The sequence below is a fragment of the Lolium rigidum genome, chromosome 7, assembly GCF_022539505.1.
Source record: "Lolium rigidum isolate FL_2022 chromosome 7, APGP_CSIRO_Lrig_0.1, whole genome shotgun sequence".
NCBI classification, from domain to species: Eukaryota; Viridiplantae; Streptophyta; class Magnoliopsida; order Poales; family Poaceae; genus Lolium; species Lolium rigidum.
In genome coordinates, this window is record NC_061514.1 from 156,106,777 (window position 1) to 156,178,865 (window position 72,089).

At 43.7% G+C, this 72,089-nt stretch overlaps 2 protein-coding genes across 2 annotated transcripts; one reads left to right on the top strand and one right to left on the bottom strand.

Annotated features, from left to right (window-relative positions):
- The first annotated feature begins 25,505 nt into the window (after positions 1 to 25,505).
- On the top strand, positions 25,506 to 26,266 carry LOC124672176 (protein indeterminate-domain 16). The gene has a single exon (XM_047208451.1). It carries the CDS (start codon positions 25,506 to 25,508, stop codon positions 26,058 to 26,060), a length of 555 nt encoding a protein of 184 aa, XP_047064407.1. The 3' UTR covers positions 26,061 to 26,266.
- Positions 26,267 to 44,448: 18,182 nt separating this feature from the next.
- LOC124678546 lies at positions 44,449 to 45,170 on the bottom strand. The gene has a single exon (XM_047214421.1). The coding sequence runs from the start codon at positions 44,899 to 44,901 to the stop codon at positions 44,575 to 44,577; it is 327 nt and encodes a 108-aa protein (XP_047070377.1). The 5' UTR covers positions 44,902 to 45,170; the 3' UTR covers positions 44,449 to 44,574.
- Positions 45,171 to 72,089: the final 26,919 nt, after the last annotated feature.

Below are 72,089 nucleotides of genomic sequence, written 5' to 3' on the forward strand. Positions count from 1 at the left end.
CCGTGATGCTACCATTGTTCTTGAAGCTGTGGCCTCTCAAGACTTATGGATTTGGCATGCTTTTTTTGGACTGCCGGGGACACTCAACGACATCAACATCTTGAATAGATCCCCTTTGTTTGCAAGACTAGTTAAGGGTGAAACACCAACTTGTAACTACAAAGTTATGAATAATGAGTACACCATGGGGTACTATCTCACATATGGTATTTACCCTAACTATGCAACTCTTGTCAAGTCCATAAAAGAGAAAAAGACAAGGCTTTGACAAGAAAGGAAGCTTGCTTCACCAAAAATCAAGAGGCATGACGCAAGGATATTGAGAGAGCTTTTGGTGTCTTGCAAGCAAAGTTTGCAATTGTCAGGGGTCCTGCAAGGTTTTGGGACAAGGAAACTCTTGTTGATATCATGACATGTTGTGTGATTCTTCACAACATGATCATTGAAGATGAAAGAGGTTTGAACTTGCCATGTTTCTATGACAATGTTGGCACCCGAGTGCAGCCCGAGAGGAACCCTGATCGGATTGAAGCTTTTCTTGCAGCTCATCGAGGCATTGAAAATGCCGAGACTCATCACCAGCTCACCCAAGATCTGATTGATCACCACTGGCAGTTGCATGTCCAATGAGTTATTACATTCATTTCCTATTGTTGTATGTGTAAAACATTCATTTCATATTGTTGTATGTGTGAAATATTTGTTATTTGTTTAATTCTTCCACTAGAACATTTATTGACATTTCCGAAAAACATTATTGTAATAATTATGACGATTATTGTGTGATGTAAAACATTTATTTTATGTGAATGTTGTGTTGGTTCTAATATCCAATTTGTCAAAAAACTCTGTTTTGAGGGGTTGAAAACTCGTCCGAGCTAGCAGACCCCGTATCCCCACCCCGTATATTCTATTTTACGGGGTGGAGATACGGGGTCTGCTAGCTCGGACGAGTTTTCGGCCGACTTTCCGTTTGCTTTCTGAACCTATATTTGTTATGTTTTAATCTCTTAATACGTACCCCTTCCATTCCAAAAATATAAGATGATTCGAAATAACCTATCAAGACATCTTATACTTTGGGATGGAGGAAATAGTATAACCAACACGCCGATGCACATCATGTATGGCACTGCAACCGCGGTTTATCCGAAGCTGTCTGGCCAAAGCGGCAAACCAAGATAAGATAAACCATATACATGACAGATGCTATTGCCCAGTTCTATAGCTATGTTGATACATGACAGATAGACTGAAAAGCTCGAGACAGTGCAAGGTCAGCGACTCTCTATCGTTCCATTTGTAACTCAACCTGAACCCCTTGAAACATTGACAACACATCACCCCTGCACATGAACCTATACAGGAATTTTGCTGTGGATGTGTCCAAAGCGGTGCCTTTGAAGCAGTGATTTCCATGAAAGGGGCAAAAGCAAAGGGAGGAGGTGAAAGGAAAAGGAAAGGAGAAGGGCAAACCCCCTTTTTGTCCTAAGAGGTTGATCATGCGTGCATGGGCGTGGCCAAACAAAGCTCCCTTTCTCTTCTCCTAGCTAGGGTTTGCTGCTGGAAGAAGATGGCTGATGAGCATCATACACAGATCATTGCCCAAAAGGAGAGAGTCTTTGCATGTTGTCATGTTGACCCGAGCTCACCACCAAATGTGCTATTCCTGGAGACACCGATGATTAGATAGCGGCATTATCATTTGGATTTTGAGTAGTATTGTGGTAGTTAGTGGAGAGCACAAGGACCCAAAAAAGCTGACCTAGGTAGAGCTTACATGCATGTATACATGGTGGGCAGGCCTCTGCCTCTGCCCTGACATGCTCCATGTCTCCGAGCCTTTTTTTTCTCCCGCATAAAGCAAACCCACACACTCTCCATGTAGCACTTGGATGCACTTGTTGGATCTTGTGCCATCTTTCTCTCTTTTATACACTTACATCTTTTTTACCGTGACGCAGCAAAAGCCTGATTTTGCATGCTACTCTCACTTATCCCCCATAACTTTGTCCAGCCAAGGGTACCCCCTTGGTTAACTAATTGGGTTAGGACCATTGGTGGTCAGTGTAAAACGAATTTCAGTTCAGTCATGTGGCTGTCAGCAAGAGTGTTGTGCGATATGCCAAAAGTGCTAGCTAGCTAGAGGTAAAGGCATGAGCAATGGTGGCATACACAATTAGTTGCTCCATGTAAAAAAGTTGTCAGAAGCAACATGATGAATTTTATCACTCCAATAGAAGCTACAACTTTAGTTAGAAAAAAGAGAGAAAGAGAGAACCCCACAAATATGCCACTATGTATCTCTTTCTCTCTCCAAAAAATGCTTTTAAGGTTTAAGATCCCACTTCCTGAAAAGGAGGATGCCTCCTCATCCGAACCTACTTTGAACCACCCGAACCTAGCTAAAGGTGTGAGGCAGTACCTCTGTGGCAGTGCATTGGGCATGCCCTAAGACTGCCAAGAAAACGAGCAAATACGCGAGATCTGAATCACCTCAAGCAGTGCCAGCGCCGCCATGCCTTGATGCTTGACCGAGGCCCTGCAACCTTCGATCGTTTCCATCAGCCCGTCCTCCCTTTGTGCACTGAATCAAGGCCACTGTGTGCTGGGCTGCTGGCAGGTCGAGGTTGGTGGTGCACGGATTGAGTACGTTGACATGCGGGGATAATCTGGCACTTGCACTTACACGGGCTAACAGCCTAACACCACATAAAGACTGAAGTTTTAGGAGCCCTTTATTTCAAAATATTTCCAAAGAAATTTGAGAGTATTTCCACCTCTAGGGCTCTAGCTCCAAGTGTCTAAGTGTGCGTCTAGTTCTCGGTCGAACTAGAACTAACTTGATTCTTTTTACCAAATTTTATGTGCAATTCATGTGTTCTTGATATTGATATATTGCCCTTTGTCGGAAACATTTTACATACACATGCGTAATTGCACACCCATATACAATTCTTATGTGCACAGTTGGTGGATCAACTTAGTCCTTGGCTATAGTGGTGGAAGGAAGGCCATGACATCGATCTACACATGTTAGTGTGGTGGACTATTTGGAACGAATGGAAAGCAAAGACCTTTAGAGACAAAAGCACCATGCCAACCGTCACGTTCAACTCGATCAAGTTAGACACAAGATCGTTGGTCTTTGCGATATTTGTACTTCTAGCTCCTTATTCAATGAATTAAGACGTGTCTTTTGTCTTTATTTAAAAAAATTATATATGCACATATCATAATTTAAATTTAAATCTAACAGTGTTATAGTCCTCGATTCCTACCACTAAAAAAATAGCACCATCTAAGTCTCGAAATAAATTCAGATAATACAAACAGTCATAACAAGTACGTCTAGAACTTAAATCTGAATGGGCTGGTTTCGTCACATGTTCACAAGGAACCTAACCATGGGCACAACTGAGTTTACAAAGGGTAACCTTTTCAATGTTTGAAAATCCTAGGCATCAAAAGGTCCTTTGTTACCGCATGCAAACGTTGACACGCGACGAAAGGAAGAAGGCTGAAGCATGCATGCATGGAGGTGGCCTGTGAGCCGCCCATCCTCTGGGACGAACACGTGCGGTGCGCGCATGGCTCCTAACATTAGGATCTCCCCAGATATCCCACCACTGACATGGTGATGTCATCTCCTCCCAAAAGCGGGCATGCAGCTTTAGGCCTTTGCCCACATCCTATGCAGACGCGATCATCTCCTCCTCATGCCGTTAGCTGGAGCTGGTGATTCTTTCGGCCGGGTCACTTCACTCTCACCACGTAGGGTAGTAGCTCCCATCTTTTCTCGCCACTATGGTTTGTTTCTCTAGGAGAACGCAGGCCCAGCGCCAGCGGAGCAGAGATCCCCAGGAAACATCAAAATCATGAGTTTTTTGTGCTCTGCCCCTCTGCTTCTCTGCCCTGCGAGGGGTCAATTTTTGCCACTTTGATCGATGCAAAGCTAGCTGACTCTGAGTGTGAGTGAGTGAGCGACTGAGTTAACAGCTTGGGGCAATGTAATTTCTGCCAGTTTGGGCAAACCTTATGGTCCTTAAGAGTATTCATTTGAAGTGCTTAATGAGCACCCAAAGTATAACGGTGTGTATTCCCTCCATTCCTATTAAGTTGACGCAGCACCCATGTGTTCAGCGTCGATTAAATAAGAAAAAAGTACATGACCTGACTTGAACCTTCACATGCTTAAATCTAAAAAGTAGGTAACACACATTTTTGAAGAAAAAAAAAGTACTTAGGTCATTCAGCAAATGCCCAATGCCGTTAATTTGGTCTCAACGAATGTCTATTTAAACATAGATATCCACGGTTGTATGCATCCTGATATGCAGATGCAAATGTGAACTCTCCAAACTTGTATTTTCTTTATACAATATTAGGAGGTTAATAAAAGCGCCATCTGAAAAAAATGTTATGTATTGCACTCTCAAGCATATTATTACCCTCATGAAAGTTGGTTGCTACATAAAATGAAACTAAAGAGACTTGTATTTTCCATATAGATCCGACTGAATACAATTACACGTAGGTTAGGCAATTATTTTCGTACACCCTGGGAAAAATATCTTGTAGATGTAGATAATGTGGATGGTCCAAAACTACACTCTTCCTTTGTTTCCCTCCAAGTCCTTCCCTAGCTATCTCCCACCCCTTCCTCTTAATTAGGATTGGAATGGGCCGGGCTGACACATTGGGTCATTGATGTTGATGGGCCACATGAGTTGGCCTAGATCAAAATTCAGGCCAATGGAGCCTTCTCTAGATGACTCAACGGGTCGGCGGGGGCAACCCATCTCTGCTAGGATGGCGGTTCTTTGTGTGCATCCCCATCTAGCTCAAGTCGAGTTCCCTCTAGCCCTGCTAGTATGGTTAGCACAACTCTGACTAGCCTCGAGCATGTTCTATTTGTTGACTAGTTGGTTAGGTGCTAGCTGCTGACTAGATTGTGTCCATGTTTTTTCTTTGGATTCCTAAGACATGATGAATGCTTGAACAATTCGAAGTGATGTGTTCAATTTTAATAGAGCTCAAAAAATAGAATTCCAGATGAAATGGGTCGGTCCTGGATACCCAACGAGCTAGTGAGGCCACAATGTTTTCTTCAAATGGGCCGACTCGTGGCCTCACAAAATGGCATTGGGGCCATAGGGCCAAGTACAAGACCAGGTCTGGGTCGTCCCGTTTCCATCTGACATTCCTCTCTCCTCCCTCCGGAACTCATTTTTCTAGATCATCAACCATCTCTATGTGTGCACCTTTAGGGAAATGAGAAAATTCTTCCATGGCGTGAGACCCTCTAATGTAAAAGTATGCTTAACCATAAGGATGCCAATGTTCTAGCTCAAATAAAGATAACAACAAGTTGATCTCCTATGACATCGGGTGAGAAGGACACCTGGGCGGGATGACGTGTCCTACATCGTATGGGTTACAAAGCACTTGCTGACAAGGGATTAACTTGTCAATGCCTATGGATTGTAGGCTAGGGTTTAGTTAGAAGTAGAGGGCAAGTAGATCTCGAAGGTTTCAGCCGAAAAGTACTCGACGAATATGAAAACTAGGGTTTGCGGACAATAATTCGATGATCTTCTCGTCCCTCGACCCCCCTTTATATAGGTGGAGCCGAGGAATTCGTGCTATACAAGGATTACAGAGTCCGGGACGGTTTCTAACTCATCCCGCCAGATTACAAATAACACTTCCTATTACAACTCTATCTTTTCCTTAAATACATCTTGGGCTCTCGAGTCTTCTTATTCTTCGGGTAGTGGGCCTTCAATAAACCCCGGGTACTATATTAGGCAGGCCCATTTGGGATGCCTATGTCGGTAGCCCCCGAGATTTTGCTTGAATCGTAGAATCGGTGGAAAATCTCCACTGTTTATTTTTACTCGAAAGCTCTTAACTTTTATACTTTTTTTCATAAAATTCTATATTGTACAGGGATATTGGTAGTTGGGGCTAGTTCATCCGACGGATCGGTACTAGTTAACTGCTCTAGTGGCAATCCGCAAAAACCTACTTCAAAATCACGTCCCCGGACATGATTTCGGGATACCGGTGTAAACTTCGACAGGCGCCGCTTAAGGTCTTACCATTCTGTCGAGTCCCGAGCTAAATTTATCGAGTACCTAACGCGTCCGTTAGGATTTTTCTTCGTATCTCGTTGATACGGATAAAAGTAGCAGAGCGCAGTCTTCGGCGATGCCACGCCCAGCAGAATAGGTCCGGGGTCTTACCTTCGCAATTTTGCGGCATTCAGAAATTGATCGCAACTTCGGCGTTCCGAGAATATATTGTCGAGTGCTTTTCCGACTGTTGGAATGGCACATTTTATCGAGTCAAATATGACTTATATTGCTTTCCCGATGGGAGTATATGGAGAGTTAATGATAACTCGAAATATACTCTCTTGCTTGTTCTATTTTTCCTTTGTCAATTTCATCGGGCACGCGAACAGCGTTCCCGATGGGAGTAGCCCCCGAGGCTACAGCCAAGAACTTGTGCTTGGTTGTAGGCTCAACATTTTAGTCCACCTTGTCACTATATTGCCATTATCTCCTGATATTGTTTCCTCCTTCTTCTTCTCTCTTTCTTTTCTTCTTTTTTTTTTTTTTTTTTTATCAGGTGCGCGAACAGCGCTCCCGATGGGAGTAGCCTCGAGGCTACAGCCAAGAACTTGTGCTTGACCGTAGGCTCAACATTTTCTATATTTGCCATTGTCGAAATTTTTCTTTTTTCGAAGTAGCCCCCGAGCATTTGGGCAAAAACTTGTTTCCGACCAAAGGCTCCCGATGCATTCAAATAACTTATCCTCGTCGCCATTCTCCTTTCTCTTGTCGACATATTTTCCCTTGTCAAATTTTCTTCAACTCTATCACCGGTCGATATTTTTCTCGCTTTGTGGGTCCATCGTTCCCACCATGTTGACACGTCGTGCAAGTGGGGGACACACGTCCTCCGCTTTTTCTGGTGCACGTACGGTAACGCCTATCCTAGTAAAAATACTTTTTTGCCCTTGTAACTAGAAGATCAATTCTCACCACACGATTTCCTCATCCAACGGTACACTGCTTCACCCAATTCTTATATAAACCTGTCTTCAACCTCCGTTCATCCTCTCGCTTGCGCCGCTCACCTGTTCCTCTTCGCAAATCTTCCTCTGCGCCCAATCTTCGCCGATTTCTCGCTCTCGCATACATTGCTCAATCCGCTGCCGTGGATGCCACCGCGTGCGCGTTTGACCCGCCACAAGACTCCGGAGTCCGCGATGGCCGCTGAAGATCTTGAGTGGGAGAGATCCAAAATCTCCAACCAAGACGCCAACCTGATGAAAAGACTTGGCCTGATGAAGAAGGAAGGCGCCATCCGCTTTCCCAGTGAAGAAAGCTATCCCAAGCCTCCAATGGAGTATCGGGTTAGTTTCGTTGATCATCTTATCCGCGGCCTCTCTACCCCAATCCATGATTTCCTCCGCGGTCTTCTCTTTGTCTATGGGATTCAACCGCATCATCTGACCCCCAATTCCATCCTTCACATTTCTATTTTTATCACCCTTTGCGAATGCTTTCTTGGAGTCGCTCCTAATTGGGCTCTTTGGAAACGCATCTTCTGCATCCGCCGCAATGGCTCCCACAACGTCACTTATAACATCGGTGGCGTTGTTATCCGTGTTCGTATCGATGTCGATTATTTCGACGTCAAGTTTCCCGATTCTCGTCCAAGGATGGCGCAAGAGGTGGCTTTACATTCACGAAGAAAGCGCCAACTCCGTTGAGCACAACATAATTCCCTTCGACGGGAATGCCAAAATTCAACGCCGTCGCTCCCGGGATGCCGAAGCTTCGAGGAAGAGAAAAAGCGACGAGAGGCGCTCATGTCTCGCATTCGCCAGCTTCAAAATACTCGAGGCAAGGAGCTATCTGGTGTTCAAATCACTGCCTACTTCCTTAGGATTAGAGTGCAACCTCTTCAGGCTCGCAAAAATCCCCTTTGGACGTACTCTGGTGAAAATGACGCCAACAGAATCTCCGGTGACCTTTCCACCAAGGACTTGGAGAAGTTGGTTCGAAGACTTTCTCGCCTGGGCAAAGATCCAGTTCCTTCTTCTTGTCGCGTGGAACCATACAGCTCCACCAATCCACTCCCCAAGGTATTTTGTCTTTCCGTATTTTTATCTTGTTGCACCTTTTTTTTTCCTGCATCTCATTGTATTGTCATCTCTTTACGTTTCCTTTGGTTTCTATTTTTTCAGGACCATCCTAGTATAACTTCCCTTCCTCCTCTTCCTGAGGGTGGAGAGGTCGAAGAAATGACCATCGTTGCCGACGATACTCGTGGCTCTTTCGTTCCTAAAAGTGAAGTCGCGGGTTCTCACAAATCTGCGGCTTCCCATGGGCAAGAAATTGAATCCGAGGCCGTTGAATCAACCGAGTCCCTTCCTCCCCGTCGTCTCTCCCAAGAACAAAAGGAAAAGGACCGAAGTCGAGGATTCCGGCATTTCTAAGGCTGAAGAAGTTGTTCCTTCCGATCCGAAGGCAGCCTTATGATCCTTATTTTGAGTCCCTCATCAGCTCGTAAGTCAATTTTATCTCTCCTCCTCTTTTTTATGTACTCGAAAGATTTAACTTTGTCTTGCTTTTTGTACTGTCGATTTTTGTTCACTAGTGATGAGGAAGAAGTACCGCTATCGACGTAGCTCCTCGGACCAGCACGTCACGTATCGTGCTTGTTTCGTACACGCTAGTTGAAGGAGATGAAACATCGCCTCCTCAACAAAACATCGTCACCACTACTCCACCGTCAAGCCCCCTTGTCCCTTCGCCAAAAAGGGCAAGGGTTGAAATGGTCGTTGAGCCTCCTCCTCAATTGGGCAGCTCTTCGTCGCAGCTCTTAGATGATGTAAGTTTATCGAGATCTATATTTCCTCTATTTTGCTTTTGCGGACCCTTACTCTTGTAATGCCGAAGTTTTTCCCCTTCTTACTTTTTTCTTTGACAGCCTATGATCAAGGATCTCATCCGCATCGGATCCCAATTTATTGGGTACCGCGAGTATGCCAGCAGAGCCGAAGGTAACGACTGTTGTACTTGCTGTTTTTCCTTGAATTTTTACTCCTTCTGCTTGTCGCTATTTTTAATCTTTCTTCTCTTTCTTTTCCTTTCTCAACGTAAAAACTTGCGGAGGCTAACAAACGTGCCGAGACACTTTCTCGAATCTTGAGAAAAGTGAAACGGCTCGCAAGAAGGCTGAGCTTGCCGCTAGCGAAGCCGTAGCTGAAGCCGATGATGCCAAAACAAAGGCTGCTAGTGTCGAAGAATTGCAGCAAAGGCTCAAAGATGCCGAATCTGCCTTGCACGAGCAAAAATCTGCACAGAGTTGCACGAGAACAAGGGATCATCAAGCGCTTGAATTCGCAAAGTCGACGTACGCCGAGTAATATCGCTTGTCCCTTCTGTTTTGTTTGTACTTCTTGTTTCTTGGTTTTCGACTAACATTCTGTTTTATGTGGCAGCTCAAACCAACCAAGATTTTGATCTGGAGAAACCTGTCGATGACCCTCTCCTTGACGCACTTTCTCTTCTAGAGTCCCATGGACGCGAAATTCGTGAAGGCGTGGCCAATGCCAGTGGGGCTTTGTCGGCGTTGTTCCCCTACTTTTTCCCGAAGAAAGAGGAACCTTCAACTTTCCTTGACCTCGCCAAGATGTTCAATACATCAGAAGATCTTGGGCTGAAGCCGCGCCATGAGAACATGAAGGTAGCCGTTGAAAATACCGTTGCTCGGTTGCCGACGGTCGACAGACTCTCGACTGGACGAAGGTTGGCGACACCGATCAAATAGAGCAATCGAGGTGGAAGTCACTGATGAAGGCGGCCAAGCCCAATACGAAGAAAATCTTGGCGTATCTCGGGATCAAGCCAACGTCGACTCCTAGTTCGTCAAGGCCGGAGGTCTAGTTGCATGCCTCTGTTTTTCTTTTTGCCTCTTTGCTCTTGTCGCCAAAGTAGTCTTTTGGCGACACGTATTTCCTTAGCTCCACTGTAGTGCCCTTGTAATTATTCCCAAGAGATTAATGAAGAACTCTATCTTTGCCTATTTTTTGATGTTGTTCTGTTTAAATTTCAGTTGATATTTGATAACTATACTCCAATTCCTGCTCCTTCCAATGCTTCGCCTTCTTCCCGCGCGAGAGAACTGCTACATCGATACCGCACTCGTCGATGATACCTTGTCGCAAGAATTGAATGATCTTCGACAACAACTTCAGTATGCGAAAAAGCAAACACTTGTGATGATGGAGCAGTCTCGTAAATCATCCGAAGCCGAAAAGTTGCTCTTCGGCAAGCTCCGCGAGGCTGTGGCTCGCTAAGGAGATTGCTGTTTCGAAGCTGAAAGCGGTCACTCGAGAAAATTTCATGCTCGAGTTAATGAATGAAGCCAGTGCGTATATGTCGGGTATGTTTGTCTCGTCTTGTGATATCTTTCATCTTCATGCTATTGTCTTCTAACGGTTGTCCCTTCGTTGTGTTGATAGGTGCCTTTATTGATGCTGCTGCCGAGGAAGAGAGGGTAAACACTAGGACAAACCTCCTTGTCAATCTTTCCTTGGACCATGGTTCTTTGTTTTGGGCCACTCCGGAGAGGACCCGCCAAATTACCAGTATTTCAGGATCGTACCTCTCAAACCCGTGATTTCCTTCACTTCTGTACCAAAACCTTATCCATGGTTTACAACTCCATGTTTCCTCGAATGTCCCACCAAAAACTCTTCCCGAATTGATGGAAAGGTTCAAGGATGCTCGCGAGTATCCACGATTTTGTCAAAGCACAACCGGTAGCCGGTGCCGCATTTGCCCTTATCATGCTCCAGATCCGCCACTCGAAGCTTGACCTTGCCCAAGTTGTCGAGAGGGTTCATCAAAAGGTAAAACGTCGGAGAGTTGGTGTTGATAGGATTAACACGAAGGTTACACCTATAGCCGAAGAAATGATTGAGGACCTTCTTCGGATGGATGCCGACTTTTTTGCCGATGGCCATTATGCCGATTTTCTTGGTGCTGCTCCCGAAGAGAACGGGTTACTCTTGATGACATACTCGAATCAAGACTAATTATTTTCTTCTTGTAGAAATTTCTTCTTTGTAGTCCATAACTATATTGTAAAGCAACCATTATATTTCTATGTTTGTCTAGCTCCCGAGTGTTTCGGTGACTTTTTATATTTGTATATTTGCGAGGTTGTGGACCAAGGCATTTATATTTTGAAGGCAAATATGAGCCCCCGAGCTTTTACCGAGTACTATTTTGTATTTTTATTGACTCACGAGGTATTTGAATACCAAGGCAAGGTTTTTTCCTTCTTTCATCGATGAACTATATTGAAATTCGTCGGAGCGCTGACTTTGGTCACGTTGATAAAGAAAAAGGTGATGTAGCCACTATCTTTATTATATTGCAGCACCGCGAGCCCGCCTCATTAAAAACCTTTTCCGGCCCCACTCGGTGCCCCGAAAAAGGAAAAGAGTGCGTCTGAAAACTCGCGGGTGTTTCAGTACATTGAAGTTTTACAAGGACTATATTTCGGCTCTAGGCGTAGAACCGCCTGAGTTGCGCCACGTTCCAGGGGTTTGGCTCCTCCACCCCTGTCTTCTTGTCCTTTATCCTGTATGCTCCTCCTCCGATTACTTCCGTGACGATGTAAGGACCGAGCCATGGTGACTCGAGTTTTTCATGACTTTTTTGCGTGAGCCGAAGAACTAGGTCGCCCACCTGAAAAGATCTTGGCCGCAAACGTCGACTGTGGTAATTCTTCAAGTCCTGTTGATACTTGGTTACTCGAGACAATACTTCATCTCGAGCTTCATCAAGTGCGTCCATATCATCTTCGAGCGCTTTTCTCGACTTTTCTTCGTCATACTCCGCGACACGTGGAGAGTTGTGCTCCATCTCGATTGGCAGTACTGCTTCTGCTCCATGTACCAGAAAAAATGGAGTTTCCTGTGTCGCTGTATTTGGAGTTGTTCGGATGCTCCACAGCACACTTGGTAGTTCTTCGGGCCGGTATGTCGAGCTTTTTCTAGTGGTCCTAACAAGCGCTTCTTGATGCCATTGCGGATGATGCCATTGGCTTTCTCGACTTGCCCATTGGTTTGAGGATGTGCAACCGATGCAAAGTTCAGCTTGATACCCACCTCTTCGCAATAGTCTTTGAATTCATTGGACGTGAAGTTGCTGCCGTTGTCCGTGACGATGCCGTGGGGCACTCCAAATCCGAAGACGAGGTCTTTTATGAATTTTATCGCAGTATGCTCCGTCCGGTGAATTTATCGGCTTCGCTTCTATCCACTTTGTGAATTTGTCGACGCCTACTAGCATGTATTCCTTTCCTCCCGGCGATGATTTGTGTAACTTGCCTACCATGTCGAGTCCCCATTGTGCAAAGGGCCATGACAAAGGTATTGGTGCTAGCTCGTCGCCGGAGAGTGAGGTTTTGCGGCAAACCTTTGACACGCGTCGCAAGTTCGTACTATGTCCTTAGCGTCCTCTATTGCCGTCAACCGCAAGAATCCTGCCCGAAAAACCTTGGCTGCGATAGCTCGACTACTTGCGTGGTGGCCACATATTCCTTCATGTACGTCCTTTAGAATTGTTCTTCCTTCTTCGGGTGTAACGCACCTTTGCAAGACGCCTGAAATACTTCGCTTATATAATTCTCCCTTAACCACCGTGAAAGCTTTGGAGCGTCGAATTACTCGCCTTGCCTCAACTCGGATCATCCGGTATTTCTTTCCCGAGGATATATGATATGTATGGCTGCATCCATGGTATCCGTATTACTAGGACCAGGTCTTGCTCTTCTTCTTCTTCCTCTTGCTTCTCCTTGATAGCCCCCGAGGGTTTCTTCTCCTTCTTTTTTGATTTTGTCGTCTCGGTGGATCTCTCTCGTTATCTCCTCCCAAAATACACCTCGGTGGGACCGCAAGGCACTGCGACCCGATGTTTGCGAGAACGTCGGCTTCATCGTTGCTCAATCTGCTAATATGATTTACTTCGCATCCATCGAACAATTTCTCGAGCTCATTGTACACCTCCTTGTATGCCATCATGCTATCATTGACTGCATCACATTGGTTCATAACTTGCTGAGCTACCAACTGTGAGTCGCCAAAGATTTTTAGTCGAGTTGCTCCGCAGTGCTTTCGCCATCTTCATCCCGTGTATGAGAGCCTCATATTCCGCTTCATTGTTAGATGCGTTAGGGAACGTCATCCGAAGGATGTACTTCAACTTGTCGCCTTCGAGTGATATGAGTACTACTCCTGCGCCAGCCCCTTCTAGCCTCTTGGACCCATCGAAGTTCATAGTCCAGGTTCTCGATAAATCCGGGGTCCCGTATTTTGCAACTCCATCCACTCGCGATGAAGTCCGGTAGTATTTGCGACTTTATTGCTTTTCTTTTTCGTACGTGATGTCCCGAGGGGAAAGTTCTATTCCCCAAAGGGAGACACGACCCGTGGCTTCTGGGTTGTTCAGTATGTTTGACAAAGGAGCTTCATTGACCACTATGATCGGGTGTGCCGAAAAATAGTGACGCAATTTTCGTGCTGTCGTGAACACTCCATATGCTAGCTTTTGGTACTGAGGGTATCTTTGTTTTGAGGGAGACAAGACTTCGCTCACGAAGTATACTGGTCGCTGCACTCCATGGATTTTCCCTTCTTCTTCTCTTTCGACAACTAACACCGTGCTAACCACTTGGGGTGTAGCTGCAATATATAATAGGAGAGGTTCCTTTTCCTTTGGAGCTACCAGGATTGGTGGTGTCGAGATTTTTCGCTTCAGATCCTCGAAAGCTCTATCGGCTTCTTCGTTCCACTGGAATTTATCTCCTTGCTTTATCAGCGCATAAAATGGTAGCGCTTTTTCTCCTAACTCGGCGACGAATCCGCTCAAAGCTGCGACTCGCCCGGCTAGCTGCTCGTATTTCTTTCAACTTCGTTGGCTTCCTCATTGTTACTATGGCTTGTATTTTGTCGGGATTTGCTTCAATCCCTCTTGCCGAAACTAGAAACCCCGTAAGTTCTCCCTGCCGGGACGCCAAAAGAACACTTCGTCGGGTTCAGCTTGAGGCAGAATTTGTCGAGGTTGTCAAAAGTTTCTTTGAGATCCTCGATCAGCGTTGCTCCCTTTTTTGATGTTATGACGACATCATCGATGTATACTTGCACGTTTTTCCCAATCCGTGTTGCTAAACACTTCTGCATCATCCTCTGATATGTTGCTCCCGCATTTTTTAGACCGAAAGGCATTGTCTTGTAGCAAAACACGCCGTAAGGTGTAATAAACGCTGTTTTGGCTTCATCATCTTCTTTTATCTGATCTGGTTGTAACCGAGTATGCGTCCAAAAAGGAAAGACGTTCACAACCTGCCGTGGAGTCGATAATTTGATCGATCCTTGGGAGGGGAAAGTGATCCTTAGGGCAATGTTTGTTGAGACACGTAAAGTCGACGCACATGCGAAGGACTCGTCGTGTTTTTCTTCGGCACCATTCATTGGGTTAGCTACCCATGTGGCTTCCGTAGATATCTCTCCGATAAAACCAGCTTCCTCTAGTCGATTTATTTCTGATAGCATGGCTTTGCGGTTTGGTTCCGAAAAACGCCGCAAAGGTTGTTTGATTGGTTTCGCTCGTTGGATCCAAATTTAGGTGGTGCTCGGCAAGTTCCCCGGGTACTCCCGGCATGTCGGCTGGACACCATGCGAATATTTTCCAGCTCTCACGGAGGAACTCGACGAGCGCGCTTTCCTATGCGATATCCATGTTGTTTGCAATGGATGTCGTCTTTTTTGGATCCGTCGGGTGAATCTGCACCTCCTTAGAATTTTTCTCTCGTGTTGAAAGTTGATTCTTTATTTGGCCTTCCGACGTCCGGCAATACGTCGTAATCAGTCATGCTCTTCGACGCCAAGTATTCAGCTTGCATCCCGAAGGTTTCGATAACCGATGGAAATCCTTGTCGCACTTATCTCGCTAAGGCAAAACTCCCTTTGACCGTGATTGGTCCCTTGGGTCCAGTGCAATCTCCATAACAGGTATGTATAGTGTGGTACTGCCATAAATCTAGCGTATGCTGGTCGTCCCAACAAAGCGTGGTACTGCGATGGAAAATCCACGACTTCAAACTCCAGTTTCTCGATTCTATAATTTTCTCGGGTTCCAAACTGAACGTCGAGGTTGATCTTCCCCAATGGGTAACTTGGTTTCTCTGGTGTGATTCCGTGGAACCTTGTGTCTATTGGCTTCAGGTTTGCTAAGGATATGTTCATCTTCCTCAATGTATCTGCATACATGAGGTTTAAGCTGCTGCCACCATCTATGAATACTCGAGAAACGTCAAATCCTGCGATAACCGCCGGCAGAATGAGTGCCGACCGCCCCGGTCGAGGAACTTGCTCGCGGGTGGTCCGCTATGGTGAAGCCGATGTCTTGCCCCGACCAATTGAGGTACTCAACTCGTTGGTGGAGGCATTTTCTCCGCCATAAACACTCGTCGTGAGATTACTTTTTGAGCTCTATTGGATGGCCTTCCCTTCGAATCATCGACACTGCTCCGTTGGAGTTAGGATCAACATAGGGTGGTGGTGCGGGTGCTGCCGCTATTCTGAGCTGGTGTTGATTGCCTTCTGTAATCGCGGGAGGTGGCGGTAGATGAACTTCGCTCCTAGGCTCCCGAGGGTTTCTCTGTGCTGCTCGTGCGTGAGCGTTTTCTGCACATCTGAACATTGCTTGGAAATTTCGACAATCTTTCCGCAGGTGTCCCGACCGTCTTTTCCCATTGCCGTCGAGGAAGAAGTGCATCCGGCACGGTCCGTTCAGCATTTCTTCGGGAGACATAAAAGGTCGTGGAAACCTTGGCCCACTATTTTGCCTCGTTACGGGAGTCGTCCCTATTATCGCCTCGCTGCTCATTGCTTCTCCGATAATCATCTCTCGTTGCTTGCTCCCGTATTTGACCGAAATCCCGCCGAAATTTGCCCCGGGGCGTCGTAATTCGGATACCGCCGAGGAAATCGTCGCCTCGTTCGATAATTTCGACCACGGTCCTCCTCCGGCGACCTGTGTCGTTTATTGTGGACAGCGTCTTCTCCGTCTGCCCATCTATTTGCTATCTCCATCAACGCGGATACTCGTTTTTGGATTGGTCCTTCCCAAGTCCTCGACAAAATCTCCGCGCTCGATTCCTCGCGACAAACGCATCTATTGCTCTCTCGTCGGATATATTTTCTCGCCGAGTTTTTTATGATGTTCCACCTTTGGATGTACTTTCTCATTGACTCATCTGGCTTTTGTCGACACGCCCTCAGCTCTTCCAACGATGCAGGCTTCTTGCATGTGGATCTGAAGTTCTTGACGAAAACGTCCTCGAAACTTTCCCAGCTGTCGATGGATCCCGGCGGGAGTTTTTGATCCAAGATCGTGCGGCTCCACTTAAGTGTACCTGAATACTTTGCATCGCTGTTGCTCTAGTTCCTCCAGTTAGCTTCACCGTCTCGAGGTAATCAATTAACCAGTCCTCCGGGTCTTGCAGGCCGTCGAACTTTTTGAAGTGATCGGGTAACTTGAATCCTGAGGGGACTCGAGTTTTTCGGACTCTTCTCGTGAAGCACGGTAGACCGCACATATCCTCGTCATTAAGCTCCGGGACCGCCGATGATCTCTTCTCGCTTTGTCTTGCTCGTCGACCCTTGCTTGCACTCCTCGTGTCTCTTGCTCCACTTGGTCCTTCCGGAGCTGCCGCCGTTACCGCTGCAGGTCGTGGACTATTTTGCCTTGCTCGCTCCTTCGGGAGGCGTTGCTACGAACGCTCGTCCCCATAGCTCCAACTCCCGCCAATGCCATGTTGTATAATGTTTCCCTTGGATCTCCTGGGGGTGGCTTGGATGCGAGGATGTAAGCTTGTGTCGCCATATACCCAGCTTCTGGTGTCCTAGGGATAATGTTTCCTCTTGTATCTATTGACATAAAGGACATGTCGAGGTTTTGAACCAAGTACTCTCTGTCTGCTTCGGGTATGTGTTGCAGCCTTGATCTTCCTCTGTTCCGAGCCTCCCTGTGGCTATCACCCGAAATTCTAGACTGTCCACTTAGATCTGCCCTTCTCCTGCTGGATGCGGAAGCTGCCTCCTTTCTCCTGTTTAGCTCAGCCGTCCGTTTTTCTATTTCTCGGGCAGTTCGTGCGAGCATATATTGATAAGCTTGCGCTTCTTGAGCTGTAGCTGTTGTCGTCATTGGTTCTCGAACCATCTATGGCTTTTGCCGCTCTATCCCAAGCTGCCTGTGGAAGTTGGACTCTGACGCGCGGTGTGGGCCCGACATATTTAGTGCCCATACCTCTCCTTAGATCTGAGGGATCGACAAAAGGATTTCCCAATTGGTCGAAAGCCTCCGATGTTTCCTCTTGATCTTCGATAGCATAAATCCGATGATATTTTGTACTCGGATCTATGTTGGGTTCGGTGACATCATTGTTGAGATTGATGAAGACCTTGCCCATCGTGAGAGATTTGTCGACGAAGTCGTAATCGTCGACATCGCTTGAGCCATCGCTTATATATGAGTCCGCAGATGACCCAAACGATGCGTTGTCGAAGATCTTGGCGAGTTTCTCTCTTGCTCGACGCTGACGTAGCGTGTTGCCGAAGTTTCTTCTTCTGACTCAGTTGATGATGCATAGCTTGAAAATTGAGAATCGACCGCCGACGATCCCGACGAAATCGGAATTTCGACACGATACGATCCTTCCTTCCCGACGCGAAAGTGGAAACTTCCAAACGTCATCTCCAAGGGCTCCGCCAGATACGCATATGCATCCAAACGGGAGGGTGGGTGAGGAACAAAATCAACAGGACCAGTAGCGATCTGTTTACCTCGATCCATAGTGTTGCTTCCGGTTGACGATGTCGAAGATCTTGAACGTGCCATCGAGATCAGATCCTTACGCCTCTAATTCCCACGTGACGGCGCCAATTGACAAGGGATTAACTTGTCAATGCCTATGGATTGTAGGCTAGGGTTTAGTTAGAAGTAGAGGGCAAGTAGATCTCGAAGGTTTCAGCCGAAAAGTACTCGACGAATATGAAAACTAGGGTTTGCGTGACAATAATTCGATGATCTTCTCGTCCCTCGACCCCCCTTTATATAGGTGGAGCCGAGGAATTCGTGCTATACAAGGATTACGCAGTCCGGGACGGTTTCTAACTCATCCCGCCGGATTACAAATAACACTTCCTATTACAACTCTATCTTTTCCTTAAATACATCTTGGGCTCTCGAGTCTTCTTATTCTTCGGGTAGTGGGCCTTCAATAAACCCCGGGTACTATATTAGGCAGGCCCATTTGGGATGCCTATGTCACTTGCCGTTGGTGATATATTGTGGTTGGCAATATTCCACGATGTGTCTTTTTTACTTTGTTTCTTCACCAAGCTTTTATCTTTGTAATGAAGTGGCCGTATGCATCCTTAGTTAGTGAAGATGCTAGGGGTAATGTTGTTCTATTTTTAAAAAAGTAAACATAAGCATGCTGAGGAGGGAACGATGATGAGGACGTGAGTGTGGTGACAGAGTGAGATCACTTCGTAAGGGTGAGGCAGAGATGGTAGGGATGAGGTGACATCTATTAACCCTAGGTAAAACAGTGATTTAGAAAACATCAGGGCACGAGCAAGGAATGGACATGTTGGTCTTTCCATGCACTCTATTTTTTTTCACAAATTTTGAGTTTTTACCATGGCCTTGGAGTGAACTGATCACCTAGAGTGGTTTGTATATATTTGATTTTCTTACAGACTAACCTTGAGTGGTTTGTATAAGAGGTCAACGAAAGTAGAACTCTAAATGGACATGTTGGTCTTTCCATGAATTCTATTTTTTTCACAAATTTTGAGTTTCTACCATGGCCTTGGAGTGAACTGATCACCTAGAGTGGTTTGTATATATTTGATTTTCTTACAAATGAAGCAAAAGAGAAATCCACATTGATATTTTTCCATTTATTAATCACAAGTAAATAGAAACAATTATTGCATACATGTACACTCTAGAAACCTCTCCTACGTTGACCTAAGCAATATCCTAGTACACTAACTGTCCATTATATATATGGTTTAAAGGGTACTAAAGGGGATGCTAGCTACATAGATAAGTAATGCGTATATCTAGGGAATGGTGTTTTGGCACATGGGAGCATATGCTCCCTTTATTTTGAAATGCATGTTACATACATTTTGAAATTTCAAAAAATTGAAACGAAAAATTTGAACGTACATCTTCACGTGCTACGCGCTCACAAAGTTGTTTCATAAAAATCCGACTTGTCGTGTGACGTGTGTAAAAAAGACAAAATTCAATGCTAAAAATAAGGCTTTTCAGGAGATAAATTTTCTCTTTTTTACACAGACCACAAAACATATTGGTTCTTCGCGAAACTTGATGAACATACGTATATTGTGGAGATGTAAATGTAGAATTTTTTATCATAATTTTTCGACATTTCGAAATATAACTTTCTGATAGAGGGAGCATATGCACCCGGGAGCCGAATTGAATTTCCGGTATATCTAAAATTTTAAAAACATAGGAAATTAAGTTTTTATTCATTTCAATTGGAATATTATTCTTACATGTCATGTAAAAGTGAATAATAAGTAAAATATATTCTTTCTATGTTCATGACTTCCACATGATTAAGCTCACACCTAGTTTTATTCTAACACCTATTTTGGTATCAAATAATTTAATAATTTGGGTTAGCATAATTTCGGCAATAACGATGCATATAAATGTAAGCTTGGATTTAAAGTTACAAATACAAACAACATCATGTAAAGTTATTCTAACGAGGTGGGGTAGATTTAAATGTTGCTAAAACTTAAAGTCTTCGTGTGACCAGTAGTTACTTATAATATGTGACCTTAGTTTGATTTTTTTTAGGGGCAGCCGTAGGGGAATTTCCTACAGTATAGATTATATATATATAATCAGGGAGCAGGTCCCAAATACAAAAGAATTAGAAAGCATCTAAGGGGGGTAGAAGTGAGCGAGGAAAGACATATACATGTCAAAGAAGGGAAAAGTTAGACTGATTCAGTTAAGATATATTTTTTCTAATACCTATGACTATTGATGAGAAACAAATCAATAGCAATGAAATTTGAGATTTTGGAACATGTAAACACTATATTTAATCAAATGAAAACATATATATATCTATCATAATATTGTCTGGAACACAAACATTACTGTTAATAACTAGTTATCTATTTCTAGCAAATAGATCGATAAAATGTCGCATCTAATGAAAGCATGCTCGTAGTGGCTTCGAGGGTTCAAGGTAACACATGCAACTTCAGATCAATTAGGAAAAAGCATAACAAACATAGTTTATAATCAGGTAACACACTAAGACTTGATGAAACCTGGTTGAATTGCATAAGTGGCGAACATTTGCCAAGTGAAAATCAGGAAACATGATTTTGTACTTGCCTCTCTAACTTACAAACATGCATAACTACTCGGTCATAACCATAAATGCTATGTACGATTTTCGTAGAGAGTGGAGACAAATATGTTAATGATCCAAAGATATTCCTCATTTGACTTGGTGCATAGCTCTATATAGGCTCCCCTCAACCCACATTTTTAGCTCACAATTGAATAACATAAACTGATTTCGGGTTCAGAAGATTCATTTTGCCAATTGTATATGCCAACCTACCTAAGCCTAGGGCCATGCCATCTCCCTAGGAATAGCACTCAACTCACCAACCTCGTGCTCCGGTGATCAATCCGAGCCCCCACTACATTGACGCGTGGATATTTTCCATCGACTAACCCATCACACACGCCTCGTGGAGACCACTAGTGTGTGACCACCAGTCTGTTCTAGATGGAAAAACTCTCATCGTCACACAGAGACACCAACAAAGTGAACCATGTTGTGTTGATGCCAAGACGATCCATTGATTTCTTCATTTCACAAGAGACTCCTATGCAAACAACAATCATTGAAATGGCCCAGAGAGACATCTCTTATCCCAGTGCGATTGATCCCATCATGTTCACTCAACTACTATGGAGTTTGTGTGCCTCCTCTTAGAAAGCCCACCATGGTTGTGCCGCTGCCGCCATCAAATCTTAAAAAACCAAAACATAAATCATCATTGGGTCCATGAGCTCACATAGACCACATTGTCGTTGGCGTGCGCCTTCCGTAGCTACCGTAATCGCCCGGTTAGGCACCACCATGATGTTGGTCGCCAATAACCAGCTGCGGGGACTCTGACTCGGGGCAACTGCCCCCTACTGCGTATACCCCCTCCTTTCTCACCACACGTTTCTCCCAATACGCACGTGATTCGACCTAGAGTCGAACTCTAGTCATACTTGATGGGTTATTTTCTTGAAATTAACACATCGGTTGTTTTTTTGATAAAGGGTGCCATATTAAATTCATAAGATAGTCTCACACAGATACAACTCATAAGAGCTCACACCCAGCCACTTTGGGCCCGCTTGGTAGCCTAGGCCCAATTTGGGGCTTACTGGCGCAGTGGGGTGAGTTCACTTGCGCGTCCGGAAACGACCCACGGGCCAGAATTGGTCTGTTAATTGCAACCAAACCCAAGTGTTGATCGATGAAACTACACCTGTTTGGTACCAGGCAAGCGTAAGATCGCCTCTTCTCTACAACGGGTGACCTTACCATACTATCACCTCCCATCACAAAAATCACAATTCATCAACGAAGCTAGCAGTTCACGAATTCAGCCCTAGCTACTACGAATGGTAGTTCATGACCACAATCCCTATCTACTACAAATGGTAGTTTATCATCACAGGGTAGTTCAACATAGGGGGATCAAAGAGGGGTTCGAGAAAGAGGGTATGAAAGAGGGGTTCTCCTTCTTCACTTCTTCATTTCTTCACTTGGTCATCTCCTTCTCACATGGTGGTGTGGCCTCTGGCTTCCCACATTGAGTTTGCCCACTCAAGTCTCTTCTCCTTCCAGGCTTCATCATCGCCTTCCTCCATGCCATGGACGGTCTCAACTTCATCAAAAGTGACAACCTCTTCGAAGAAGTCATCCTCGCCCCAACCTAGGATCCAGTTGTGAAAAATGCAGCAAGCAAGGACTAGCTTCACTTGAGTGTCAAAAGTGTGTAAAGGTTTCTGGTCAAGTACCTTGAACCTATTCTTCAATGCAACAAAGACCCTCTCAATGGTGACTCTAAGGGTTGAGTGTCTCAGATTGAACAACTCTCTTTTGCATTATGAGGTTGGTTCCTTGCAGTAAACTAATTGAGGTGGAACCTTGTTTTACTGAAGGGAGGTAGAATATCAGGTCGGCATGCATATCCAGCATCTCCAAGGTAGAATGTACTCTCAGGGATTTGCAACCCGTCAGGCCTTGATAAGCTGTCGGACATGATGCTTGCATCATGAGCTGAACCCTCCTAGCCAGCAAGCACGTATGTGAACCTCATATCGAAATCCACATCTGCTAGCACGTTCTGGCTGGTGTAGTGCTTCCTCCCATGGAATGCTGCAGACATTGATCTCGGTAACATTGTAGTGACATGAGTACCATCAATAGCCCCAGTGCAATCATGTCAAACAAGTAGCACACAATCATCTTTCTGACAGTACAGCACATCTCATAAGTAGAACGAACATGATATTGTACACTCACCCTGAAATACGGGAACTACCTGTAGCTATTCTTGATCTTGGGTAGTGTGTTGTTTGATGCTGGCTTAATCATTTCACCTCTGAGCTTCCTAACTGTGTACAACACATGCTGGAATTACCAAGAAATAGTCTCCGTGGATCGCCTGAATGTGTTATGGATGAGTCTGAACCTATGGTTATGACCAAGGACATGAATAAACATTGCGACTTGTTCTTCGATAGAGGTGTGGATGCTATCCACTAGCAGTCCTCTCTCACTGAACGTTTTCACAAGTGCAGAGAAAAGGGGCTCTTCTCATCCGAAGCATTTGGCTGTACATGGTTCAGTTGTAGATGTAGTTTAGATTGGCTATCCTCTCTTGATCTTATTGTAACATATGACCGTACATGACATGAGGAAAAGCAGCGCGCCTAACCGCTCTCTTGTGCACCATCAGGATCCAGACTTGAATGGAAATGATGAGTGATGCGGCATGATGCACAAGCTGGAGCTAGTCGGTCTACTCAAACAACATCTAAGCATTAGGATCTTATCGAACCTAACTGGTTCTACCAACATGAATCTAACACTACAATAGACCAGAGGAGTTTCCCCTTACCTCTATCATGGCAGACGATGGAGGCGGCCGAAAGTCGGAGAAGATGTGCACAGGCTCCACTGCGGCTGGACACGATGATCCTGGCACGGCTCCAGAAACCAAAGGGAGGAGCTCCTCGTCTAGAGCATGACCAGGGTCAGATGCGCGAGTGCAGATCTGGGTCGCCGCAGTCGCCGTTGGTGCCAAAATTGGAGAAAGGGAAATTTCGAGAGGGGGCTAATGGAGAGGGTAACCGAAGAGGAAGGTTACCCCTACCTTTGCCGCACAACACCGCTCGGATTTCGCTAATCCCACCATGCCGCGGCCGATCGTACACGCGAATGGCGTTGTCGATTTTCGTCGCGCCCGGGCCTGTCCCTAGAAAAACGGCCAAACTGGGCGTTCCTCCTGGGCCTGTCCCAAAGTTGCTTTAAGACCCATGTTGTGCAACAACGTGGAGACGAGCGGGCATCCAAATGACCTAAAAACTTTGCCCCACATGCGAGCCAAAGGGTTGCGCCCTATATGGTTAGGATGCACACAACTGTTGTTTATGACCTACTTTTCCCTAAGTGACGAGGAATTAACTGATCAATGCCTACAGATCGTAGACTTAGGGTTTCGTAAGAAGTAGAGGGCAAGTAGATCTCGAAGGTTCAGCCGAACAGAGGTGCTCAACTGAAGATTATGGTGGCTAGGGTTACAATGATTTTGATCCTTTTTTTCTCCCCCGGCTTCCCCTTTATATAGGAGGCGAAGTCGAGGCTTTTCGTGTCGTACAAGTTACAAACTGTTCGAGCCGTGTTGAGCCTTTCCTATATTGATACAAGTTTCCTATTACAACTCTACTTTCCTAACCCGAAGATCCTTAACCTTCTGGGCCTCCAAAGCTCCGAGTCCATGGGCTTCATACTTTCTCATAGACTCAGGGTACTTTATTCGGCATGCGCATACCTATGTCACTAAGTACTACCACACATGGATTTAACACAATTGTGGATAGAGCCTAGCTTGTGATGGCTAGTGACTAGGGCAGTAATCAGTTGCTCGAGCTTGTAGTATTTGTTGTGACGAAGGATTGAAGATGACCATGCAGTCTACAACCATGCATACTCGCATTGATTAACGATCCCAATACACATGGCAGCAGCAATTAGAACTGCAAAAGATGAAAAGGGGGGGGATTAAGCGAAAGTCCAAGGAAGAAGCCGGATCGCCTGTAGCCGAATAGTTTTTCCTCCCCGTTCCCTTTTTCGATGGATCCCTTTGTTCTTTTCATTTTGACAGAGCGGACAAAGCCAGGCCTACCATAAAGCCCTCACAGGCCAAGGCTGAAACTCCCGGCCTCATGAAAAAAACTTCTCCTCCGAAAACATGTGCATGCACGTCGGGAATAATTGCGGCGTTTGCCAACCCGTAAAGCGCGAGGCACGCAGCATGTGGAACAAAAGCAGCCATCAAAGAACGTCCTGAGCTCCCCTATGCCCCATGGCAGATTTGGCCGGCGCGGACGATTGATCCCTTGAGCTCAGTCAGTGAGCCCACGGTGGATACTACTCCGTCCGTTTCATAATTCTTGTTTCATAATTTTTTGTTGTGGTTTTAGTTTTAGATTTGAACTAAAATGACGATAAGAGATATGAAACCCCCTCAAAAACAAAAGATAAGAGATATGAAACGGAGGAAACTAAAACCACGACAGGATTCATGAAACGGAGGGATTACTGTACTGGTAGTGTAGGAGAGCGAGAGAATGCTAGCAATGGATGCAACTTTGGTGGGAGGACACAGCTGCATCAGGAATTCAGGATATTAGATGAGGTGAAGCTAAGCAATTCCTTCTGGTCCACACAAAACCAGCTGCTGAGCTCCAGGCAGGCTGAAACCAAGGAGGCGTCCTCGTGGCACGGACAAACATATGTCCCCCCATGCGGCAGAGTACAAAGGCACACTACCTAGTGTTGCAGACGATACCAGGGGCGTTCTGGTAAAACCTCAAGCTACATAGATGCTCGATCGGAGGAGGATGATGTAAACAGACATCCATATATAGTATACTACACGCAGCACCTAACTAAGCTACGCTAAGCCAAAGCACGCGAGCAAACAAGATAGGGAGGGAGAGACGACATACACCTCGATCTCTACTTGGTCTCGATCTTCCATGGACGAGCAAGGGACGGAGAGGGGGCTCCAGCTGCTGCTCCCCGCAGCGGCTGCTCGAGTCCTCGGCGACGTGCCCGCCAGCGCCGCTGGCGGAGACCACCACCAGCAGCTCGACCTGGACCTGTCCATGAGCATTGGGCCGAGGCAGCAGCAGCTGCAGATGCCACGGCCGGCGCCGCCGACGCCACCTGCGAACGAGACCAGGAGAGCCTCCACGGCCACGGTGGCGGCCAGCGCCGCGAGGCAGCTCCAGCAGCAGCAGCAGCAGGTGGCGGTGGACGTGCGCGCCGTGAAGCAGCAGACGGCGGAGCAGGCGCGGATGGCGTCGGCGGAGCGCGCCTACGCGGAGCGCGTCCGCGAGCTGGCGAAGCGGGAGCTGGAGCTCGCCGAGAGGGAGTTCGCGCGCGCCAGGATGATCTGGGAGCGAGCGCGGGAGGAGGTGGAGCGGGTCGAGCGGATGAAGCAGATCGCCGCCAGGCGGCTCGGCTCAGCCGCGTCCGTCGCGGCGCTCGAGATCACCTGCCATGCCTGCATGCAGCGCTTCCACCCTTAATTAGGTCGGCGGACTACAACGACATGGCCGGCGATCTATGCCCGCAGGTCGCCACTGCTAGCTGTAACTCTCCCTCCCTCTCTTTTTCTTGTCCCTCCTTTCATAGTTTCATGTGAGTGCCAAGCCAACAGACTGCCATTGTCACGTTCAGTTTGAGACGATAAGCATCTGGTTGATGCATGCATCAAGGAATTCTCTCTTCAATCTTTCTGAGTGTGCATGCTTAATTTTTTATTATGTATGGATGAGGGCGCATGCTTAATTTGCAGCCTGCCTTACAGAAACAAGGGCATAAACAACTCATCTGTTCAGAAACAACACAAAATTTTATGCAACAGGTTAACTAAAGCGTATGTTTATTGATAAATGCTCTTCTTAGAACTTATTTAATCTCTTTGCTAGGTACGAATCCCCACTGTACTGGCTCCAGTACGTCTGACAAAATTAATATCGGTCCATGGAGTTTTGATGATTTCAGCTTCTCTAGCTATAGTGGACTAGTTGTCCAAGACGAACGAGGAAGATCGGGCAAAATGCCAGATTTCATCCTATTCATCATGCATGCTAAGTTGCTCCTCGATCTCAGCCACCTTAAATTGTTCACACGGCATATATGGCTACTCATAAGGGCTCAGCAGTTGCGAGAAGAACAGAATGATGTCATACACTGCAGTTATGCCTGTTTAGGTCAGCAAAACGCAAGCTGATCGACGGACTGGGCTTCGACATGAATGCATACATGCCTGTACATGTGTATATATACAGATTTGCAGTGGAGCAGGCGACCAGGTAACCCTGCCTACCTGCACAATGCACAGTGCCAGGTAAAGGATGGGAGTTGCAGGGATTGTACCCTGCCTGCACAGGCGACGACGTTCAGTCATCGTCATCGATCCAAGAAATACGGTGACCACGACGGATGAGAGCCCATGATCCCTGAGAGAAATAAAAGTGCTGTAAATTTCTGAATGGAATGCAGACGAGTGTGCAGGCAGTGGTACCAAATGATTGGGCCGAACGAATCGTATTCTCGTTGGAATCAGGAACATGCGCCTTTTATCTTTGATCATCTTACCTTTTGCATTTTTTCAGCGTTCTGCTCCCTCCTCGCCTTGGTATATGGAATGGATTACTTGCAGCCTGTGATGCAATACAACCGTTCAGATGATCCATGCATGACTGAAGCCAGTGACAATCTTGGCTCGCAGGACAACTGAACAAATCCATGCAGAAATGCAAGATTTTGTCAATGTCCACTTGGAATCAGCAAGTATTGCACAACCATGTTTAAAGAAAAATATACCTCAAGTGCAATCTGTCAATGTCCACTTGGCATTTCTCCTACATGTAGAATTAATTTACTCTTGAGAGCAGAAATCCAAGGAGATACTATTGAACTAGCTAGCTTGCTAGGTACGTACTTGAATCTCTCAGTTGTCATCCCTAGGCCCTAGGCCATTCACGATGAATCCATCTTCCTCCTGGAGCAACAAACTCAAAGGTATTGCCATTGCCACAAAAGGAGTCCCAGACAAAAGTCTCCGGTGCTCACTGCATACATAAGCACCCTACAAAGCCAGGGATACAAACTTTTTTCAGAAGGTACTGCACCGTAACGTCAAAAAAACATCATGATGCTACTGTAAAATCACATCCATGTTATATCTCTCTTTCACCTTTTCCACCCCGGTCATCTTTTCTTTACAAAGATTGTTGAATCATGACCCCATGGCATGACAACATTATTGCTCTTATCATTGATGCAATGCAAGTTCCTCCACCAAGCTAGCTACATTGAGGAACCAGACAACCTACACTCCTTAGTGAGCTTGCCCTTCTTAGAGTTTTTCTTATTTTCAAGACTTCCACTTTTTATAGGAAAAATGTGTCATGTAAAACCCATTAAACTATCATGCTCGGTCTGACTATAACCTGAAATATGAATTCATTTTCTTAAATCCTATTTTTTGAACATTTAAGATTGAACCCTAGGACGATTTTGAATAGTTATTTATATTTTGAGAATTTTTAAATATGAAAAATCACTTCTATAGATATCATAGTTTGAAATGGTAACATGCAAGAATTTTAGTAAATAAAATAGGATGATCTTTGCACGGTGCAAAACAGACAAGAGAAATTGAAGTGATTATACTTGCTTGCAGAAAGGAGGGGAGGAACCTGCAGAAGGTCATCAGAAAATATGAAAACTGAATTATGCCCCATAACATATTCTATATATCTTTACTCTATTTTGCACATGCCACGAATGGTCATATCTTTAGACAAACTTTTGTAGGTTATAATCTCATATAATCCTACCTGTATTTTTAAACATTTTTCAAGTATTGAAATGCAAAAGCATCTTCCAAAACCAGTCTAGGGTAGAGAACAAAGTGTTTTATAAAATTCAATGTATATATGGAAGGTACCATAGCTTTAGAGGTCTAGTCAAAGCGGCATCAATTCCGGATCTAGGTACTTCACAATTTTTTTTGCGAGTTATCAAGGAATATATACTGTACAGTTGTGAAAATGCAGTAAAATGGTGAAAATAAATAGGAGAAAGGCAAAGTGAAAATTTGAGCTTAAAGTTGATTTTGTGTTTGATTTTTTCCAACGAGAGCGGGTTTTGAGGAAATCAAGGACTGCAAATTCCTGTACTTATAAATGGATTAGTAAACAGAAAATTAACTGCTTTTTTAAAACAAGAAAGAAATAAACCAAATAAAAGATTGTCTGCTTAAGAATATATTCAAGTGAGTTTCTACCTTGCAAAATTTTCCTTCGATTCCAGCGTTAACTAATAATGGCCGTGTACAAGACAGATAAAACTGTAGCAGATGAGGTAGTCTTGTATGTACTCCTTCCGTTCTATAAAATAAGCCATTTTGGCAAACTATTTTACTTTGCCAAAATGTCTTTTAATACGAAGAGTGTTATATGGAAAATTTCCATTTTGATTTTGTGCTTGAACCAAAAAAGTTTCAAGTAGTCCTCACCACAAATATAACGCCATCATTTAGTCAATGCTGGCATCTAAATCTCACAGCAGTTTGAGTGTGATCGTTAACAGCCGACTCCTGAAATAATGCGTTATTCTTAGCTGTGAAAACAGAGAAGTGGAAAACCAAGATATAAGACGAAACAGTGAGATTCTCCTTGTCAGGCTGATCCGCATAAGTCCAGGATCAGTGATCATGAACAAGAAGGTATAAACATTCAAGGGAAACATGACAACACATGCGATCCAAAACTAGGAATTCTCCATACAGAAGCTAACAGATGATCACTCACTACCATGCAGCAGCGATCCCCGAAAAGACAAGGGAAAGAGACAAGGAAGAAGCTGAGAGAGACTGAACTCAGATTGACATGAACAGATACATCCGCCCATGATGCATCATGCATGCATAGTGAAGAACAGAAGCCCGCAGCTCTCGCCACACCCTCGATATATATATCTCAAGTATGGATAATAGATCCATACGCTCTGGGAACGAAGGAAGGTTGACTCATCATTTGTGTCTTCGTCGACATACCAATGGAGGTTTCTGAAAGTACGCTCTTCCAGAGCGGCGATGTACGCTGTGACACGGAAAGACGATCAACATACTGTATCAGTTGTCGCCAAACCTGTGATCGATCGACAGAGAGATGGTTAGGATCATCCGTGCCCCAAACAGACGGGAGGAAAAGATTGCAATGTACGCTGCTCATGAGAGCGACACGGCGTGTAATTAGTGTGGCGAGCTGCCGGATTCGCTTGGTCGCGAAGAGACAGAACCCTGGACCCCCGCCCTCGGTGACCACCCACAGGCCCGCCATGCATGTGCAAGGTGAGCTTTGCACCAAACAATAAGCCGGCCCAGGGGGCCCATGTAAGCATGTGCGATGTAGCAACTAGCAAAGAACTTGAGAGATTAGCTATTAGCTGAAGCTAAACCACACCCCTTAAGAAAAAGCTAAACTAGCCCACATGGAGACAAGCAAACTCATGAGCTAACCCGATGGTGATGGATGTGAGGACTGAACCAGGAGCCTCGTTTGGTTAATCAGGAACGGAATGAAGAGAATCTCATGTCGAGCGAGTCCCATGAATGCACAAGCTTTGAGGTGATGGATCATCAACCACTGCGGGTGGCAAAGATGACGACACAAAGGACGTGATGAGCACTGTAAAGTCATGGTCCTTGAAGCCAGCATGGCACGGGAAATGACGATGGGCTTTTGTGTGTTGGGCAAGCTGCGGGCCGCAGCATTGCGGTAGCCGAAGCCCACGGAGATAAGCTCGCGTGATTCATGGTTGAGGAAAATCGAAGGAAATTTATAAGTACCTAGCATTCAGACTTCAAAACATGGAGTGGACAAGTTGCTAGACGCGTTGGACTTTGGAAGCAATGGTGAGTGGCAACTTGCAGGATCTCATGTCGCCACGTGACAACTCCTGACTAATCCCCTCCGCAAAGCATTCGCCTAATATTGGCATCTAAATTAAGAGAGGATCACCACGCACCGGACAATCGATCATATCTTCCTGTCGCATCACTCCATGTCCGTTGGACTGGCTTTATCTCGCACGTGCAACCGCCCAAAAAGAAACAATAGGCGGTTAGTTTGCACAATGAGTTTCAAATTATCGGTTTAGGTAAATTATGTCAGATCTAACTCTAATTACCTAGGATTTGCAGTTAGTCACTCTCGATTCGCATCCTTGCTTTTAAGAAAATAACTCTAGATTCAGAAGAGAGTAGCTTGTCTAGTGAAATAGGTTTCCATGCATTTAATATGTTTTCTACGAGTGAAAAAAGAGAAAAGTTGGTAACTAACTTAATTTTCTCCGGTACCTTTCCTAAAATATGTTTGTTCTCCACACCCGTATCTCTTTATTATTCTATGTGCTCTATGATCCTACATATATGATAAATTTAATAATCATGGTTACCACATAAAAAATTCACATTCTTTTGAAATACGTCATTATAAACTTCAAATTTAAATTCAAAGTCAAACACATATCATAGTGCATCACACAATACATAGTTTAAAAAATGAACAACATGAAAAAAATCAAGCACTTTCTCATGCAACTTCCACAACTCCTCAGCCTAGTCATCTGGGAGTTGTTCATACCCGGGTCTTCGATCTACCGGTGCATCTCAGAATAATTTTGATCCGGTCTTCATGAACCCTTTAAAAAAAATATATTCGTCCATACCCTCATAAGCATAGGCTACATCTTATACATGCTCATTCTCTATTACTATGTTGTGAGTAATTATGCATATTGTCATGAACCTGGATAGAGTTTGTTGATTCTAGAACCAAGTCGATCCTCGCACAATGGAAAAGCCAAACTCCATAGGAGATGCCCCCTCCACTGCTAACTTGGAAAAGATTGATGAGTGGTGCAACAGATGGATATCATTGCAAGCCCCAGGCATCCCAAAGTAAGCATACACAATCCATAGTTCCTGATTTGCACTAGATTAAAAAAATAATGGTAGGATCATGGGCATTTCCAGTGAACTATACATGCCATGTCTCTGGAAGTACTTCCACCTCCAATGAATAAAAACCTATCTAAGAAACCCTCTAGCTTTGTTATTGATAGAATCCCTTGGTGCCTTGATCATTGCAATCTTGTAGATACTCTTCATCAAATATGTGAATGCCTTCTTTCATAAACCCGACAAGCTCTTGATGATTGTGCTTTCCACAATCGGCAAGTGATCATCAAATAAAAGAAGCATCCACCATGAAGTACGGATCATGGGGCTTGATAGTAGTTGCAATGCACTTGAATAAGCCAGGGACTAACCTGGTTCTTGAAGTAGCGGGGTGGATGCACTATGTTAGGATTAGAATAATCCACCATGAGTTGGAGGTTGATTGTCCGAGGACAACCCACTGAGCCACAATGTTTCTTGTTCTTTGACTTTGGCTGAAGCAACAAGAACACTTCAATCTCCTCGTTTTTATCCAGCTTCTCATGCGACAATGAATAAAATAAAGATCTTACAAACCAAACTTTATTGGAAGTAACCTAACTTACTAGGAATATATCCTAATTGAGAAGTATGGCTAATTTCCTAGTTAGATATTAGCATCTATATGCATTGTGTCGTTTTCCGAATACAAGCTGTTATGTCCCAAGGAGACCAAGAAACCGACCATGGGTTGAATCCATCAAGTATGGCGAGAGTTATAGTCGGTCCCGTCATAAACTTTTGAATTCCCAAAAGTGTATCTGGACTCACCGGTAATCGTGGGCCACCAGTCGCATTCGAGCTTGTAATTTGATGCCTTTTATGTCTATAACGAAACCCATAAAATTTCCAACAACTTCGTAGTTTTGAGTTTTTTCATTTGACATCATCTTGGAGGCGTATCGGGGTGATCTTTAAAAATTGTTCTGCAGAGACAGATTTAAAAAAACTTCGAATTTCACCATAATAAGATATTTTCTTCCATTATTTATGCAATTTCTACACAAAAATATAATAAAAAATTGTACTTTTAAAAATATTATTAGCTTAGTTCAAATGAATATAATAAATTTGTTAAATATTTAAAAATTAACACAATTAATTACAAAGAACATGTATGCATTTTACATGCATCAACATCCCTAATCTTAACTTATGCTCGTCCGAGAGCATAAAGGTGATAAAGGGAACATGTGATTTGGAGTTTATCGTCAACATATGCAAAGTTCAATATGATTATTGCTACTGGAAATATAATAGATATTGGCAAGTAAATACGAGCAAGCAACCATCTCATAAAGTAAAAGATCAAATAAATTTTAAGTATGTAAAACAATAGATAAATGTTGCATTATACAAAATGACAAAAGTATTATGGAAAATGAAGCAAAATATTGTGCAAGTGAAAGTGAATTATGTATATATTTAGTCTTAGAATCTAGATCTTTCTTTAGACTTGTCTCTAGACTTAGAAGGAATTAGAAAGTAAGTAGGGATTCAATATGAGTAAATCATCTATATTCCAAATATTTATACTTGAGGCATGATTAAGATCATACTTCATCATAGTGTTGAGTTCTATTACCCCTATCATAAGCATCTTTATTACTGCAACAAGGTTAAAGAACTCGGTCATAACTATAGTATTTTGTAGACAGATTTGTTGATATGTTTCATGTCCCTATAATATGACTAATGGATCCACATGCATCTTGGTTGTATCTTTATTGCACTTGGTACTATACATGATATCATTGATAAAATTTGAATACATCATGCTCATTCGTACAATGAGCCACCCAATGTGATTCTTGCATGGGCAACTATCCATACTCCAATGACATGACAATCAACTTTTCAATCTCACTTGCAAGATTTAAGGTTTTAAAGACCTTAGCTGAAAACTTTCACCACTTAAGCATGGTTTTGGTTTGCCAAGTTATGTTAAGGATATCATATATACCTTCACAACTACAACTATACATTGTTCGTCTACACCATCCTAAAAATTATTAATAGTAACCTCACAAATAACATGGCAATCAATAATTTTGAGTTGAAAAACCCCTGTGGCAACATGGCTTGTATTAACAACCAACAAATATGTCAACAAGGAAATATAAATAATCCTTCTTAATATGTCAAATTTTATCATTTTTAGTTGTGCCTGTCAAGTTCGCGGTCACCCCAAAACTATTTCTCTATGCCAAGCATAAACAGAAGCATACAAGATTTGGAATATTAATAAAGTACCACACAAGGACGTACTTGGAATAGCATATGAAGTAGATATGGTGTATACTATTTGATGTTAATTGGCTCAAGGTTTTATGGATAAACAAGCTTTTCCTGAATTTTTGTCAGAAGGGCTAAGTTGACCGCTAGAAAGTGCGCAATCGTGTCCATAGTTCACATGATTTCATATGAAGCAAGATAAAGTATACTTAAACATACAAGAGGTAATTAAAAGGTCCATAGCTCACATGATTTCATATGAAGCAAGATAAAGTATACTTAAACATACAATAGGTAATTAAAAGTTAGTACTACATGTTACACTTGCAAACTATCATACACTCAACAATAAAGCATTACACAAAAAGTGGAAGTAACCATACTTTGTACCTCGTAGAGATTCATCCATTTTTCTTTCTTGCATGCAAATTTTTGGCATTTTATTTCCATAGGACATGTACACAATTTATACACATTGCTACTGAAATTTATTGATGATGTCCTTTAAACATAAATAGGAGTGCAACTTAACATAAAACGTAAGATACAGACACTCCAAGTTTATGCGAAAATAGTATGTTGCTTGAAAAATAATGTTTGAAGGTCTACAAACCGAGAGTTGTATAGATCTAGTGGGATGCCTTGGGAATCACCAAGATTATGTTATTCACCATACTTGGATGACTCCTTGTTTATTGTTTCTTCATTTCCTATGAAAACCTTCAACGCAAAATTTTCTCCCATCTCTTTTCTACCGGGTGATATTAATGGTATAAAGATAATTCCTTTGCTATGAGAGAAAGACCCAAATAAAACTTGGTTTCAAATGTCCAGAAATTGTCTCAAGTTTAGAATCATTAAAAGTCAAAAGACCCCCAAAAAATCAAGTAGAAACTCAAATAGCCACTTTTCCAACAATAGATAGAACCGGTCCAGAAAAACAGTAACTCGAAACCATAGTTTGTTCGATCATTTAAAATTGACAGGATTTTTTTCCTAATTTTTGTTTGTACAGAGGATGAAAAATTATAACTACAATAGAAACTTCACCCCAATCAGAGTTATGGGTAAAAACTAACAATCTTTTCACTAATAGTAATATGCATGAATCTGCAACTCATCAAATGCTGCATTATCAACTTCATTATCCAAAATGGGTAAAATTTGGTAATTTATTAAAAATTTATAGTGTTAAAAAATAAAAAACTTCCAACAAAACAATATTGGAAATAAATTTATGGTTTCCATAAATATGCACAATAATATGGTGGTAAACTAGAACTTGAGTTTAGAATAAGAACACATGAGATCACTTGTGAGGAGAGGGGGTGCGGGGGTATCCCCAATATTGTGGTTTTGATAGTTCTTGTCTTATGACCCTTTCCTATCATTTCATGTTTCACCTCAAACAACGAAATACTTTCATCTCCATGATACGTTTAGTGTCAACAAAATGGCTAGCTCCCGAAACAAATGATATAATAGTTTCAACCCATCATGCAAAATCCAAAGTTATTAGAAAACTATTTTATTCAAATCAAGAACATTAATAAAGAAACAAACTTTTTTATTTTGTTTTATTATGGGATTTTTTTAATGATATAGATTTTGCAATGGTTCCATTGCAATGAACAACACACGCTAAAGGTCGACCCCAACTTCTCCATTGCTCATCCTTATTATTTACTCTCACCATTTTTACTTTATTGAAACTCCTACCTTTATTGGTTGTATAACCATACGTAGACTTGGTTACAAGATACCAGGATCCCATGTGTGATCACACTAATCAAAATATTTAACATATTGAAGCATAAAAGAACACACAATAAAGAATAAATCAAGTAACAACAAAGTCTAACATTATTTTTATTCATTGGAATTTTATATATGAATTAATCACAACAGTTAGGACTAGACAAATGCATATTTTCAGAAGGTACTTTCCATTTATAATTATTAGGAACATAAAGAGGGAACTTATCACCTCCTCTTTTATAGTAATTGCAAGCATTAGAAGAAAATTCACAACATAACAACTAGAAGAGTGCAACTTGGTAACTTTTGGAGCATAGAGAGGATCTCATTGAATCATCATGGCAATCCTTAGCATGTTTTCCTCTCTAAAAAAGAGTTGGAAGAATCAATATAAAAATTGTGGTTGTAGCTGGAATGGTTAATAGTGCAAGATAATTTCAGCCCACATAAATATTTCTGAACATAAGCATACTTAATTCTCCTCTATGGTGTTAATGGCATGCAGAAGGGCAGTTCACCCAAACATAGTTCAGGAAGAGTCTCCGTTTATTTCTTTCCGCATTGGCTTACATTGCTGTTCTACTGGCCTTGCAGAAGGATGAACATTGCAGCCTACACACAAAATGTAATGTTTCAGAAACCATAGCAAGGATGTCTGTTAGTACCATTTTGGAGGTTGTCTGTTAATACCCGACCATTATCCATATTACGGTGGAAGTTATAGAGCCTAGATATACAAACAAGAACTATTTAGTTTTCACGACCTGAATACATGCTTCAAAATCTAATGAGTGTCATCTAAAAGGAACCCAAACAACAAAAACAATATGACGTCCATCCCGAGATGAATACATAGAATAATTTAGCTCAATGTTTCCCACAAAAAAATACAAAAAAATGTACAATGTGAAGAATTTCTTGGACAGGAAATCGCTGAAAGACCAAGGAAAGAGGGGACGTAATAATAAGCTGTGCCAGGTTTAGTGTACATGCGAATATATGCATGGAGCATGCATATCTTTTTTTCCGGGTAAAAGTGGATTTATATTAAGCAATAAGGAGTACATTGAGATCATGGTCCAGCTCCTGAATAACACAATCAGGTTCAGATCCAAGCCACACGATCGTATGCTCCTCTGCCCTTGCAAAGTTTGCAAGACGGTAACTCGCCCTATTTTTTGAGATCGATCCGCTTTACAAATATAACTTGTTTACTTCCCTTTTAACCAAAAATCTAATCTCAGTGATGAGGTGAACTAGCAGGGAGCGGTCTTGTGTCACCACGCGGCTGCAACTATCAGACTTGTGCACCTTTGCAGTGCCAAGGACAGGCCTTCCTCACACGCTCGGGCTTCAGACTCAAAAAGATCATCACAATTTAGAAGTATCATGTATACATAAAAGATGATCTTGCCTTGCTCACCTTTCAGCACCATACCCGCGCTTGCACTTCCACTCTCCTTTTTTTTGTAGAACCATCAATATTCAGTTTAACCCAGCCTTAGGGTGGTTTCTGCCAACGCTTGTCCGGTGGCTCCTTCGGCCTGGCATGCTTACCTTTGATTATTTCTGTCGTCGACGAGGATTTTAGATTTCCGACAGTATGAAGGTAACCACATAGAAAATTCTTAGACTCCTATACACACGGGAGGGGTATAGCATGGGTCACTTCGTTCCAGGCATACCATGATCTCCACAGAACCAACATAAAGCATCAGTCATATGCACTAGGATAGAGACCAGAACTGACTGGACCCATGTAATTGAGCTGACTTGGACATCCTTGTCTAATGAAGGGTGTCAGATCGACCTCATCACGCTCCACAGGGAATATGCATGCTGGAAGTGGAAAAGAGCATGACCCCATCACACTCCACAGGGTACATGTCCTCCCGTTCATGTCCGCAGATGGTGCAGAACTTTGTCACCTTCATTCCACGGATCTGTTTATTTTTCTCAGTTGCTAAAACATTCTTCGCTGATTTCCACACAAAGATCTTTACTTTGGGTGGCACCGTAGCCTTCTAGATCCTAGACCAGAGATCATCTCCCTCAGCCAGTGTAGTTGAAGATGGGAACGAGCATTGCAGTGATAATTCATTGAGGCCCAATTTGTATGTACTCCTGACCAAAAACTCACCAGATTGCTCTGGCTTCCAGGCAATAATGTTCTCAATCACCCCGCGGGACAGATTGATCTTTAAATAAGTTTAGCATCCACTGGGTAAAACACTTGCCAGATAAGTTATTCTTTCTAATTAATGTGCTCATCCAGCAGTTGTGCCACACGACTGATACGATGTTTAGGGAAGTAAGCTTTGCTCAACTAGTTGGGGGAGTGGATGTACAAACCCAGCACCTGAGTTTAAATTCTTGCGGACGCCAATTTAGGTTCCTATTTATACTTGACGCCTGGACCTGGTACTCATGCAATTTATCTTGAGAACTATGCTTTAATCTTTAGCAAGATTAAAAATCTTAGTACTCATGCTTAATGGATGTGTGCATTTCTAGTTGGTGCAGAGGCCGGGAAATGAAATTCTCCCCATTTTTTTTTGGAAATGAGCCTAGCTCAACTGGTTGGGGGAGTGGTTGTACAAACCCATCACCTGAGTTCAAATTCTCACGAACGCGAATTTAGGTTCCTATTTATAGTTGAGACCCAGGCTGATCTGGTACTCATGCAATATATCTTGAGGACTATGCTTTAATATTAACCAAGATTAAAAATCATAGTACTCATGCCAAATGCTTATGTGCTTCCCTGGTTGGTGCAGTGGCTGGGAAGTGAAATTATCCCCATTTTTTTAATTGAAGGCCACGAACAACTCAAATCCTACATTACTAGTTATTACAAGAGCCTATTTGGTCCTCCAGAATAGAGTTCCTTCTCTCTCGATGAGTCCCAAATTGCAGATATACTCCAAGTGTCTCTGGACAAGAACACTATTTTAACGACCCCTTACTTGGAGAAGAAAGTTAAAAAAGCGGTTTTCCAGATGGAACATAACAAAGCCCCGGGTCCAGATGGTTTCCCTGCTGAATTTTATCAGACTTTCTGGGATACCATTAAAGAGGATCTTCTAGACTTGTTTAGTGATTTACACGCTGGATAGCTATAATTATTCCATCTAAATTTTGGTGAGGTTATCTTGTTACCCAAAGTTAAGGAGGGAGAAAGGATCCAACAATATAGACTCATATGCCTCCTAAATGTAAGTTTCAAGATTTTCACGAAAGTGGCCACCATTAGAACGAATACAGTAGCCGATCATGTGGTTAGGCCGTCACAAACCGCATTCATGCAAGGACGTAATACCCTAGATAGGGTTGTGGTTCTACATGAGGCGGTTCACGAGATGCATACCAAAAAGTTGAATGGGGTAATTTTAAAACTTGATTTCGAGAAGGCTTACGATAAAGTTAATTGGTGTTTTCTTGATCAGACACTCATGATGAAAGGTTTTTCACCCGAGTGGAGAGCGTTGATCAATAATTTTGTGTATGGAGAAAATGTAGCGATCTGTGTCAATGACGACACGGGACGCTTCTTTCAGACACGAAAAGGCTTACGCCAGGGCGATCCTCTATCACCATAATTATTCAACATTGTGCTTTATATGCTCGCTATATTGATCAAACGAGCTAAATCTGATGGCCAAATTTAGGGCGTGATCCGACATCTTGTTGATGGGGGTTTATCAATTATTCAATACGCTGACGATACAATTTTATTTATGGAACATGACATTGAAAAAGCTCAGAATTTAAAGCTAACATCGATAGCTTTCGAGCATTTATCGGTTCTCAAAATAAACTTCCATAAAAGCGAATTGTTCTGCTTTGGCGAGGTTCAGGAATCAGTCGCCGCATATTCGGAACTATTTGGCTGTGGGCAAGGCCAGTTTCTTATCAACTATCTGGGCATCCCGATTCATTATCGGAGATTAACTATAGCTGAATGGAAACTAGTCGAGGAAAGACTTGACTTCAGAAGAGACTTAGTAGTTGGAAAGGTAAATTGCTATCCCTCGGAGGAAGACTGGTACTCATTAATGCAGTACTCACTAACATGGTGATGTATATGATATCCTTCTTCATCTTGCCAAAAGGTGTGTTACACAAGCTCGATTATTTTTGGCAAGGGGATAGTGAAAAAAAGAAATATCGACTGGTCAAGTGGTCTGTCGTATGCCGACCAGAGATATGGGTGGGTTGGGGGTTCATGACCTTGAGGTCAAGAACTCGGCCTTGTTAGGTAAGTGGCTCTATAAGCTTCTAACAGAACATGGCGTATGGAAGACCATGATTAAAAGAAAGTACATTGGCGAAAAAGTGTTATCCCAGATACATTGGAAACCGGGAGAATCGTATTTCTGGGCCGGCCTAATGGCAACAAAGAAATTTTCTTCACATATGGTACTTTTAATATTAAGGATGGATCGCAGATTCGTTTCTGGGAGGATACGTGGCTAGGAAATAGACATCTCTCAGAATAATATCCAACATTATACAGCATTGTTCCTCGCAGAAGTGATACCATTGCATTAGTAATGGCAACCTCACCTCCGACAGTGACGTTTAGACGGGATTTAATCGGTCCGAGACTTCTTGCATGGAATGCCTTCTACGTTTGGACTCCATTCAGTTGTCGGAAGGGCAGGATGAATTTTGTTGGAACTTACAATCCAATGGAAAGTTCTCTGTAAGTTCTTTGTACAATGCAATTATCCAACCTCAAATACCAGTTGATAAAAATAAGAAAATTTGGAAGATGAAAATACCGATCAAAATTAAGATTATTGGCTGGTATTTGTGTCGAGGAGTAATCCTAACCAAAGAAATCTTGTGAAACGCAATTGGCACTGGAGTACGCAGTGTGTTTTCTGTCACCACAACGAGACGATTAAACACTTGTTCTTCCAATGCCACTTTGCCAGGTCTATATGGTCAACAAGTTAGAGTTAGTTTAGGTTTCTCTCTTTTTATGAGAGTTTCTCACTCTCTTTTTGTAATTATGGATGTTTTTATATTAAATTAATAAAAATTGCAGGGGGCTTTTGCCCACTGTTTTACTTCAAAAAAAAAGTAGTTTCTGATCTGTATCCCCCGACTAGTGTGGCTAATATCTTTGGTAATTGACTTCATAGTATCGATCATAGATTAAGACGTTTATTAGGGTGGGGGCGCTTGCAATTTTATGGTCGCTAGGGCTATGTAGAAATGATAAAGTTTTTAATGATAAGAATTATTCTCTCTTGCAGGTTATCTACAGATGTACCGTTACTCTTCGTTCGTGATCTGCGCTGCAAAAGATGGAGAATCGCGACCTCTTTACGAAGGTCTGTACACGGTTGGAGGACACAGCGAGGGATACTTTTTCCCTACATGGGTGACAACATAATCTATGAATTGGCCCCCGCCTTCACCTTAGGCGTCTTACAGTTGCTCATGTTTGATATGTAATTCGCCCTTTTTATCATTACATACTTTAGAGACTTTTGAACGGCTATGTGCATCTTAGCTATACAGAGGTCGGGTGTAATTGCTTCCTTAAGTAATAAAGCGTCTATTATCTAAAAAAAAATATAAGCGAGGCGAGGAATCAAATTATCATTCATATGCTGCCTCATTGCCAACAAGATAAATGAAACCCTTCTTCAGGCGCTCGAGTTCGTATGAGATTACCGTTCAAGTAGAGGACGGATTGCTAGTAGGTCACCGTCAGGGTAGTATTTGGCATTTACCACCTTTGCACACATGCTTTGAGGTTAGGCCACCAGCCTCCATGCTTGCTGGGCTAGGAGAGCATGGTTGAATAAGCCCATATCACAGAAATCCAAGCCTCCTTATGATTTAGAACGATAGGGTTTATGCCAACACATCAAATGCATCTTATGTTTGCCTTTCCCTGAGCCCCACCAATAATTTCTGACCAACTTCGTGAGGTCGTCACAAACAGATAAGGGCAACTTGAGCAAGCCCATAACATAAGTCGGGATTGCCTGAGCAATAGCTTTGATAACAGTTTCTCTTGCACTTTGGGCTAGAATACCATCTCCCCATTCAATAATTACATTCCTTAATTGAGCTTGCAGGTTTTGGAGCCTACCTTTATGCATGCGTCCTTCTGGAGTAGGCAACCCTAGATATTTATCTTTGAAGGCATTCTGGACCACATTCAAAGTTGAATGGACCAAATCTAAGCAACATCAAACATTTAGAGGGATTAATGAGCTGATCCATGCTTGCTTCATACACCCCGAACAATGTGTTTAACCTGCAATGTCTAAGCCTCCATAGCTCGAAAAAATAACAACGCTTCATCCACAAATAAAATATGTGATATTGCGACAAACTTTCATTGGAGAAATACCCCCTTCATCCATTTCCTTTTGCAATAGCTGGGAGGCATCCGCCACAAATAAGGCGATAAGGGATCCCCCTGTCAAAGACATCGAGATGGAGAGAAAGCTTTCAACAGAGTTCCATTAAATTTGATTGAATATTTCACCGTGGTTACACATGACATAATCCATTGAACCCATCGACGACAGAACCCCATCTTTTGCAATGTTCTCTCCAAAAAAAAAAAGACCGATTGACTCTGTCATAAACTTTGGACAAATCTAGTTTATAAGCACAGAAGGTAGAATTCTCATTCGTCACATGTTCCACATAATGAAGGCATTCAAATTCAAGAAAAAACATTTCAGTTATCAACTGACAAAGTATAAATGCGTTGTGGTTCTCCGAGATGACTTCACTAAGTAAGGGTTGAAGTCTATTCACAAGACATTTAGAGACAATTTTGTATAGAACGTTGCATAATCCAATAGGGCGGTAGTCATGGAGCATGCATATCAGCTGAAAGAAAAATGGATTTAGGGGAATTAAGAAGACACACACAACGCCACAGAGCCCGCGAAGACAAGGAAACTAAAGAGACATAAACTCTAGGAAGTAGGTGACCTGGTTGCCATCAAGCCGTAGAGAAATCACTGGATTACAGAAAAAAGAACACTAACATTGTTACAGTTGTGCTGCTTCCAGGAGCCTATATAAGTAGAAATGTGCTGGCCATATAACTATTAGACCAAATATGCTAACACGATCAGAGCTACATATCGAAGAGTAGCCATTGCAGCAGCGAACCGAGCACGTCCCTAACTGCAACCAACCCGACTGGGAAACGAATAACCGCAAGACAGTACAATAATAACAAAGTATCAAATGAAAGCACAAATCACTGCCAGCACAATAACATTAGAAGTCATAACATTAAATCTCTTCTCGCTTTTAATCTTGGCACACCGTTATATGGTACATATATGAAAGTCAATGACAGATTATGGAAACAGAGAAGTTATATTAAGCTAAGTGTGACCCACAAACAATTCAAAGATTCAGTTAGCAATGCATGAGTTATTTATGAACACAGTTTAACATTGCAAGGCTGCAATCATAGAACGAATACTCCAAAACATATTAGCAGTCAAATAGTCGTTCATGTATAATCAGATAAGTCAAAATAAACATTTATCGTGAATGAGTTGGTGGCACGGCATAAGTTTAACTTTGCAAAAGAAATAAGCATATTCATGTTCAGAAGCAAAACTTCTTGTATATTCTGGGAATAAAGATCTGGTGCAGCTAAAAAAACACAAAGTGCAGCTTATGGCCTAATGACATGTCAGCATCAGGAAATTAGGTACCTTGGTGAACAATAGATAAGTTTGAAAAGGCTAAACATGCAAAATATCAGTGGGAAAATGTTTGATCTGACCGTGACTTCTGATTGCAGAGCTAATGTATGTATAAAATAGCAAAAATAGTAAATTTAGCTTGGAAGGAAACATATGGTAGATGAACTGTTTAAACTGACAAATTGTTACCTCATACAATGCTCAGTGTGAGAGTAGATAGATAGATGAGGGATATCGCACCACACACAGCCGACATGCTCATCTAATTTGGCGGCCGACAGTTGTGTTGACGAGCGTTTGTTTACAGGTGAGCATGAGGTTGCAGGCCGGTTTCAGTAGTGCAACAGTTCAACTGTTCAAGGATGTGTCATATTCAGATTGAAGCTAATTCACCGGCTAATTCAAACTTGGTGGGGTCTGTGATGTTGTATATTGGTGGGCCAATACTACATACATGTAGGTGCTGATCATTGGATACTGTATCACGACTACATAAGTTTTACCAGCTGATGGTCGTACGATCCTAATTCTATGAACCCTGTAACAGTAGTGTCAGTGATGGTGATCGTGCCAGCCTAATATTTCCTTCAGAAAATTGGAACCGAACAGCCTTTTACTGAAAGCTCGAAAATATCTTCAGTGGAAAATACAAGGAAGGAGGTTGCAGCAAGAGACCACCCAGAAGAGATAGACTATGGAGAAACTTCCAGCACAGAAATTCAGGTTCCAAACGCAAACGGCGGAAGGTGGAATTCTCGCGGCAGCTCTGGTCGAACTGAGCAAGCATCTCACACGAACATATACCATGCGCAGTTCGCGTGCGATGACCGGTTAGAGAAGTGAAATAAGATTTGTGCATGTGCATCTTTATAATACTGACCCTCTGCACATGTTAGTGCTAGCTAGCAGCGCTCTGCAGAACCGATCATGATTCAGAAACAAGAATAGATGGTTCAACTAGGTTGGCTTGATCGATGCATTTCTTGTTTGTAAACATCCTTCCAGCACAGCAGAATTTCTTGCCATCCGTCCACTATTTCAGCCCCCTCGCGAGTCAAGAACGAATCCGGCAACCCAACACAGCTACTAGAAGATATTCAGTTTCAGATGGACGGGCAGGGTCGACTGATCGCCAGTTCGCCACAAGGCCCCAAAGGCTCGATTGAATCAGCAGCAGCAGCAAGAGACGGCACAAATTACTAGTGCCAAATTGACTTGCTATATTCCTATCAATTCCCTGATCTGTTCTACAAAAGTATATTACAAATCTTCCTATGAACAGCAAGAAAATCGAGCCCGACGGCAGCGGACCGCGAGCAGAGCCGATCACCGCCTGCTGGACCGTGGCTGGAGCGGCGTGGCGGAGGCGGCGTCGATCCGCACGGTCGCCCGGAGGCCGGTCCCGGACCCGCCGCAGCTCCGGCACGGCATCCTCCGCGTGCCCGCGCAGGTGCGGCACCCGTCGCCGTCGCCGTCGGACCACCGCGAGCAGAGGCACTCCACCCTGCCCGTGCCGCTGCACGTCGCGCAGCGCGGCTGCGGCCACCGCACCGCCGCGGCGTGCTTCCCGTCCTGCAACAAGGACCTGTTGGCCATGGCCACGCCCGCCAGCATCCCGAGACCCGCCGACGCCACCGCGATCGGAGCCACCATCTTCCGCGCGCACGTGTGCTGGATAAAGATCCTCCTGAAGATCTCGAGAGAGGTTGTCAATTGGTGTAGGAAGCAAGGCCAGTGAGCGTGCGAGAGGAAGACGAAGACTTTATAGGCGGATGTGGCTCGTCAATCAGCGCGGTCATGGCGTGTGTCATCGTCATGGCAGGGTCATGGTGGGTGGGTTCTTGCCGGGTAAGCAAGAAGATCAGCTGGCGATGAGTGTGATTAAGAAAGCTCGAGGGAGCGATTATTGGAGTGGGCCAGTGAGGCAGTGGCGGAGGCCAAGTCGGCCCGCGTCGCCTTCGTCCTTTATTACCGTCAGCTAGCCGCCCCTTGCTGGCTTGCAATGGCTGGGCTCTCAGCAGGAAATTTCCCAACAATCACGTCATTTATTCCAGAAGATATGTACTTGCCCACTTGGGGTCGATCGTGCGGGAATCCTTTTTTCAAAGGTGATGGCTACATCCGATTATTTTTGTCGATAGCAAACTGAAAATCTCAGTTTCGTCGATGCTTGGTGCAAAGTGCAAACAGTACACAGGTGGCTTGGATATAATACGTGGGGGAGCCAGGGTTACAAGATATCGATATCCTTTGCATCACAATAAGAATACATCAGAGTTTGCGACAATGATAAAGCTATCGACACGTGTTGTCCTACAGTTTGTCTATAATATCAAGGTTTAGTGAGAAATCCATATATTATACAACCAAAGCAACCACTCAAGACTTACAAACCACAGCTTCCATGATCGACTTCTTCATGATGCAGACGAAGCCTAGGTACCACCGTATGTCGATGTCGAACAACGGAACGAAAGGTGAAACGGGTCGAGGCCCATTTGAGCACATCCGGGACTAGATTGTGCCAGCATGAACCACCATGACATCTTGTTGGTTGCCGCCTACGCCCGCACGTCTTTCTCCTCGCCGCTGCCATACACACCACCGTCGAGGATGATCTGTCGTCGTCACGCCATCAGGGCTTTGCCCGGCGATGCCTACGGGGGCATAAGAAATAGGGGAGGTGCATAGGGGGCATGCTGGAAGAATCATATGGGCACCTAGAGGGGGTGAATAGGTGGTAATCAAATTTTATTTTGTTTTCCTTATTTAGGATTGACACAGAAGGTAAATTTTCTAGATATGCAACTATGTGAATTTACCTATATGATAAGGTGCAAGCAAACTACACGAGATACAAGAAACAAGTAGTAAAGTGCGGTAAAGGATAGAAGTAACCGAGGTGAAGCACACGGAGACACAAGGGTATGATTCTCGTAGCTCCTTCCTTTTTAGGGAAAGTACATCTACGTTGGAGGGGTGTGGTGCCACGAACGCCTACCAACACCACAAAGGCCTCACCATATTCCCCGGTGAGCAATGCGACAGAGGCGTAGCTCAGACTCCACTAAGATGTAGCCTTCAAGGTGACAACCGACACCTTTACACAAACGTTGGGGCACACATCAACAACTTAATCGGAGGCTCCAACAACCGACCACAGAGCTTTTACAACACAAAGGAAGCTCCAAGGGTGACTTCTCACAAAGCTAGGGTTTCACAACATGAATCTTCTTGAAACGGTTGGGATAGTCAAATCCTTTTGGTGGAAGTGTAGATTTAGGATTCCTCCCTTGAATCCCAAGAGAACAATAAGATTGAGTGGCTAGGGAGGGAGATCTATGAGCTTTGAGCTTCGGAACAATGGAGGAGAGAGAGAGTAAAAGTCGCAACCTTCTTTTGGGGAAGAAGGGTGCTATTTATACCCCCACAATAAATATAGTCGTTGCTGATGAACTTAGGCCAGAGTCTCTAGTGTGCAGACTACGGAATCTCCGGTCAGCTGGTTCCCTTGGAACGCAGACATCGGTCTGGGGGACCAGAGTCTCCAAACCAAATCCCGGACAATTTCCTAGACCCCCATACTGATAGTGAGGCACAAGGCCAAATTCTCAGAGTCTGGGAGACCAGGGACTTTACCGAAGTTTCCGGTCTTTCTAGCAAAGATCTCGGACCCCTATACCAGGAGTGAGGCACACGAGCCATGAGCTTGAAATTCGGGGACCGGGGACTTCCCCGGAGTCTCCGGTCCGAAGCACTAGAGTCTCCGGTGCTGACAGGGCTGGAGTTTCCGGATAAGAAACCTGCAAAAACCATAACTATGGTGATTCTCTCCACCACAATTTGACGCCAACCCCTATACTAGATCTTGAGCACATTTAGACACTGCACCACAAAGCTACGGGCGCCAAACTTCTTTTCACTTTTGAGGGGTTGACCATTGTGACACGCTTTCCAAAGATAGAATCTAGAACACAAAAGCACACGCTGAAATATCTATATGTTGTTAACAAACTCATAAATCAACATTGTGGGAGAAATGCCCTTTCACATGCGAGAGGAGTTGTTGGCGACCTCCGCACGGGAGCGAGGGAAGAGATACGGGAGGGGAGTCCTTCAAGAATGGAGAAAAATTAAAGGTTTAGTACTAGATCTTGCAAAGAATTAAAGCGTGATGCTAGAACATGTAAATAAATAGGGATGTTCATTGGTCCCATCGAAAGTGGAGATGACACGTGGACACTGATACGTCTCAAACGTATCTATAATTTCTTATGTTCCATGCTACTTTTATGATGATACTCACATGTTTTATACACACTTTATGTCATTATTATGCATTTTTCGGCACTAACCTATTGACGAGATGCCGAAGAGCCGCTTGTCGTTTTCTCGTTGTTTTTGGTTTCAGAAATCCTACAAAGGAAATATTCTCGAAATTGGACGAAATCAATGCCCAGGGTCTAATTTTTCCACGAAGATTCCAGAAGACCGAAAGGGAAACGAAGTGGGGCGACGGGGCGCCGACCCCATAGGGCCGCGCGGCCAGAGGGGGGCCCGCGCCGCCCTATGGTGTGGCCCCCCTGTCAGCCCTCCGACTCCGCCCTTCCGCCTACTTAAAGCCTTCGTCGCGAAAACCCCGATGCACGAGAGCCACGATACGGAAAACCTTCCAGAGACGCCGCCGCCGCCAATCCCATCTCGGGGGATTCAGGAGATCGCCTCCGGCACCCTGCCGGAGAGAGGAGTCATCTCCCGGAGGTCTCCTCATCACCATGATCGCCTCCGGATCGATGTGTGAGTAGTTCACCCCTGGACTATGGGTCCATAGCAGTAGCTAGATGGTCGTCTTCGCCTCATTGTGCTATCATGTTAGATCTTGTGAGCTGCCTATCATGATCAAGATCATCTATTTGTAATGCTACATGTTGTGTTTGTTGGGATCCGATGAATATTGAATACTATGTCAAGTTTATTATCAATCTATCATATATGTTGTTTATGTTCTTGCATGCTCTCCGTTGCTAGTAGAGGCTCGGCCAAGTTGATACTTGTAACTCCAAGAGGGAGTATTTATGCTCGATAGTGGGTTCATGGCTCCATTGAATCTCGGGACGGTGATAGAAAGTTCTAAGGTTGTGGATGTGTTGTTGCCACTAGGGATAAAACATCAATGCTTTGTCTAAGGATATTTGTGTTGATTACATTACGCACCATACTTAATGCAATTGTCTGTTGTTTGCAACTTAATACTGGAAGGGGTTCGGATGATAACTTGAAGGTGGACTTTTTAGGCATAGATGCATGTTGGATAGCGGTCTATGTACTTTTTCGTAATGCCCTGATTAAATCTCATAGTACTCATCATGATATATGTATGTGCATTGGTATGCCTTCTTTATTTGTCAATTGCCCAACCGTAATTTTTTCACCCAACATGCTATTTATCTTATGGGAGAGACACCACTAGTGAACCGTGGACCCCGGTCCATTCTTTACATCCGAAATACAATCTATCGCAATACTTGTTCTTTACTCGTTCTTCGCAAACTAACATCATCTTCCACACTATACATCTAATCCTTTGTTTACAGCAAGCCGGTGAGATTGACAACCTCACCGTTACGTTGGGGCAAAGTACTTTGATTGTGTTGTGCGAGTTCCACGTTGGCGCCGGAATCCCCGGTGTTGCGCCGCACTACACTCCGCCACCAACAACCTTCACGTGCTCCTTGACTCCTACCGGTTCGATAACCTTGGTTTCTTACCGAGGGAAAACTTGTCGTTGTACGCATCACACCTTCCTCTTGGGGTTCCCAACGGACGTGTCTTGCACGCTATCAAGCTCTTTTTCTGGCGCCGTTGCCGGGGAGATCAAGACACGCTGCAAGGGGAGTCTCCCACATCCAATCTCTTTACTTTGTTTTTGTCTTGCTTTACTTTACTTTATTTACTGCTTTGTTTGCTCTTATATCAAAAATACAAAAAAAATTAGTTGCTAGTTTTACTTTATTTACTGTCTTGTTCTCCATATTAAAAATACAAAAAAATTAGTTACTTGCATTTACTTTATTTAGTTTACTTTATTTACTACAGCTAAAATGAATACTCCTGAAAATACTAAGTTGTGTGACTTCACTAGCACAAATAATAATGATTTCTTATGCACACCTATTGCTCCACTCGCTACTACAGCAGAATTCTTTGAAATTAAACCTGCTTTACTAAATCTTGTTATGAGAGAGCAATTTTCTGGTGTTAGTTCTGATGATGCTGCTGCCCATCTTAATAATTTTGTTGAACTATGTAAAATGCAAAAGTATAAGGACGTAGATGGTGACATTATAAAATTAAAATTGTTTCCTTTCTCCTTAAGAGGAAGAGCTAAAGATTGGTTGCTATCTTTGCCTAAGAATAGTATTGATTCATGGACTAAATGTAAGGATGCTTTTATTGGTAGATATTATCCTCCCGCTAAAATTATATCTCTGAGAAGTATCATAATGAATTTTAAGCAATTAGATAATGAACATGTTGCTCAAGCATGGGAGAGAATGAAATCTTTGGTAAAGAATTGCCCTACCCATGGACTGACTACTTGGATGATCATCCAAACCTTTTATGAAGGATTGAATTTTTCTTCGCGAAACCTATTGGATTCAGCTGCTGGAGGTACCTTTATGTCCATTACTTTGGGGGCGGCAACAAAGCTTCTTGATGATATGATGATAAATTACTCTGAATGGCACACGGAAAGAGCTCCGCAAGGTAAGAAGGTAAATTCTGTTGAAGAAACCTCCTCCTTGAGTGATAAGATTGATGCTATTATGTCTATGCTTTTGAATGGTAGATCTAATGTTGATCCTAATAATGTTCCTTTAGCTTCATTGGTTGCTCAAGAAGAACATGTTGATGTGAACTTCATTAAAAGTAATAATTTCAACAACAATGCTTATAGGAATAATTCTGGTAACAACTATAGGCCATATCCTTCTGCTAATGGTAATGGTTATGGTAATTCTTATGGGAATTCTTACAACAATAATAGGAGTGTGCCCCCTGGTCTTGAAGCCATGCTTAAAGAATTTATTAGTACACAAACTGCTTTTAACAAATCTGTTGAAGAAAAGCTTGATAAAATTGATATTCTTGCTTCTAAGGTTGATAGTCTTGCCTCCGATGTTGATCTTTTAAAATTGAAAGTTATGCCTAATGATAATAAAATTGTTACTACAGCAAACGCCATCCAAGTTCGAATTAATGAAAATATTAGATTGATGGCTGAATTGCATGCTAGGTGGGAAAGAGAAGAAAACGGAAAACTAGCTAAAGAGAATAATGTAGCTAAAGTTTCGACTATTACCACCACTAGTAATGATAATGCTTCACATGTTTCTACACCCCCTACTATAAATGGTAAAATAATTGGTGTTGGCAATGTTTCTACTCCTAGTGCAAATCGTGCAAAATTGCGTGAAACCGCTAAAACTGCTGAAACTGTTTGTGATAAAACTGCTGAAATTTTTCAAAATATTGGGGACAATGATCCCATTGCTGTAGATCATAATGGTTTAGATTTTGATTATTTTCACATCTCTGAAGTTATAAAGTTCTTACAAAAACTTGCTAAAAGTCCCAATGCTAGTGCTACAAATTTGGCCTTTACAAAACATATTACAAATGCTCTCACAAAAGCTAGAGAGGAGAAACTAAAACTTGAAACCTCTATTCCTAGGAAGTTAGAAGATGGTTGGGAGCCCATCATTAAGATGATGGTCAATGATTTTGATTGTAATGCTTTATGTGATCTTGGTGCAAGTATTTCTGTTATGCCTAAGAAAATCTATGATATGCTTGACTTGCCACCATTGAAAAATTGTTATTTGGATGTTAATCTTGCTGATAATGCTATAAAGAAACCTTTGGGGAGGATTGATAATGTTCGTATTATGGTTAACAATAACCTTGTCCCCGTTGATTTTGTTGTCTTGGATATTGAATGCAATGCATCTTGTCCCATTATATTGGGAAGACCTTTTCTTCGAACTGTTGGTGCTACCATTGATATGAATGAAGGTAATATTAAATATCAATTTTCTCTCAAGAAAGATATGGAACACTTCCCTAGAAAGAGAATGAAGTTACCTTATGATTCTATTATTAGAACAAATTATGATGTTGATGCTTCGTCTCTTGACAATAGTTGATACACACTTTCGCGCCTAGCTCAAAGGCGTTAAAGAAAAGCGCTTATGGGAGACAACCCATCATTTTACTTCTGCACTTTTGTTTTATATTTGAGTCTTGGAAGTTGTTACTACTGTAGAAACCTCTCCTTATCTTTATTTTATTGCATTGTTGTGCCAAGTAAAGTCTTTGATAGTAAAGTCAATACTCCCTCTCTCACAGTTTATAAGGCACGCGCGTACCCCTAGGTCGCAAATTTGATCAAGTTAGCATTAGTTATATGTTATAAAAATTATATCATTAGAAAGTTCAAATGTTCTATTTTCTAATGATATAATTTTTGTATTATATAATTTAAATTATATAGGTTAAATTGATGACCTAGGGGTACGCGCGCTAATAAACTGTGAAGGAGGGAGTACTAGATTTCGATTACTGCGCAGGAACAGATTTCTTGCTGTCACGAAATTGAGCCGCCCCTGCTGTAGAAAATTTAGAAAAATCTGCCAATTTACGTGCGTGATCCTCAGATATGTACGCAACTTTCATTCAATTTGGGAATTTTCATCTGAGCAAGTTAAGTGCCCCTGAAAAATTCGTCTTTACGGACTGTTCTGTTTTGACAGATTCTGCCTTTTATTTCGCATTGCCTCGTTTTGCTATGTTTGATGGATTTCTTTGTTCCATTAACTTTCAGTAGCTTTGTGCAATGTCTAGAAGTGTTAAGAATGATTATGTCACCTCTGAATATATGAATTTTCAATTATGCACTAACCGTCTAATGAGTTTGTTTTGAGTTTGGTGTGGAGGAAGTTTTCAAGGGTCAAGAGAGGAGGATGATACAATATGATCAAGAAGAGTGAAAAGTCTAAGCTTGGGGATGCCCCGTGGTTCATCCCTGCATATTTTAAGAAGACTCAAGCATCTAAGCTTGGGGATGCCCAAGGCATCCCTTCTTCATCGACAACTTATCAGGTCACCTCTAGTGAAACTATATTTTTATTCCGTCACATCTTATGTGCTTTACTTGGAGCGTCTGTTTTTTTTTTTTTGCTTGAATAAAATCGGATCCTAGCATTCTTTGTTTGGGAGAGAGACACGCTCCGCTGTTTCGTATGAACACATATGTCTTAGCTTTATTCTTAATGTTCATGGCAAAGGTTGAAACTCGCTTCGTTCATTGTTATATGGTTGGAAACAGAAAATGCCGCATGTGGTAAATGGTATAATGTCTTGAATAATTTGATACTTGGCAATTGTTGTGCTCATATAGATCATGTTTAAGCTCTTGCATCATGTACTTTGCACCTATTAATGAAGAACTACATAGAGCTTGTTAAAATTTGGTTTGCATGATTAGTTTCTCTAGAGTCTAGATATTTTCTGGTTAAGGTGTTTGAACAACGAGAAGACGATGTAAAGTCTTATAATGCTTACAATATGTTCATATGTAAGTTTTGCTGCACCGTTTTATACTTGAGTTTGCTTCAAACAACCTTGCTAGCCTAGCCTTGTATTGAGAGGAATTCTTCTCGTGCATCCAAATTCTTGAGCCAAAAACTATGCCATTTGTGTCCACCATACCTACCTACTACATGGTATTTCTCTGCCATTCCAAAGTAAATTGCTACCTTTAAAAATTCTATTCTTTGTCTTTGCAATATATAGCTCATGGGAAAATAGCCTTAAAAACTATTATGGTGAAGAATATGTAGCTATGTATCTTATTTCTTAATAAGTTGCTTGTTGAGCGGTAACCATGTTTCGGGGACGCCATCAACTTTTACACCTTTGTTGAATATCATGTGAGTTGCTATGCATGTTCGTCTTGTCTGAAGTAAGGGCGATTTTCATGATCAAATGGTTTGAGTATGCATATTGTTAGAGAAGAACATTGGGCCGCTAATTAAAACCATGAATCATGGTGGAAGTTTTAGTTTGGACAATTAATACTCAATCTCTTATGAGAATTTTAACTGTTGTTGAATGCTTATGCATTAAAGAGGAGTCCATTATCTGTTGTTTATGGTTTTTTTTTTGAACCAGAAACAGTAGGAGAGGCTCCTACTGCACTATATTAAAAACATAATTTTTACATCATCTCGGGTGCATACACCCACTTTACAAAGTTTCTGAATCAAATTCTACTTATATAAGAGGAGATTGTGCTTTGTAGGTTTTGGTTAACCTTAAACCTTAACAACTGTAAATCAGCTATTACTCTTTCCTTCCAGGAGGCTCTTGAGGGATTTATATTTTTAAATATCCAGTTGTTTCTTTCTTTCCAAATCCCTGTTATCACCAGAATTTGACCGGATCATAGGTGAGCCGCGATTAAGGTGGGCTTGAAGAATATACGCGGAAGATATACATGAATCGGCCTTGTATACAAAGTTTGGGCTAGTTTGCCCGTGTATCTGTAAATATAGTAGGATACGTGTCGGTTAGATAGAATTTGGCTCGTGCACGGTTGGGATTATTCCCACGTTAGAAAGTCTACGGACTATAAATATGTATCTAGGGTTATTGAGAAAACAACAATCACGTTCATCACAAACCAATCTAGGCGCATCGCCAACCCCTTGTTTCGAGGGTTTCTTCCGGGTAAGCATCATGCTGCCTAGATCGCATCTTGCGATCTAGGCAGTATACGTTTATTCGTTGTTCATGCGTTGCTCGTGCTGAAGCCTTGTTGATGGCGAGCAACGTAGTTATCATGCAATGCATCAACAATAACCTTGTCCCCGTTGATTTTGTTGTCTTGGATATTGAATGCAATGCATCTTGTCCCATTATATTGGGAAGACCTTTTCTTCGAACTGTTGGTGCTACCATTGATATGAATGAAGGTAATATTAAATATCAATTTCCTCTCAAGAAAGATATGGAACACTTCCCTAGAAAGAGAATGAAGTTACCTTATGATTCTATTATTAGAACAAATTATGATGTTGATGCTTCGTCTCTTGACAATAGTTGATACACACTTTCTGCGCCTAGCTCAAAGGCGTTAAAGAAAAGCGCTTATGGGAGACAACCCATCATTTTACTTCTGCACTTTTGTTTTATATTTGAGTCTTGGAAGTTGTTACTACTGTAGAAACCTCTCCTTATCTTTATTTTATTGCATTGTTGTGCCAAGTAAAGTCTTTGATAGTAAAATCAATACTCCCTCTCTCACAGTTTATAAGGCACGCGCGTACCCCTAGGTCGCAAATTTGATCAAGTTAGCATTAGTTATATGTTATAAAAATTATATCATTAGAAAGTTCAAATGTTCTATTTTCTAATGATATAATTTTTGTATTATATAATTTAAATTATATAGGTTAAATTGATGACCTAGGGGTACGCGCGCTAATAAACTGTGAAGGAGGGAGTACTAGATTTCGATTACTGCGCAGGAACAGATTTCTTGCTGTCACGAAATTGAGCCGCCCCTGCTGTAGAAAATTTAGAAAAATCTGCCAATTTACGTGCGTGATCCTCAGATATGTACGCAACTTTCATTCAATTTGGGAATTTTCATCTGAGCAAGTTAAGTGCCCCTGAAAAATTCGTCTTTACGGACTGTTCTGTTTTGACAGATTCTGCCTTTTATTTCGCATTGCCTGTTTTGCTATGTTTGATGGATTTCTTTGTTCCATTAACTTTCAGTAGCTTTGTGCAATGTCTAGAAGTGTTAAGAATGATTATGTCACCTCTGAATATATGAATTTTCAATTATGCACTAACCGTCTAATGAGTTTGTTTTGAGTTTGGTGTGGAGGAAGTTTTCAAGGGTCAAGAGAGGAGGATGATACAATATGATCAAGAAGAGTGAAAAGTCTAAGCTTGGGGATGCCCCCGTGGTTCATCCCTGCATATTTTAAGAAGACTCAAGCATCTAAGCTTGGGGATGCCCAAGGCATCCCTTCTTCATCGACAACTTATCAGGTCACCTCTAGTGAAACTATATTTTTATTCCGTCACATCTTATGTGCTTTACTTGGAGCGTCTGTTTTTTTTTTTTTGCTTGAATAAAATCGGATCCTAGCATTCTTTGTTTGGGAGAGAGACACGCTCCGCTGTTTCGTATGAACACATATGTCTTAGCTTTATTCTTAATGTTCATGGCAAAGGTTGAAACTGCTTCGTTCATTGTTATATGGTTGGAAACAGAAAATGCTGCATGTGGTAAATGGTATAATGTCTTGAATAATTTGATACTTGGCAATTGTTGTGCTCATATAGATCATGTTTAAGCTCTTGCATCATGTACTTTGCACCTATTAATGAAGAACTACATAGAGCTTGTTAAAATTTGGTTTGCATGATTAGTTTCTCTAGAGTCTAGATATTTTCTGGTTAAGGTGTTTGAACAACAGGAAGACGATGTAAAGTCTTATAATGCTTACAATATGTTCATATGTAAGTTTTGCTGCACCGTTTTATACTTGAGTTTGCTTCAAACAACCTTGCTAGCCTAGCCTTGTATTGAGAGGAATTCTTCTCGTGCATCCAAATTCTTGAGCCAAAAACTATGCCATTTGTGTCCACCATACCTACCTACTACATGGTATTTCTCTGCCATTCCAAAGTAAATTGCTACCTTTAAAAATTCTATTCTTTGTCTTTGCAATATATAGCTCATGGGAAAATAGCCTTAAAAACTATTATGGTGAAGAATATGTAGCTATGTATCTTATTTCTTAATAAGTTGCTTGTTGAGCGGTAACCATGTTTCTGGGGACGCCATCAACTTTTACACCTTTGTTGAATATCATGTGAGTTGCTATGCATGTTCGTCTTGTCTGAAGTAAGGGCGATTTTCATGATCAAATGGTTTGAGTATGCATATTGTTAGAGAAGAACATTGGGCCGCTAATTAAAACCATGAATCATGGTGGAAGTTTCAGTTTGGACAATTAATACTCAATCTCTTATGAGAATTTTAACTGTTGTTGAATGCTTATGCATTAAAGAGGAGTCCATTATCTCGTTGTTTATGGTTTTTTTTTTGAACCGAAATGAGTAGGAGAGGCTCCTATCGCACTATATTAAAAACATAATTTTTACATCATCTCGGGTGCATACACCCACTTTACAAAGTTTCGAATCAAATTCTACTTATATAAGAGGAGATTGTGCTTTGTAGGTTTTGGTTAACCTTAAACCTTAACAACTGTAAATCAGCTATTACTCTTTCCTTCCAGGAGGCTCTTGAGGGATTTATATTTTTAAATATCCAGTTGTTTCTTTCTTTCCAAATCCCTGTTATCACCAGAATTTGACCGGATCATAGGTGAGCCGCGATTAAGGTGGGCTTGAAGAATATACGCGGAAGATATACATGAATCGGCCTTGTATACAAAGTTTGGGCTAGTTTGCCCGTGTATCCGTAAATATAGTAGGATACGTGTCGGTTAGATAGAATTTGGCTCGTGCACGGTTGGGATTATTCCCACGTTAGAAAGTCTACGGACTATAAATATGTATCTAGGGTTATTGAGAAAACAACAATCACGTTCATCACAAACCAATCTAGGCGCATCGCCAACCCCTTGTTTCGAGGGTTTCTTCCGGTAAGCATCATGCTGCCTAGATCGCATCTTGCGATCTAGGCAGTATACGTTTATTCGTTGTTCATGCGTTGCTCGTGCTGAAGCCTTGTTGATGGCGAGCAACGTAGTTATCATAGATGTGTTAGGGTTAGCATTGTTTTATCGTGTCACATGCTTTTGTCTATGCAACCCTTAGACGTCTAGCCGCCCTTACACCTATCTTAGGTGTAAGGGCGGCACCTCGCTTGATCATTGTTTAGTAGATCCGATCTGTTATGATTGCTCCTTGTTCTTCAAGGATTAGTTTAATATCTGCATAGTTAGGACTTGGAAACGGGTTAAAGGATCCAGTAGCACGTAGGGTGTAGTTTGCTAGCCCTAGATAAGATGTTCCGGGGATCAACTTCATGTTGGTTTTTAGGCCTTGTCTAGGATTGGTTTATTATCACCGTGCGTGGCTGCCAGGCTCAATCACGCGTAGGATGTTCCGATTATGTGGTGAAAACCCTAAATCGTCGTAGGTCGTTTTAGCTTTATATTGATCAAGCAGGACCACCATGTGATCGTATACCTCATACGAATCATGGGTGGATCGGCTCCTTGAGCCGATTCACAGGACAACTCCGAGAGCCGATCGAGGCTCGTATTTAATGTTTACGTGTATGCCATGCAGAAACTAAGCGAAGCAAATCCATCACCTTCCCGACCAGGTATAGGTCAGGTGGCACGCCCTTGCACCCAGCATCGGACGTGCGTGCCGAGGCTTTGCGGGCCGTCGCTCGAGGGACCAGGGCCAGCCGCAGTCCTGGGAGCCTCCCGGCTCTACTGTGTTGCCCGTCGTTGCTCGCCGGTGGGTTTCTGACCGCAACACATTCTGGCACGCCCGGTGGGACAGTCTTCGACATCAACTGCATCGCCATCTACATCTGAGATGGCGGAAGGTACTCCAGTCACGTACGAAGATCTGACTGAGGAGCTCAAGAAGAAGTATGACGAGGTCAAAGCTATCCTCGAAGCCGACCTCATCGGCTCTTTCCACAGAACCCGCTCACACGGCATTAGGTGGAAAGGGTTCTCACCCGAAGGCGCGCTCGATGGAGTGGACCTGTCTACCCCGTCGAAGAACGCACCAGGTCGCCGCGTCAGGAGATTAATTTCATGGTAGCTCATTCGCCGCACCGCCATTCCGAGAACTCCGGTGAACACTTTGGAGCGTGTCGCCCTTCGGGTGATCCAGAAATCATGAGGCATCGTACTCGCCGTCGAGACCTGCTCTAGGGACTCACCAAGCAGAGATACCACTCCAGTCCCGACCACCGCTGCCGTTCGCGTTGGCAGCACCAGAGTTCACCGGCATTCGTCGTCTACAAGATCGGTGGTGACCCTAGTGATTACTAGTTCTTGTATGAGGCGCCTAAGGAGATCCCTCACGGGTACACGTGCACATACATGCCGACCGCAAGAATCGGGCACTCACGAACCGGATCGCAACGAGCAGGGACTTCCGGAACAGCAGGAGGAGCTTCGGATCAGATCTTGAGAAGCGTACGTGGCTAGCTAAGTATGCCACTCCAACAAACCTCCAAAGCTCAACTCCCGCAGCCTAGCTCGTAGCTTGAGAAGCAAGCGTGGCTGGCTAAGTACGCCACTCCGGCGAATCTTCGTAGCTCGACTCCTGCAGCCAGCACCGCGGATCAGATCGAGTACAATCTTGAGAGACCAGTTCGGCATGGTGCCGAAAAGGAGGGCAATCGGCTATTCCAAGCCGTACCCCAACGAGTACGATTTGATCCCACTACCACCCAAATATCGGCTCCCCGAATTCTCCAAGTTTAGTGGGTCGGAGGGCTCCAGCTCAATCGAGCATGTGAGCCGATATTTGGCGCAGCTCGGGCACGATCTCAGCATCGGATGAACTACATGTGAGGTTCTTCGCACGGTCCCTCACAGGATCGGCTTTCGGGTAGTACACATCGCTGCCACCGGACTCAATCCGGACTTGGAAGCAGCTTGGAAGAACAATTCCACATGCGCATCACTCGAGGCTTCCGAGGCTGGCATTGCCGATCTAGCACAAGTACGACGTAAGCGCGGAGAAACAGTGTCGAATACATCCAGCGCTTCAGACCGTTAGGAACCGATGCTATTCGGCTCGTTTGTCCGAAAAGAAGCAGTCGAGTTGGCGGTGGTGGGTCTCGCATCACCGATCAAGGATATGGCTTCCCAAGCAGACTACCCTTCGCTGGCACATATGGTTCAGAAACTGTCGTTATATGAACAGTGCCACCCAGAGTTGTTCCAGGATAAATTCAAGCGTGCGGTAGTCCTGGTTGAGGCAGATGAAGATGAAGGCTCTGCGGGAGATCAAGAGGTAGCAGTGGCTGAATGGACTCGGGGGGCAAGCCCCGTGTCCTGCAAATGGCACTACTAGGAAAAAGCCTATAGGTGGAGGAAATATGTGCCGGCGCACCACCTTGCACGTGCGCCGGTGGAAAGTGTTGCCGGCGCACCACTTTTCCGCCGCGCCGGCGATGGACCTATACTGCCGGCGCACAAAAAAAATTAGTGCGCCGGGGATAAAATTCGAAGAGATCTGGCCGGAACTCCAAATTTTGGGTACCTTACCCCGGCGCACCTCTATGGTGGTGCGCCGGTGGTAAGAATTACCACCGCCGCACCACCATAGAGGTGCGCCGGGGTAAGTTGCCTAGATTTTCTCTCCACCCCCCCCGGAATCGCCTTTTCAGCTTTTTGAAAAATAATAGAAAATTCAAAAAATAAAATCCTTTGAAATGCCCATGTAATATGTGATCTAGTTTTAGTGAAAACTTGAAAATTTGAATTTCGATGTATTATGCAAAATGGCGTCATGTTTCGGTAAAACGGGATTTCTGGTTGCATACGACCTCCGATGAAAAACTTTTTTATATAAAAATTGATCTACTCGAAATTTCCTATTCGAATTCAACGGCCTATGGCCGTTTGGAGAAAAAATGGATTCGTCAAATTCAAAACAGAAACAGGACTTTTTTCAGATTTAAGATTTGGGAGAAAAAAAAGAAAAAAACACCCCCGGCGCACCACCCTACTTGGTGCGCCGGCAGTAACCTATGGTATATATATACTCCACACCTGCCTGTACTCCTCACTTTCACATTTTCCTTCTCTTTTCCTCCTCCTCCTCCTCATCTACTACATCGAGCTACTGCGGCGAGCTACTCCGGCGACCTTTACTGCACCGACGGCCACGATGGCCACCGACGGCCACAATGTCCTCCGGCCTCCTCCAACACCTCCGGCCTCCTCCACCACGTCCGACCTCCGCCACCACGTCCAGCCTCCTCCACCACCTCCGGCCTCCTCCACCAACTCCGGCCACCTCCATCAACTCCGGGCTCCCCCACCTACTCCGGGCTCCTCCACCTCCGGCCTACTCCTCCTCCTCCTACACCGACGCGATGACCTCGGGAGCTTCCGCCATCATCCTGCACCTCCTGTACCTCCTACACCGGCGCAGAGACGACAACCACTGATTAGCTAGATCTAGATCTAGATTTGATTTTTTTTGTTTTCTTGTATAACCTACCGCCGGCGAACAAGACAGGTGCGCCGGGGATAACGCGAGTTACCACCGGCGCACCAACTGGTGCGCCGGCAATAAGCGATTATCACCGGCCTGTTCCCACCGGCGGGCTCTAAGTGCGCCGGCAATAGGCCTTTTTGGTGCGCCGGCAATAGGCCTTTTCCTTGTAGTGTGGGTTAAGCCACAAGGTCCTCCAAGAGGGTTTGACTTCGACGTGACCAAAGCTGAGCAAATTTTCGACCTCTTACTTAAGGAGAAGCAGCTAAAGGTACCCGAAGGCCACAAAATCCCCACGGCACAGGAGCTGAACGGAAAGCCATACCGCAAGTGGCATAACACGTTCACCCATACCACCAACGACCGCAGGGTGTGGTGTCGGCAGATCCAAATGGCGATAGAACAAGGGCGTCTAATTTTCAGCCAGGCACGCCATGAAAGTCGACACACACCCTTTCCCCGCCGTTAACATGGTGGAGTGCACTTACCCCGGGAGGTGCCAGCCAGTTCCTCGTTCAAGCATCAACATGGTAGGACCTGGGCACCACTCTGGTAAGGACAGAGACGAGGGCAGCCGCTCTCATAACAAGGACAAAGAGGAAGCCGTTCCACGCGATCGGCTCCGGCACTTCCCAAAAATCCTGGTTACAATCAAAATGAAGGCCGATTCCAGCAATCGGCCCATATTATACGTACCATACGTTTTCCCTGTATTCAGTGTCGATCTCACAGGTGACGGAAAGCTAGGGTATGGGTTTACTTCGGCTGATGAGCTAGAAGAAGTCGACATTGGTCCTGGGGATAAGCCACGACCAACTTTTATCAGCAAGAAGTTAGATCCACATCTCAGGAGCCAGAGGATAGCTCGTTAAAAGAATACCCGCATTGCTTTGCATGGGATTACACAGAGATGCCCGGGTTAGACAGAGCATCATTGAGCATCGGCTCCCTCTTAAGAAAGGATTTCGGCCATTCCAACAACGAGCACGTCGGATGAAGGCCGAAATTCTGGAAGAGGTCAAGAAAGAGATCGAGAAGATGTTGGCCGCCGGGTTCATCGAGCCATGCAGGTATGCTGAATGGATCTCCAGCATCGTACTCGTAGAGAAGAAGGACGGCCGATGGCGTGTGGCCATAGATTTCCGAGATCTCAACAGAGCCACTCCAAAGGATGAATATCCGATGCATGTGGCAGAAACGTTGATCAATGCAGCTGCTAGCCACAAGGTGTTGGGCTTCATGGATGGCAATGCCGGCTATAACCAAATCTTCATGGCTCCAGAAGATATACACAAGACTGCATTCAGAGTACCGTGGTCGATGGGCTTGTTTGAATATGTAGTCATGACCTTTGGGTTGAAGAATGCCGGTGCAACGTACCAAAGAGCCATGAATTATATTTTTCATGATCTGATCGGCAAGTTGGTGGAAATCTACATCGATGACGTGGTGGTCAAGTCTCGTCTCCATGGAGGGACACTTGGATGATTTGCGACGCATCCTAGACCGAACTCGGAAATTCGGACCGAGAATGAATCCAAAGAAGTGTGCCTTTGGTGTGACGGCCGGCCAGCTTCCTAGGTTTTCCGGTTCATGAACGAGGAATTGAGATCGGCCCGAAAAGTCAAGAGGCAAGTGCGTACCATGCAGCCGCCTACCACGAAGAAGGAGCTCCAACGTCTTATCGGCAAGATCAACTTCGTCCGACGATTCATCTCTAACCCGTCGTGACGAATTGAGCCGTTCATGGCGTTGGTGAAGACTAAATCTGATGACGAGTTTCACCGGGGCGTAACGAGCAGCGGGCGTTTGACGAGATTAAGCGGTATCCGACAACGCCGCTCGTGCTAGTTCCACCCCAACAAGACAGGCCGTTCTATATCTACTTATCAGTAGCTGACACGTCCATCGCTTCAGTGGTGGTGCAACTCTATGAGGGTGTTGTAAAGGTCGTTTTCTACCTCAGCAGAAGGATGTTGGATGCAGAGACAAGGTATCCTGAGGTCGAGAAGCTGTGCCTCTGCATGTTCTTCACCTGCACCAAGCTTCATCATATTCTTTTGACGGCAGAGATCATCGTCATATGCAAGTCGACGTTGTCAAGCACATGCCGTCAGCCTCCGTTTTGAAAGGCCGACTTGGTAAGTGGATGTTTGCGTTGTCGGAGTTCGATCTTCGGTATCGCCTCGCGAAAGCGCTCAAGGGACAAGCGTTGGCCGATCTTATAGCTGAACGGATTAATACTAATATAGCAGCACTATCTGTACGTGCATGGGCTATGTTCTTCGATGGATCGGCTTGTGATGATAGTTGTGGCATCGGCATTCTGCTCGTGTCGCCTCGGGGGGCAACATATTCCTTCGCCATCAGGCTATCTACCCCTTGCACCAGCAATGTCGCTGAATATGAGGCAGTACGCAAGGGAATGGAGTTGCTTTTGGAAGCCGGGGCAGAGGCGGTGGAGCTTTTTGGAGACTCGAAGTTGGTGATCTCCCAGCTCACGGACGAATACAAATGCGAGAGTGAGTCACTCTTCCCATATTGGATGGAATGTCGTGAGCTGATGACACATTTTCGGTACATCAATTTCAATTGGGTCCCAAGGTCTCATAATACCGACGCCAATGATCCCGCTACGGATGGCGTCGGGATACAAGGACATACCGGACGGGTCGAAGTTCGTGTGCAGCTCTCGGAACAGATGATCGGAGAGCCGATATCTTCAATTACTTGAAGGATTCGGCTCGGGGGCACCTAAACGGATAAGATACAAGGCTATGAAATATGTCCTTATAGGAGATGACATGTTCTACAGGACGTTGGAAGGGTTACTACTCAAATGCCCGGGACCAACCGAGTCTAATCGGCTCTTACATGAGGTGCATGAAGGCGCTCGTGGAACTCACCAATCGGCTCATAAGATGAAGTGGCTGATTAGGCGATCGTGGTTTTATTGGCCCACCATGCTTGAGGACTGCTTCAAGTACTACAAGGGATGCCAAGCGTGTCGATGTTCGGGAAGATTCAGATGGTACCCGCATCAGCCGATGAACCCCATCATCAAGCCTTGGCCATTTCGAGGTTGGGGCATGGATATGATCGTAAAATCCATCCTGCGTCGAGCAAAGTCCACGAGTGGATTCTCGCCATTACGGATTACTTCACCAAATGGGTGGAGGTCGTTCCTATGAAGAAGGTAAAATCGGAAGATGTTATCATATTTGTCAAAGAACACGTCATTCATAGGTTCGGGATTCCCCAAACCATCACGACCGATGGAGGTTCGGTCTTTATTTCTAAAGAATTCAGAAAGTTCTGCGATGACATGGGGATTAAGCTGATCCGATCATCTCCATACTATGCTCAAGCCAACGGGCAAGCCGAAGCGTCCAATCAAAGCCCGATCAAGCGGATTAAGAGGAAGATTGACGAGAACCCTAGGGTGTGGCATGAGACATTGTCGAAGCTTTGTGGGCCTATCGCATGTCATGCCATGGAGCTATAAAGACTTCGCCATACCAGCTTGTCTATGGGCAGGAAGCCGTATTACCTTGGGAAATTACGTGCTGGATCGAGACGTGTCACGTTTCGAATGACTCGACAGTCGAAGAATATGCAGCCCTGATGAGTGACACTATTGAGGATGCAATGGAACTTAGACTTTGGTCGTTGGAGAAGATTAAAGAGAACAAAGCCAGGGTAGCTCGTGCATACAATAAGAAGGTGAGACCAAAGGAGTTTCAAGTTGGTGATCTAGTATGGGAAGCCGTGTTGCCACTAGGAACCAAGGATAAAGCATATGGCAAATGGTTTGCTAATTGGCACGGTCCTTACAAAGTCGTCCAGGTTTTGAAGGGCAATGCATACATGCTCGAACAGTTGGATGGTGTAAAATTCCCAGTGGCCGTCAATGGCCAGCATCTCAAGAAGTATTTCCCAAGCATGTGGGATGATGGGCGATGAGATATGGGGGCCGATTTTAAATCGGCCAAGAAAAACCTGATTGTACATGCAAGTCACAGCACGATGCACGTACATCGACTTGAGAAAATATGCGAAGACAACAAGTATACTAGTACAGCCGATGCACGGACATCGACTTAGAATAATAAAAGCCGATACATTGCCATCGACTCTAGAGTAACAAGCTCAATTGAGCAGGTTAACAGATCGGTTTCAGACCAGAGATCATGATATCTGAGATGAATCTCCCAGTGGATTTGCTGAGGAGTTGAATCTGCGCATTTGAGGTTGGAGGATGGTTTGGACATGAACTGGATCTGTTTGACCGTGTGAATAGGCAACTGTTTGGCCTCAAATCGTGTTTATAGTGCAGGCCGATGCCCTGCCATCGGCTCTTTGTGCAGCGACTTCGTTTGACAATCGGCAAAATTGACAAGAAAGCAAAATCAATAGGGGAATATTTTCTTCATTAATAATAGGATTTCTTACAAAGAAAGAGCCGATTGCTCAAGGGAGGAAGAACAAAAGAAAGGTCTATTGACCAATCTTCTACTACTACTAGGCCTATACTAGTAGATCCTAGTCTACGGGCCGTCGCTGCCCTCGTCGTCGTCATCGGAGCTCTCGTCGGCGCTGCTGCCGGCGGGCTCCTCGTCGCTGCTCCCGTAGCCCTCTACGGGAGCTTCGTCCTCCTCGTCATCGTTGCTGTCGTCGTCGTCCCACCAGGCGCGGAGGCGCTTTGCCGGCGGGTAACCCTCGAGGGAGTCGTCGTCGTCGTCTTCCTCCTCCTCTTCCTCGGAGGAGGTGTAATCGTCCCAGGAGAACGAGTCGTCCTCGCTCTCCGATTCCAGTTCCCCATCAGCGAGGAACTCGGAGGTCTTCATCTCCGCCGGTCAAGGACTTGTCGTCCTCGGACCGGACGGAGGAGGCGTGGTCCTCCTGGTCCCACTCCTCCGGGGCGCGCTCGTCGTGCGCCGCCATCGAAGCCGCCATCGGATCCCACTCGGCGTGGGTTCGTGGGAGGAGGAGGAGGAGGAGGAGAAGGACTGGGAGGAGAGATCCGACGAGGCGGAGGAGGAAGAGGAGGAAGACATTGCTCTGAGATTGGGGTTTCTTGGTGCCGATGGCCAGAACAGAGCAAGGGGATGAAGAAGCAAAATGCTCGATGCGGTTAAATAAAGGGGATATAGTGGAGATTCAATGCCACAGCAGTTTCCGAGGAAGTGGTGCCCAAAAAAAAAAATCTCTGAAAATTTGCCAGGTCACGCGGAGAAGTTGAGAAGGCAAGTCATCATGATGAAGGGTACTGCGACGGTTCTTCTCTGCCACGACATGACCCGACGAAGAAAAAGCAGAGTGATTTTGGAATTATCATTTCCAAAACCAGGGGGGCATGTGTTATCACCAGAATTTGACCGGATCAGAGGTGGGCCGCGATTAAGGTGGGCTTGAAGAATATACGCGGAAGATATACATGAATCGGCCTTGTATACAAAGTTTTGGCTAGTTTGCCCGTGTATCTGTAAATATAGTAGGATACGTGTCGGTTAGATAGAATTTGGCTCGTGCACGGTTGGGATTATTCCCACGTTAGAAAGTCTACGGACTATAAATATGTATCTAGGGTTATTGAGAAAAACAACAATCACGTTCATCACAAACCAATCTAGGCGCATCGCCAACCCCTTGTTTCGAGGGTTTCTTCCGGTAAGCATCATGCTGCCTAGATCGCATCTTGCGATCTAGGCAGATATACGTTTATTCGTTGTTCATGCGTTGCTCGTGGCCGAAGCCTTGTTGATGGCGAGCAACGTAGTTATCATAGATGTGTTAGGGTTAGCATTGTTTCATCGTGTCACATGCTTTTGTCTATGCAACCCTTAGATGTCTAGCCGCCCTTACACCTATCTTAGGTGTAAGGGCGGCACCTCGCTTGATCATTGTTTAGTAGATCCGATCTCGTTATGATTGCTCCTTGTTCTTCAAGGATTAGTTTAATATCTGCATAGTTAGGCCTTGCAAACGGGTTGAAGGATCCAGAGCACGTAGGGTGTAGTTTGCTAGCCCTAGATAAGATGTTCCGGGATCAACTTCATGTTGGTTTTTAGGCCTTGTCTAGGATTGGTTTATTATCACCGTGCGTGGCTGCCAGTGCTCAATCACGCGTAGGATGTTCCGATTATGTGGTGAAAACCCTAAATCGTCGTAGGTCGTTTTAGCTTTATATTGATCAAGCAGGACCACCATGTGATCGTATACCTCATACGAATCATGGGTGGATCGGCTCCTTGAGCCGATTCACAGGACAACCCGAGAGCCGATCGAGGCTCGTATTTAATGTTTACGTGTATGCCATGCAGAAACTAAGCGAAGCAAATCCATCACCTTCCTGACCAGGTATAGGTCAGGTGGCACGCCCTTGCACCAACATCGGACGTGCGTGCCGAGGCTTTGCGGGCCATCGCTCGAGGGACCAGGGCCAGCCGCAGTCCTGGGAGCCTCCCGGCTCTACTGTGTTGCCCGTCGTTGCTCGCCGGTGGGTTTCTGACCGCAACAATCCCCCAGGGAGCAACAAAATCATAAAGGGATATAAATAAGCACTTCACTATGCCATTCATAACAGTGAATAAGTATTCTGTGAAATATAGCCTAAGAGACCCACACGGTGCACACACTGTCACCTTTACACACGTGGGACAAGGAGTCTCCGGAGATCACATAAGTAAAACCCACTTGAGTAGCATAATGACATCTAGATTACAAGCATCATCATATGAATCTCAATCATGTAAGGCAGCTCATGAGATTATTGTATTGAAGTACATAGGAGAGAGATGAACCACATAGCTACCGGTAAAGCCCCGAGCCTCGATGGAGAACTACTCCCTCCTCATGGGAGACAAGCAGCGGTGATGAAGATGGCGGTGGTGTCGATGGAGGAGCCTTCCGGGGCACTTCCCCGTCCCGGCGGCGTGCCTGAACGCAGACTCCTGTCCCCCGGATCTTGGCTTCGCGATGGCGGCGGCTCGGGAAGGTTTTCTCCGGTTTCGTCGAACGTGTCGTGGTTTTTAGGTCGTGGACCTTTATATAGGCGAAGAGGCGGAGTCGGGGAGGCGACGAGGCGGTGACACACTAGGGGCGCCCCCTAGGCCGCGCCGCCTCGTCATCCGGGGGCCCGCGGCCCCCTCCGGCGACTCTCGGGTGTTCCGGAAGCTTCGTGGAAAAATAGGATGCTCGGGCCTTGATTTCGTCCGATTCCGAGAATATTTCCTTACTAGGATTTCGGAACCAAAAAGCAGTAAAACAGAACCGGCCCTTCGACATCTCGTCAATAGGTTAGTTCCGGAAAACGCATAATAATGACATAAAGTATGCATAAAACATGTAGATATCATCAATAATGTGGCATGGAACATAAGAAATTATCGATACGTCGGAGACGTATCGGCATCCCCAAGCTTAGTTCTCGCTCGTCCCGAGCAGGTAAACGATAACAAAGATAATTTCTGGAGTGACATGCCATCATAACCTTGATCATACTATTGTAAACACATGTAATGAATGCAGCGATCAAAACAATGGTAATGACATGAGTAAACAAATGAATCATAAACCAAAGACTTTTCATGAATAGTACTTAAAGACAAGCATCAATAAGTTTTGCATAAAAGTTAACTCATAAAGCAATAAATCAAAGTAAAGGTATTGAAGCAACACAAAGGAAGATTAAGTTTCAGCGGTTGCTTTCAACTTGTAACATGTATATCTCATGGATAATTGTCAACGTAGAGTAATATAACAAGTGCAATATGCAAGTATGTAGGAATCAATGCACAGGTTCACACAAGTGTTTGCTTCTTGAGGTGGAGAGAGATAGGTGAACTGACTCAACATAAAAGTAAAAGAATGGTCCTTCAAAGAGGAAAGTATCGATTGCTATATTTGTGCTAGAGCTTTTATTTTGAAAACAAGAAACAATTTTGTCAACGGTAGTAATAAAGCACATGTATTATGTAAATTATATCTTACAAGTTGCAAGCCTCATGCATAGTATACTAATAGTGCCCGCACCTTGTCCTAATTAGCTTGGACTACCGGGATCATCGCAATACACATGTTTTAACCAAGTGTCACAAAGGGGTACCTCCATGCCGCCCGTACAAAGGTCTAAGGAGAAAGCTCGCATTTTGGATTTCTCGCTTTTGATTATTCTCAACTTAGACATCCATACCGGGACAACATGGACAACAGATAATGGACTCCTCTTTAATGCATAAGCATGTAGCAACAATTAGTGTTCTCATATGAGATTGAGGATATATGTCCAAAACTCGAAACTTCCACCATGATTCATGGCTTTAGTTAGCGGCCCAATGTTCTTCTCTAACAATATGCATGCTCTAACCATTAAAGTGGTAGATCTCCCTTACTTCGTAAAAGACGGACATGCATAGCAACTCACATGATATTCAACAAAGAGTAGTTGATGGCGTCCCCAGGAACATGGTTATCGCACAACAAGCAACTTAATAAGAGATAAAGTGCATAAGTACATATTCAATACCACAATAGTTTTTAAGCTATTTGTCCCATGAGCTATATATTGCAAAGGTGAAGAATGGAAATTTTAATGGTAGCACTCAAGCAATTTACTTTGGAATGGCGGAGAAATACCATGTAGTAGGTAGATATGGTGGACACAAATGGCATAGTGGTTGGCTCAAGGATTTTGGATGCATGAGAAGTATTCCCTCTCGATACAAGGTTTAGGCTAGCAAGGTTATTTGAAACAAACACAAGGATAAACCGGTGCAGCAAAACTCACATAAAAGACATATTGTAAACATTATAAGACTCTACACCGTCTTCCTTGTTGTTCAAAACTCAATACTAGAAATTATCTAGACTTTAGAGAGACCAATTATGCAAACCAAATTTTAGCAAGCTCTATGTATTTCTTCATTAATGGGTGCAAAGTATATGATGCAAGAGCTTAAACATGATCTATATGAGCACAACAATTGCCAAATATCAAATTATTCAAGACATTTTAGAATTACTACATGTAGCATTTCCCGATTCCAACCATATAACAATTTAACGAAGAAGATTCAACCTTCGCCATGAAAAATAAAAGCTAAGAACACATGTGTTCATATGAACCAGCGGAGCGTGTCTCTCTCCCACACAAGCATTTATTCAAACAAAAACAAAAACAAAAGCACAAAGACGCTCCAAGTAAAGTACATAAGATGTGATGGAATAAAAATATAGTTTCAGGGGAGGAACCTGATAATGTTGTCGATGAAGAAGGGGATGCCTTGGGCATCCCCAAGCTTAGACGCTTGAGTCTTCTTAAAATATGCAGGGGTGAACCACCGGGGCATCCCCAAGCATAGAGCTTTCACTCTCCTTGATCATATTGCATCATTTCCCTCTCTTGGTCCTTGAAAACTTCCTCCACACCAAACTCGAAACAACTCATTAGAGGATTAGGGCATAATAAAAATTAACATGTTCAGAGGTGACACAATCATTCTTAACACTTCTGGACATTGCATAAAGCTACTGGATATTAATGGAACAAAGAAATTCATCCACCATAGCAAAAGAGGCAATGCGAAATAAAAAGGCAGAATCTGTCAAAACAGAACAGTCCGTAAAGATGGATTTTATTGAGGAACCAGACTTGCTCAGATGAAAATGCCCAAATTGAATGAAAGTTGCGTACATATCTGAGGATCACTCACGTAAATTGGCATAATTTTCTGAGTTACCTACAGAGAATTAGGCCCCGATTCGTGACAGCAAAGAAATCTGTTTCTGCGCAGTAATCCAAATCTAGTATGAACCTTACTATCAACGACTTTACTTGGCACAACTAGGCACAAAACTAAGATAAGGAGAGGTTGCTACAGTAGTAACAACTTCCAAGACACAAATAGAAAACAAAAGTACTGTAGTAAAATAAACACATGGGTTATCTCCCAAGAAGTTCTTTCTTTATAGCCATTAAGATGGGCTCAGCAGTTTTAATGATGCACTCGCAAGAAATAGTAGTTGAAGCAAAAGAGAGCATCAAGAGGCAAATTCAAAACAAATTTAAGTCTAACATGCTTCCTATGCATAGGAATCTTGTAAATAAACAAGTTCATGAAGAGCAAAGTAACAAGCATAGGAAGATAGAACAAGTGTAGCTTCAAAAATTTCAGCACATAGAGAGGCATTTTAGTAACATGAAAATTTCTACAACCATATTTTCCTCTCTCATAATAACTTTCAGTAGCAACATGAGCAAACTCAACAATATAACTATCACATAAAGCATTCTTATCATGAGTCTCATGCATAAAATTATTACTCTCCACATAGGCATAATCAATTTTATTAGTAATAGTGGGAGCAAATTCAACAAAGTAGCTATCATTATTATTCTCATCATCAAATATAGGAGGCATATTGTAATCATAATCAAATTTATCCTCCATAACAAAGTGTACTAAAAGACTACTATCATTATAATCATCATAAATAGGAGGCAAAGTATCATCAAAGTAAATTTTCTCCTCAATGCTTGGGGGACTAAAAAGATCATGAAAACCAGCTTCCCCAAGCTTAGAACTTTCTATATCATTAGCAACAATGGTGTTCAAAGCGTTCATACTAATATGTTCCATGGGTTTTTTAATTTTCGCATCAAACCATCCATGTCTTAAATCAGGAAATAGAATAAGAAGCTCATTGTTGTCCATTATGCCTAACTAGTGTAAACAGGAAACAAAAAGATGCAATTGCAGGATCTAAAGGAAATAGCTTCGAGCACACACACAACGGCAACAGAAAAGTACTTTACCTGGGACCGGAGTATGAGAGCCTTTTACCTTTCCTCCCCGACAACGGCGACAGAAAAGTGGCTAGTTGCCGGGGTTGCCGGTGTGTGAGTGCCGTTTACCTTTCCTCCCCGGCAACGGTGACAGAAAAGTGCTTGATGTCTACGGGTGCTTCTATTCTTGTAGACAGTGTTGGGCCTCCAAGAGCAGAGGTTTGTAGAACAGCAGCAAGTTTCCCTTAAGTGGATCACCCAAGGTTTATCGAACTCGGGGAGGAAGAGGTCAAAGATATCCCTCTCATGCAACCCTGCAACCACAAAGCAAGAAGTCTCTTGTGTCCCCAACACACCTAATAGGTGCACTAGTTCGGCGAAGAGATAGTGAAATACAAGTGGTATGAATGAATATGAGCAGTAGTAACGGCGCCTGTAAAAGTGCTTGTCTGGCGTGCGCTTGATGGTAGTAATATTGCAGGAAGTAAAGATGCAGTAAAACAAGTAAACAAGCAGCGATAGCGATATTTAGGAACAAGGCCTAGGGATCATACTTTCACTAGTGGACACTCTCAACTTTGATCACATAACAGAATAAATAGATAAATGCTAGACTCTACACTCTCTTGTTGGATGATGAACACCACTAATCGTGTAGGATTACACGAACCCTCAATGCCGGAGTTAACAAGCTCCACAATATTCAATGTTCATATTTAAATAACCTTAGAGTGCATGACAGATC

What these genes read in the sequence shown, in the direction of transcription:
- LOC124672176 (XM_047208451.1), top strand. Translation starts at nt 25,506, where the DNA reads ATGGACGAGCAAGGGACGGAGAGGGGGCTCCAGCTGCTGCTCCCCGCA.
- LOC124678546 (XM_047214421.1), bottom strand. Translation starts at nt 44,901, where the DNA reads ATGGTGGCTCCGATCGCGGTGGCGTCGGCGGGTCTCGGGATGCTGGCG.